The following is a 50,775-nucleotide window of genomic DNA, read 5'->3' on the forward strand; positions in this document are numbered from 1 at the left end:
TTTCTGCGTTGTTTACTGTATGACGACATATATCTTAATGACTTGCCAGTAACGTAAAGTTACATGTCGATACAACTGAAAGAGGGATTGCTTGCGGTATTATTTTCCGCGTTTCGATGACAGATTTTATATGATGTGAAGACGAGTCGATATAATTTAAGTGGACAAACATACAGTTTTCCGTTTTAATTAAACGGGTGATTATTGAATGCACGAACTTTGAAAGCATGCGCTCAATCCTCATACTGCTGTATCTCATCGACGGGATTACGAATGAATGTATCAGTGTAATGTTATGAAAAGAGGTTTGGAAATGTTGATGATGTTACGTTCTTTTTTAATCAACACGGACTAAAACATAACTTTTAAACATACGAAACATAAACGTGTGCTACTAAATAGTCGTTATATTATCATGATTATTTTAAGTTCTTTTGATATACTTATCTTGTTATATACTGTTGTAACATAGTCATTAATTGACTATTGTTAACAATCCGCCGACATTGGGAATGGCCATGAATACAACGGTTAACTAAATGTACTGACTTTTTTTTAATCAAAATACCCTAAATGTTTGACTTATGTCGTAAATTTCAGAAAATAAGAAAAAGGGTCAAATAGATCAATAATATAATTTCAATGAAACATCATACGATGTAGGGTATATATACGGAAGCGTATATGGTACACCCCAATAATATGGTCATGCCGAATTAATATATATCTACTTACTGTGAAATAACATGGTATGTCGACATAGTTTTGTAGCTTTTTCCTCACTTACTTTTACTTGCCATAACGACATTAAGTTAACGTCTCGACGTAAATGTTTCCAGCTTTTCCCGAAAAAAATATTTGATCGACATGATCTTAGTCGACAAATCAACATAATTTTGACGTCATGCTCTTGTGAAAATGACTTGCCATCATAGATTTAGTCGAAACGATGACTTGTTTTTACGCCATGACACCTTTTTCATATCATGCCGTCATAGAATATAGTACACCCCATTAATATTGTCATGCTGGATTAGTTTATATCGGCTTACTGTGAAATAACATGGTATGTCGTCATAGTTTTGTAGGTTTTTCCCTCTTAATTTTACTCGCCATAACGACATTAAGTTAAAGTCTCCACGTAAATTTTTCCGGATTTTCCCGAAAAAATATTTGGTCGTCATGATCTAATCCGACAAATCAACATACATTTTGGCGTCATGTGAAAATGACTTGCCATCATAGTTTTAGTCGACACGATGAGTTATTTTCTACGCCATGACACCTTTTTCATATCATGCCGTCATAGAATGTTGACATCATCACAACATCAGAGTGTACCATATGCGCTTCCATGTATATAGGCAAGATTCTTTTAATAAGTTGTTGGAAAGTTGTTTTATACTATGGTGCTCCATGTTTTCGTTTTTAAAAGCAATTTGCTTGTCTAATATAATTTTGATTCTAAGAGTATTTGTAAAAGTCTCAATATTTGGCTTTTCGGCTATTGATAAGTATTAAATATGTCAGATTTCATAAGGAAAATTATATAGTTAATCACCTATTATGAGTGCCTCCTGTTTAAGTTCCAAAATCAATGTCGTTTACATTCAGTTATATGTGTAATTGTTTACTATTTAATAACAGTGTCAGCTCCCAGCATATGGGTTGTACAATTTATATTAAACATATAATATATATTAATCAAGCATAATACTGTTTTAATGCGTTCCAAACAAGGTGGCTATTTAACCCGCCTCCAGTGGTATTTTAAATATCGCAGAGAAAACACGCACTGCGTTTCATGGGCATTTCATTCATAACAGTAGTGCTTATATTTCTTATTTTTACGCGCCGACGAAAAGTGTCTCAGGAACAACATTGCATATGTATAACTATAATGATTGGCTTAGATTGTATAAAAAAATATCTGTATCAAACCACAATGAATAAGTAGTGATGACGTTCGTAGCAGACGTTGATATTATTCCCCTTTTTGTCAATTAACATGTGTAAATAATAGTATCCCGCATTGTCTCATTTTAACCCCAGATGCCTTATTTAAAAAAAATAATTAGAGAGCAGATTTACTATTTTCAATACAATTAAGTACACATCTAGACCATGTTTTTAATAAAATACATGTTTTATTACAACTTTATGACATCTATTTTAAAAAGGGGAGTGTTACTATCCTTGATATGATTTGAAATAAACTTTATTCTAGATCAACATATGATAACGCATACGAACTTTACGTTCTCTAATCCATAAACACCAGAAAAGATGAAACTCGCCTGATTAAGTAGTGTATTTACACACTGTTTTCGTAGTAAAGCATATACCCGACGTCGTAGCGAAACGGACTACGCATTGACCTCTTCAGCCCCCAGTGGAAATAGACATAATAAATCGAAAATTAAGGATTGCTTTTATATTGATTTTAAAATAATTCATACATACTTTTGATAAGCTTGAAAGTGTTTTCGCAGCAAAGTATTATGGCTGATGATGTTCACAAGCATTATTGCATGCTGTCAGGTTTGAAAAAAGGTGCAAAAAGGCCAATGTGAAGATAAAATGGACAATACATGTCATATTATTGTTTAGATGTCCTTAATTTTCGTCTTGGAATGTAAATTTGGCATTCGTTTGTGTTTGCGTGTTGCACTTTTAGAGGGAAGTTCGTCAAACGTGACAACAAGCCAGAATGACAATTTCGCGGGATGTTTAAACACTTTATGACAAAGTCAGTTAAAAATTGCTAATTCAATGTTTCATTCTTTTTTAAATACGTTTTTATCAACGTATAAGCATATTATTTAGAAATCGATATAAGATCATATCTTGGTGAAAAACATGCTACACCCTCTATGAATAATATGGATGAAGTCACTGCTACTTTTACGCGCCCTTCCACGACGCCTTGCTTTGTTTTTATTCATCTGTCAGACATTTGTTAATTCGAGTATTACACACATCATTTCATCAATGTCTTCAAAAAACCACTCTCTTAGTAACTTTCACATTCGTGGTTTGTTCCATTGTATACTGTTTTTAAAATCGTTTTTGCTGTTATGCCACTTGTAAGATAACGCCAACAAAACAAACGTCAACTGTTCTGTTCAACTTAGTTGTTTTTTTAATTTGAACGGGTATCATTCCAAAATCAGTGCAGCAACTAATAAATTCCGCTTTTCTTCTTCCGACGTTGCCAATAAATTAGTACTTTAACTGACTGCCTGTTTTTTTATTTGCGTCCAGTATATTTTTGAGATCATCATCTTGAAATTGTCTACGATAACGTCATAATAATAACAGGCGACTACGGAGAATAATAAACTGGAAAAAAACCAATTTGTTTATATTTTAACGTGCGTCGGGTATTGATGTCTTAGTATCAATAGTATCAATTTAAATAAAATCTTTGACATGCTAGATACACTGTTTATTACAAATGCGAAAGAAAAAGTCTTAGCGTTAGATTTCTTGCTTCTAAAGCATTTCTCTATTTGTTTTGGTAAGCCATCGTCTATCGACCAGAACGACACAAAAACTTAAAATTCCAATATGTCAATAAAGTTATGAGATTGTTTTTTATATAAGCCTGCTAAGCCTCGGTAACAAATGACAGAGTATGACTGACCTTAGTGGTACAATTCAAAACATAAAATGAAGTTAGATATGTCTGAATTGGGTCAAGTCCGGAATGCATTCGTTCGCATTTGGGGTTATACGGGTCAGGTAAAAATGTTAAATAGATAATAATCATGCTGAGTAAGGGTGGAAATAGTGTGATAAAAATGTGTGTATGAAGCTTAATTGTAAAATTGAATTGGGACTTTTCGGCGGCACATGGTCACTGTTTATAAATATTGAAGTACGCTAACCGCTCAATAACATGACTTTGGATAGAGATGTGTGCTGATATAGTGTGTATGTAGCATACATGCAGACCCGTATTCGGGAGTGCATTTCAGGTAAGTTACGGCAAAGTCAAGATTAACTACTTCTATGAAAATGATAATCAGGTTAAGCTCAATATCTAGGGTTTGGATGGGCGTTTTACGCTAAACATTATTGTGCATCGATAGCGAATATGCACCACTGCCTAGGAATCGTAAGTTTCGCTACTTTTAAAACAAGTAAAACTTCGATAAACGTGCTCTCGTTGAACGGCCGCGTTTCTCGTTGTGATTGATAAATTTGGAGATTAACATGTTCATAATCTAATTAACTACTACATATATATCTGCAAGTTTTTCAAAATCTGAATGACATCATATTTACACTTTGCTGTCAAAGCGGTAGAAAAGACAAGCTTAGCTGTCTTGGGAAAATGGACTGTATGTCTTTGAACGTAAAGCGAACATTTAATTGATATGGGCTTTTCGCCGGGTCTCTTAATTGTTAAACATTTCCGTCAAAGCTGTTAAAAACATGTGCTGCTGTTTGTATTTCAACACAAACCAACAATTGTGCACAATTGTTTTTCTAGTAAGGATAAACTAGTACATGTTATTTTTTGTGAGATTGAAATGTGCTTGGTATGACTATTTTTCTGTAATATATTTTAATTCGAGAAACATGCGTAGGAATGCAATGATTTCAATGTGTAATGCCAGTGCTAAAATGCTTCGTCTGCAATTAATTGAATCGTTGTTAGGATTATTTCCCAAGCTCATAATATTACTTATTTACAGAAATCTAAACAATGTTGCGATGTCGATTTAAAATGCATAATGTAATGTAAACATATTTACCTTATTTTATGTATTTACAATATTACACCGTCTTTTGCTTTGTATAAAATATGTAACATATTATAAATTGTTTGAAAACAACAATAGTATAAGATAATAGATTCATTTGATCAAAATGTTTATTACATACGTGGATGTTTGAAAATTACAAAAATTGAAATCTTTGGTTTCGTTAATATTAATATACAACGGTATATGCATTTAAATGAATATTTCAAGAATATCATATAACATATTTATAATGTTAAAAATACTTACATATTTCCACTGAAATTGAAAAGACGACATATTAGATGTTGGTACCAAAAGAAACATAATTTATACAACTTTAATAATAGATGAAACAGATCTCGAAACATGTTAACTAATTGAAATTGGCCTTTCATGACTAACACCAAATGGTACACGTCACACGAGCAACAAATAGCACACCCTATATAATATAAATGACTAAAACGATTTTCGGGCATAGCGACATCAACACATTTGGAAGTTTTATAATATTGTGTGTATGTAGCATGTAATATATATGTAATGTAAAAGTATAGTAAATTTATAAATACGAAATTCGTTAGTCTTGTTTTAAAATTATCTTAAAGTGTTGAGTTATGCAAACACAAAAAGTATTCTTCCTCGTGTACGCTAAAGTATAAAACATCTTAAAATGTAAATGCATAACTGTTAATTCGTTATCAGTTTTGACAATGTAATAAATCATATCACTGTGTTTATAAGACGATTGCAAAATGTCTTGCAATAAATATAGTTAGTATGTTTATTATATGAATAATACCAGACACACATAGAGCTACAATAATGACTCATTTGTTAAGGAATAAAAACATATAAGTTGTTTGCATTAAATGTGTTTTTCAGTAATTTCACAAGTAATCTAATTGAAACATGATATATTATATCAGTGTATGAATTTATTACCGTGGTGTTGTTTTCTTTGAAATGTTGCATGAGGTTTCATATTCATACTTTGTGTTTCGCCCCTTTTGTTTTTCAAAAAGAACTCACGGGATTAACTTTAAATTACACAGTTTAAGCTGAGTATTAATCTGTGTAATATAAGTATAAGGCAGGTTTATCCGTCTACATAAATATTTCGCTATTTTACAGCAAGTATATGCATTTTTCTTGAATTGTTTGACATTATATGTGCGTGCGTGCGTGTGTGTGCGTGTATGTGCGCGTGTGTGCGCGTGTGTGCGGGTGCGTTTGCGTGCGTGTGTGCGCGCGTGTGTGTGTGTGTGTGTGTGTGTGCGTGCGTGCGTGCGTGTGTGTGTGTCTGTGTGTGTGTGTGTGTGTGTGTGTGTGTGTGTGTGTGTATGTGTGTGTGTGTGTGTGTGTGTGTGTGTGTGTGTGTGTGTGTGTGTGTGTGTGTGTGTGTGTGTGTGTGTGTGTTTGTGTGTGTGCGTGCGTGCTTGCGTGTGTGCGTGCGTGCGTGTGTGTGTGAAGTATGTTAATCTGTCACGTTTGTATGTGTCCTAATGGTTGAGATCATCTCAGGTATGTTTCATTTTCTTTTGTTGAATGTTTGAATAATTAAACAATGATCATACATAATTTTCTTACAGATATATCATCAAAACATTAGGTTAACATTATACTCATTGTAATCGTAAGGGATTTGTATTGCGTTCACCGGGAACTTTTCTTTTCCATATACCCATCGCAACGAGAAGATTTTAGTGGGGTTAGGCGCCATATTGCGAGATACAGAAGTCACCTTATTCAAGACTTGACTCTGAATCTTTTATTGTCCGGTGTGATGCTTTATTGCACCTCTTTCTTAAACGTCTAATAAGTAAGACGAGTATGAAGAAAGGGTTGATCGGGAAATCAAACCTGCGACCCGATAGCTCTGGCACAATTGTACTATCAATCAACCATGGATTTGTTTGAATAAAGAGTCTTTATTATTACTTTTTACGCGTTAATGGTTTTTCGATTTAATCATTCATTTGTTATGGTTTTAGATTTCCTTACATTATTATTTAAATCCTCAAAACAGATGTAGTAACTCAAGGGCTTTAATGTGTAATGTCTTGCATTAATGTATATTACACACATATGTTTATATTATTATTTGTTTTTCAACAATAATATGATATATTACTTGTATATGTGAAGAATTGAAATTATAGACGTCGACATCTAAAGATTTAAATATCATAAAGTTTTTGTGTTATTTATCTTGTTATACAAATGTCTTTGTATTATAAATGCACAATTTAAGAAGATGTAAACAATTTCAGATAATTCCGCCAATAAGAAGGTGAAGAAGTAAGGAGATCGCAAATGTACAATAAGAAATCTTTTTTTATGCCAAAATAAGTAATACATTTCATACACCTGAATATTAGGTTGAATATATTTCGAAACAAATTTGTACTGATTGAAATTAGCTTTAAACGTCTGAAAGTAAAAGTACACCAGCAACAAATGACACGCCCAAGTGTATCTTAATTGGCACAGAACTACCGGACATAGAGACTTGAACATGGTCGCTGATAGCTCATGTCTGCTTTTATATTATCGCGTATACATCTTGTGTGACGATGTAAGTATTATTGATATCAATTTAATAAAAAAAATATACGAGAGAAAGGTACTGATATTAAAAATGTTAAAAAGCGTCAACACTGCTGCTCTTTGTAAAACCAAGGGGAACAAGCAAACTAACTTAAGTTACTTAACACAATTTCCGAAACATTAATATGTTTTTCCTTTTTTAGTTATCAGATTCTCGTGGTATTTTATTAGGCCAATTCTATATTGCAATATTGCAACATGTTTCAAGTTTGTTTATCCTTCCATGCCCTGTGTATTCAGTATTGACATTAAATAAACGTACCATCATGACATGACCTTCGAACGAGAGTTTTATTTTTTCCCTGAAAACCCACATGATAATAAAAACTATTGCTTGTTAAATTATTAGAAATTAATTAATAATTGTAAAAATAATGTCAGTTAGTTTCCGACAAACAATATGATTATGGACAAACAATAAATAGCCATCATACAAAATATCTATATGTACATCTCATTTAAATGTAATAACGCTTCATTACTTTCTGAATAGTTTTTTTTTGTATAAATTTTCATCAAATTCCAAATATTTTCAATTTTGAAGATAATATTGAAGATGATAAACAATCTAATTATTTGCGCTAAATGTAAACAATTGTTTTGGAATCATTATCTTTCTATCATTTTGTTTGCGACAGCCACTATGATGCTATAAAACAACAAACATTTTACAGATTAAATACCTTTCTGCAAATTATATGTTTACAGGATTTCATCATTCAGCATGTTTCGTTTACACACATAAACACGTATTTAAAACAGAAAAGTCAATCGTACATTGGCAAAAAACTATGAACAATGTGTGTAATTGAATTATGTACTTTTTTGTTAGTACATGAAGATATGACATGGATACGTGTGTGTATATTGATGGTGAGCAAAATATCGACTTTAATGACCCACATGTTGAACTAGCTCGTCAAACATGTCGCCAAATATGACGCGAAAATAATGATGCCGTATGGCTTGACTTAATGATAGAATGGCAATATAAAGAGATATAAAGTTTTTTTGTAAACGCACGTAAAGTGTGTGCCATTAATTAATCATTTAAGGTTGGTGAATCAGAATGTGTTTCATTCGTTATAAACGATATCAAAGTTTATTCCTTTTTTATATTTAAAAAAGTGAAAGTTTTATATCTTAATTTTCGGAAACGTAACGAATCGATATCTCAGTGTGTATATATATATATATATATATATATATATATATATATATATATATATATATATATATATATATATATACACCTCTAAACTTTAAAAAATACCAGCGAGAATAATTAATCCCTAGATTGCCAATCTCTGAAACCCGTTTATCATTTACACCACAGAAATCATTCAACAAAGGTACTCACAGAATCATCATAATCACACGACAAAAGTGCCAAGAATGTCCGAGATCACTTAGAAATAACTCATTATTGAGAGTAGACGTTTAATGGTATTTTTTAAAGGTTTAATTTTAATAATTAATAATGCTTACTAATACTTAGGTACATATGTCGAGAATAAATTTAAATTGTAATTTCAATAGATGACAATAAATTGTAATAAATGGCTTCTTTAAAACGATAATGAAACGTTCCAAATATCACATGAGAAATTGCTTTTAACATTCAACCGCACAGTTCAGGCAAACAACTTAATATAATGTTACCGCTAGTTTTTCAGTCAAGTATTTTTAATAACGCATTCTACTGCACGACATGGCTTGTTTAAAACTAAAATCTTATAGCAAATGGAACATAATGATTATCCGTTTAGCAATAATCTCAATGAACGAAAACATGCGAATTCGATAATACTAATAAAATCAAGATAAAACTAAGACAAACTGGGCTTAAATGTACGATAATCAATGGTAGTAAGTGTCGGACAATCAGGATAGGAAGCAGTGCCACTATCCCGATTTAATAGTGGCAAACAAATATATTAAGAAGTTCAGCTCTAGGTAAGACGTCGTAGCGGATTTGAAGTGGGTACAAATGCCACGTACGTCTTATTCAAATGGACAACTGTTATACGGACTTCCATCTTAATGTTCCCGTTGTTTGTTTGTATTTATTCATTACCTGTTGTTAGAGTATTGAATTGTACTGTATTGAGAATTGTTTAAGATTCGCTTATGATTTCTTATGAAGAAAGAAAACCGGTATTTATTTTAAGTTGTTATTAATACCCAAGATATATACATTTAAGAAATATTATTACTCAGTCTACATTGTTTACGTTGATAATTTCATGGCAAATAGTCTTACTCTTGTTTCTTAAACATACACTCATCTAAAAGCACATGTTATAAACAATTCTACATTCCGTAAATAAGAAAAGTTTTAAATAATATATGGGTAATCAAATAAAGAAGAAACGTTCGACAACGTTTAACGGTCGGTTTGAAACAAGAATAATGGTTGGAAATATCTCAGTAGTTTAATAATTGACAAACGGAATATAATAACAACAAAGTCTGTGGAATATGCAAAATTGTAACAAAGTCCAAATGTCAAAGCAGACAGGAAATGTGTGTGCATTCCGAAGTTCATTAGGTCCTTCCGCGCCATAGATGCAATACTGAAAAAAACTTTGACATGAATAAAGATATGTTGCTAATACTGGTTAGCATCGGTCACACATTTCCGAATAAGGTTGACATTGGTGGTGCAAAACCAAAATCAACATTAAGTCATATACTAAGTGATGGTGTCACGGTCGGGCCGCATACGGAAGAATCAATTTAATCCAGCATAGGTTGACAAAATTCAAGCCAAACAAACGGAATCGGAATGGTGAGGCGTTAAAAATATACTTGTGTTTGTTATCTGTTTGAATAATACGTCGTTATTATTAAATGATAGCGATCGTTGTGGTAACATTTAAATTAAATGATACTCAAATTTAATATATATATATGTGTGTGTTCAATTCTTTTTATGAATAATATGTTTTAAAAATAAGGATAATACTCTTGTATTCGAGCTTCCACACACAAAACGCACATAAACAAACAGCACTCTCCTTGAAGAATATACTTATTTTCAGGTAGTTAAAATAAAGTTTAATCTTTTTTATCCTGCTTGCAATAAGTTGTTAGTATGGTTTTGATTCTGTACATTTCGGAATTACTTTACGTAATGATGATGAGCTTGCTACTGCTACTTTATGTCCGAAGTAAAACAACTTTTGTGAGGCAAATTTTGAAGCACTATTAAAAAATATTACTTTGAAAATAGAATTTTGGACATTGCACTGTGTCGAATATTGCAAATAATGTGTGGTACCTGTTTACATATTATTATATATCGCAACCTCTGAATCATATACATGTTATACTCGTATATGTTCACATGTTAAATTATAGACATTTTATACATTGACATTTCATACTTTACAAGAAAGTGTTGATAATTATCCAATATTTGAATGTTTTTGTATTAAAATATAAAAACGTATTAATAAAGATGTATTTTGTTGTTAATATAAAACACATACCAAGATGACTCGATGAAATGGTAAATTAAGAAAATATTGTATTTTGTGCAACGTTCAAAAACAGTTAGATGTGGAGAATAAACGGTATAGTTTCATTGTTAGATGAAAAATATTAGTCCTTTTAAATTTGGACTTGCAAATAGCATGAATCAAAAATTTTAAGTATATAAACTATAATACAAACAGGTGATGATTTTAAAGAATGGTCCGTGGTGAAACAATTTGAAGACATGTTTTCTAATCATAACACGTAACTTAAATTTCTCTGTCAAATCTGTATTTTGTTAAGTCTGCAATCAATGTAAGTGAATACAACATTATGTCACTCAGCACTCACGTCATCTTTCATATGTGCAAAATAATATATAATATAGAAAGAATATCACATTCTTACATGCAAACTTTTATTTCGAACGTATGTACAAAGAAGCTTTTCTTGAAATGCTGTTGCTGTATATTAATGTTTTGATAACAATTATGTTTATATACACCATTCAAGTACATGTACATGACCTGATTTATATATAGCTTTCTTCTAATTTGGAAAAAATAAGAGAGGGTCAACCAAGGGTCATTAGTGTAATGGTCACCAAACGGTCATTTGTTCAATGTTCCGTTAAATCTGTCAATGGTTTAAGGAGAATAATATCATTTAAAGATAAGGAAACGCATATCACGTACTAGCTCACGACGGACAACGCGGTGCTCAAGTGAGCTCAAACACAAAAACAACATTGGTGCTTTTTTGTTCATTAAGTAAGGATATATTTTTACATTATAATTGTTATTCTCAAATTTATTGAGTAAGGTTTTAGATTACCGTATGCATTATAATTCGCAAAACAGACATAGTTACTCAATGACTTCAATGTGTAGACCATTTTTGTGAAACAACCCGTTTTATGGTGATGATGATTTCCCTGGCTCCTAGTCGTACGCATGGCCAGAATTAAATGGATTTGTTTAGGCAGAATTTTTATGCAAGACATAAACAATTATGAACCATTAATTATTGGTTTAGAATATTGCAATGTCAGGTGTCTAATATAAAATTCATGTTACCAATATAATAGATTTAACAACAAAAGTATTATATAATACACGAATATGTTCACAGTTTACATTACAGACGTGGGCGTTAAAAAAATAAATACCATAAAGCTTTGCTGTTATTAGTATTGTCACATATCGGTAATAAAATGCATTACTTAATGAATATCTTGTAATATATATTTAAAATACTTACAATCACCCCAACATGAAATTTAAAAAACAACATAAGATTGTGCCAACAAGCGTAATAAATGTTTTGCAACTTTCATAATAGGTTGAACATATCTCGAAACACATGTGTACTGATTAAAATAGGCCTTCCATAATAAACAACAAATATTACACCAGCAACAAATGAGACAACATAATAAATTCAAATGGATGCATCTCTTCCTAACAAATATAATGAAAATGTCATTGTCTGCTTTCGAATAATCGCTTATGCATCTAATGTGATATATGCCGGAGTTATAGACGGCGTTTTATACTTTAGTAATAATACGGTTTTGTAGCTAGTGAGCAAATACACAATGTATCATAATACTTATTATTCTACGACGCGTATTGAGATGCTTAATTATATATGTCATATATTCATCGACAGTAATCACTATGCATACTAATTTTCAAATTCATGAATTATAATGCAACAAGAAGTATTCTTAACACAGGCTGATACAATGTTTGGGAATTAAAATGCAGACACTAAATCAAGAGTATCTTTCCAATTTACTTTATACATTTATCAGCTTAATGGTGATATTTTATGCTGACATAAGCTCATAAAAAGGACAGAGTAAGTCTTAATTAGAACCTAATATGTCATCATTAACACGTGTTTATTTTGAGTTGTAGGCAGTTATTCATTAAAAATGACGGTATATTACCTTATTGGACAAAATGCTATTCTCTTTAAAAAAATATATATCTGTATGAGTTGATGTGTCCAGGACGATAATTATACTTTATCGTGTTTTCTGAAGTATGAAACAGCATAAAATGTTAATGTATTAGCGCCGATCGTTATACCGCCCTCAATTAGCATTAATCTTTTTTAAAATATCATAATTAATACCACTCCGCATAGAAGACATCGTTTGGCATTAGAGATACTGAGGATGTTTAATATATGTAATATCAACCCGACATAGGCCCGAAATAACGACTTATTTGTTAATGAATGCAAAATTATATTATAATGTGCGTCATTTAAAAGTTGTTTAGTACATTTTTAATGTATTTGTATTGATCTTTTACATTTTATTCAATTTAATGAAATTTATTTGTTTTTTTTTCTATTGGGTGTTTCAGGAGGGCAGCAATAGTCAAACTGTTTGTTTTTCCTGTTTGGTTTTTCACAATAACTCAAGGGATTAAATTCACATTTCCCTGTTCTAATTGTGTCTTATACAGATCTGATCTTTGTGTTTCAAAATAATGTTCATGATTAACTTCACAGTTGTCTGATTCATGTTTTTTTGTTTTTAGCTGAAGGCAAACATACAAAATATTGAATTGTTTATTATGATTATTTGTATGTGTTTTACTGTTTGCGTGTGTATGTGTGTGTGAAATATGTTAATCTGTCACATTTATTTGTGTCCTAATGGTTGCGATCATCGCAGGTATGTTTCATTTTCTTTTGTTGAATGTTTAAACAATTAAACATTGATCATACATATTTTCTTACAGATGTATCATCAACATATTGAGTTAACATTATACTCATTGTATTCGTAGTAGATTTGTATTGCGTTCACCGGAACTTCTCTTTTCCATATGTCCATCGCCCCGAGAAGATTTTTGGATGGGTTACGCACGATATTGCGAGATACAAAAGACGCCTTTTAAAGACGTGACACTGGATATTTAATTGTCCGATGTGAAGCTTCACTTCACCTCTCTTAAACGTCTTATTAGAAAGACGAGTGTGAAGATAGGATTGAGAGGTGAATCAAACCTGCGAACCCGTAAGCTCTGGTACCATTGCGTAACCAATAAACCACAGATCTGTTTGAATAATACGTCGTTATTATTAAATGATAGCGATCGTTGTGGTAGCAAACTAATTACACGTTATTTGTTTTTGATTGTGTCATCCATTTGGTATGGTTTTAGATTTACTTATAATATAATTGTTAATCCACAAAAAGACGTTGTAACTTAAGTGATTAAATGTATAGTGTCTTGAATGAAATGTATGTTACATATTTTTATATAAGTATTTGTTTAACAACAACAATAATATATATTGTTGGTGTTCGCATGAGCGAAGAAAAAGTCGCGTGTTTTTTTCCGGAAGAAAAATTCTTTAATTTAATTAATTTATATTACTATTAACGCGTGTTTTCTCCCAATTAACGCGTACATACACTTGTTGTAAGTTAGATTAGCCCTATTATGTCCTGTTAGCGTTCCCTTCTGTGCTTGTACTTTGCCTGGAAGCCACCTTGTTACATTCCCCACCCACTCGACATGAGCATGAAGCCAAAAAGCAGTCTGAATGGTTTTGAACTTACACTCGGTAAGCTGCTAAAAACAAATTTCGTCATCAGCTGTAACCAGACGAAACTTCATCCACCTCATAAGCATCTGCCATCGTTCCTCGCCGGCCTAACTGCCAGAACAGTAAAACACCGGTACCACGATGCTGATTCTGCCCACCCTGCCAAGAACAAAACCCTTCTCGTTTCGTTGCTCCTGTTATGTGGCGATATTGAATCTAACCCAGGCCCAGTAACAAATTCACATATCTTCCCATGTGGACTTACCTGTCAAGTGGGAACACTATGATGCCTTATGCTGTAATGGCTGTGGTGTCTGTCAATCTCTGTATTTAGTCCACTTCACGTCAGTAGCCCAACAGCTAGACGAAGTACCTCAAGCGTACCCAGACACTAATCTTCCTCCAGCACATCTAAGACGAATACCTCATCCCTCTAATGCGTTTCAGACAAAAGGAATATTCGTTTCATGAATGCAAATTGCAGAAGCCTTGGCGGCGGAAAGAGCTCTGAGCTACAGGCAGCCTTACAATATATTAAACCCGACATAGTGTTCGGGACCGAATCCTTGCTAAAGGGGATCAAACCTGGAAAACCACCTTCCTCAGACGCTATTCAATCAAGCGAAGTCCTCCCAAGCCATTACAAATCATTCAGAAATGACAGAGACACACTAGGGGTTGGAATACTACTGATAGTCCATGAGGACCTCATCGCAGAGGATAAAGCAGAGTTCGTGAAAAACTGGGAAGTTGAATGTAATATTTAGACGTTTATGTCTTATAAAGATGCGAATTTGTTCTATTTTTTCCCCTAAATTACGTAATAAAAGTATGGGGCAAAACATCCGTCGAACAAATAGATCAATTTGTTGTAACTTTTCGGTACATAATTTCGATAAAATTAACACACGATCAAATTGTTACTAAACCTAGAACGTACTGTTTTATTTGAAATGGAGGAATGATATTAAAATACTGTATACTGGTTATACTATGGCTCACAATATTGTATACTTAATTCACATGTGGTTTTGCGGCCGTGATCAGAAATACTGTACTTGCTATACAGTATACATCATTTAGAAATGTGCATCATAAACAGAGGCTGATCATAAGCTATGAAATTGTAGTTTTAAGCGACGTTAAAATATGTATAAAGTAAAGATATCCGCTTTGTGTTGATATGTTAGCAGTTGATTCTACATTTACAACTAATTGTGCATTATTAACTCTTGAACCATGATTGTTGTCAAATGTGAACATAAATCCCAAACAAAACACATAGATCGAACGAACACATATTGCAAAGATTATAAGAAAATATAAAGAATATTGTCGAACCATTAGACAGCTGAACACATATTATGCCTTGCTTGCAAGGTGAAATACAGTTTAAAGTAAAGATAAAGATATACATTGAAAGAACGGATGTACGTACACAAACTTGTTTTCTGACTTTTTCCATGCGCATAAAATAAAACTCATTTCCAAGAACGTTATATTGTTTAGAGTGTTAACGTTTCGTCATAGTATAATGTGTGCGACCCTGTCAGATTAAACTCGATTTCTGTCAATATGTTTGGATCCCTGCAGAACGATCATTCATATCATTCCTATAGATATATCCTCAACATAATTGGTTTTTAGGATAAACATTCTATGTGTTGTATATTGTTTCCACAGGGAATTTCGTATATGTCAATTGCCTCCAGAACAAGTATTAGTTGGATTATGTGGAATAATGAGCGATACAAGAGCAGCCTTGTTTCAGACGCGACTCTGGGTCTTTATTTCCCGATATAAATTACAGAGTACATTGCACCGTAAGTAAACGTGTAATGCGGAAGACAATTACGAAAGTGAGGGTTGAGCAGGAGATCGAACCTTCGACCACTGAGATCTGGAACCTGGAACCTGTGTTTTTACACAAGAACATGAATCCGTTCTAGTAATGTGTTTTCAATAGTTAAAGTTAAAGAGACAGAAACCGCTAAGCCTATCCACCACAAAATGGGCTGATATAACACAGATATTCGGTCATTGTGTACATGTCCATTCGTTCAGATTTTTATGTCCCCCACCACTAGAGTGGGGGACATATTGTTTTTTACCCTGTCTGTTGGTTGGTTGGTTGGTCTGTTGGTCTGTTGGTCTGTTGGTTGGTTTGCGCCAACTTTAACATTTGCAATAACTTTTGCAATATTGAAGATAGCAACTTGATATTTGGCATGCATATGTATCTCATGGAGCTGCACATTTTGAGTGGTGAACGGTCAAGGTCAAGGTCATCCTTCAAGGTCAAAGGTCAAATATATAGCTTCAAAGCAGCGCAAAATGGGACATAGTGTTTCTGACAAACACATATCTTGTTATAAATGAAATTCGTCAAATAATATGTATTTCTTGATTAAATAAAAAACGTTTGTGTTGACAATAGAGAACATGTATACCCCCTTTCAATTGTTAAAATTCCAATTCTGTGTCATATTAATAACCCAATACTTTATAGGTCATAGATCTCTTGCCTTAAATTGAAGACTATATAAATACCAAGAATTTCTCTAATGTCTCACATGATAGTGTTTCTGCTTTTGTTCTCAAACCTTCCCATTAATAATGCAGTTTAGTATTGTTTTGAGTGACCTGTATATCCTGAGAATTAAATACCATTTTCTTTTGTTAATATGTCATAAACTACTGTTTGCTATTGAGTATTTACAGGGCAGCCTTGGTAACTAAAGGAAAATAAACTGATGATACGTTAGACACTTACCACATACACTATATTTTATGTATATTTGTTTCTATTTATCAATACCCACATTCAGTAGATAATTAATTACAAATACACAACGACAGCCACAATTTTTATGTTTGTGTTTTCACAGGAATTTTCAATACAACTGTATTGTTTATTTATTATTCATTTGACAGTTTGAGAAGATTGGATATCTTATCTAAAATATCCAAAAGTGATCGTCCCAAATACAGGCTTCTGAATAAGGAATTCACGTATTACGAATTCCTTATTCAAACGCCATGATTTTGGATACTTAAATTTGGATTATTCTCGTATACCACAGCTTTTTATTTGGTATTATTGGCGATGTTTAACGAAAGATTTGTAATTTATGTCTCTGATGCAGTTCTTGAAGTCTTATCTGACCCTGACATTTGGTCAAGACTATATGTCAGCTGAATACAAAACATGTTTTAGATATCCCACTCCGTTCTCATACGTAAACAGGTACGAAGGGATATGATTTAGAATGCAAAGTGATTTCAACACGTCAGCACAAAAGCAAGACTGCAGCGGAGGCACCGGTTAAGGTGCCTTTAATAGACTTAAAAATTTCATCGAGATGCCTCAATATTTTTTTGTTTTTTATAATTGAAACACCTGAGCGCATACTAGCTGTAAAAGTTCGTTTTCTTCGTAGATTTGATTTAGTGCGAATACGCGTTTTCGCGTTCATGCAGACCAACGTTACATCCGGCGATTTTCAACCACGGCGCACGATTATTGACATTGGGATCAACAAAACGGCGAAGGTATTGATGGTTTATTGTCCTTCGCCGTTATTTGCGTAACGACTGCACTCTGAATTCACATCAAATGCAAATATGTCGGACAGCATTATCATCAGTGCGACGTCACTGACGTTACCATAAAGGCGATACTGCAAAGGAAGCAGCGGTCAAAAATAAAAAAATAAAGTACTACCAAAATCTTGCGAAAATCCATATTCGAATCAACAACAAAAAACATAAGACAGGATTGTGCCATACCTGATTTGGTAGTAAAGATAAGCTTTTGGATGTTAATTGTTTTTTATTTTTTTAACATTTGATATGATTAAAGATTCGCTTATACATTTTAAACGCAAAATTTAAATGTGTAATGCCTTTGTCGAAACACGTTTCGGAATTTATAAGAATCCTGGTAGTATTGATTCAAATCGAAATAACCCGAAATCAGGGTGCATCGCTTTGAACAGCCATTACTAAATCAATTTTGCAGCGATGTCCTGAACCCCGTCTTATTCAACGCAATGCTGGAAATGTATATATCTTGTTATATTTCTACACACGCTCGGTCAAATTTTAAGAATTAACACGATACACAATTCGCGTGCCCTACTTAACAGCGATCAGACAGGAATCATGAATGAAATCTCCAGGTGTAAAGACACACCTTCTCATTGGACCAATGAAATCACTCGTGTGTTTTAAATTTCAGCTAGTTGAAATGTATGTAAACAAAGGTTTCAAACGGCGCTGGACAGTTAGTTTTGATGCATAATGCAACGGCAACACGGTAAGAATGTTTTTTCATACGTTTTATTGAATTAGAGTATCGAGGTCCGTGAACTTTGCAGGTAAAATGCCCTTTACTCCGTGAAGCTTTCAGTCTTAGATCCTGTCTAATCAATGTTAAGTCGGTCACGCGAGTTTTGTATCGTTTTATTCTTAAAAGTTGACCTAGTATTTGTAAAAATATTACAATACATTTACATGTCCAGATTTTAACCAAAAACAACATTTTTGTTCTGTATAAAGATACATAACTGATTTGTTTTATTAAACTATGCAATTATTTCCAAAGTATGTGGGTGTCAAAATCTATAGGAATGGATGAAACTATAGGAATGATGGATTATATAGTCTGTTGTAGAAAAGAAACTGTCCAAACATAGCTTGCTCGCCTAGTCTACCATTTTTGATAAGATTATAAAGTATTTTCTCTTAGTCATCTTATAAATCATATTATGATCGAGTACATATATGTAATAGTTAATCAGTTTTATGTATAATTTAAGCGAAATGTTTCAATTTCAACAAGAAACGTACCCATGTCACTACGTTTACGAAAATTTGCTAATTTGTAAAAAGTCATGTAGCTTACTTTACAATACCTTAGAAGTTCTGCATATACGTTGGTTACCCATGAATGTTTGAGCTTAAAAAGTGTTTCTATTGTCACGGTAATTAATGATCATGATTTTTACTTAAATTATTTAAAACGTATTCCTTAAACGATGTTAAGTGTGTCTTGCGAGTTGTGTATCGTGTTATTTCTTAAAAGTTGACCCAGTATTTGTAAATATATTGCAAGACATGTACATTTCCAGAAAGGAAATTCATTTATGCGTTGAATAATACCAAGATCGTGAAAATCACTGCAAAATTGATGAAGTAATGGCTGTTCAAAGCGATGCATCCTGTTTTCGGGGGATTTCGAGTTGAATACCTTGTTATATATATATATATATATATATATATATATATATATATAAATATATATATATATATATATATATATATATATATATATATATATATATATATATATATATATATATATATATATATATATATATATATATATATATATATATATATATTTATATTTATATTTATATATTTGATAGTGAATTTGTTTTCAGAAAAGTTGATTTTTCGTTATAATATGACTATTTATCATTCAAAATGATGTTTTCACTAATTAATATCATAGCCACACGCTAACCCCCTGTGATTTATACTACTAGTATAATACAGTATTTGTATTCAACCGCTTTATTTAAGGAGTATCATGTAAAATGTTCACAATACTTACTCAGCCACGTTTCAGAAGAATCAGAAGAATCAGAAAGATCTGAAATGGACAAAAAAAGTTCAATGTGCTGATAAACGTTCTACATTTTATGCAATTTTAATAACAGGTGAAACAGAGCTCGAAACACATATACTGTCAGATGGACGCCGATAATCAATGTCTGCAATAATGTATTTGCGTATATATCTGGGTATGACATATGTGATTATGATTGATAATATTTTGATAATATTTTTTATAAAAATTACAAATAGGACGGTTTTGTATAGTTTACTCTGTACATTTAACATATGGCCCTCCTTCCTCCCACCAGAACAATTTTGGATTAACGGGAATAGTAAAATGACGATAATCAATCATTTTATTTAAGGGTTACACTCGATACAAAAATATGTAATACTGCTCACGGTATTCACAGCTATAGCTTTTTGAAATATATATCCTTGTTTAAACCTTGAATAAAGCAGCTTCAATAATAACCTATGCTTGGATGGTATTTTGGGTCAGCAAAGATTCATCTAAGTAAGAATGAAAACAGTGTTTATCAGACAGACAAACCTAAAGACAGACAGACATTTTATTTGACTTGCTCAATATACATCTTCAATATCACATGTGGTTGGTATTAACATATGTCAGCATGTATAATAGCTGAAAAACAAGTGTAAAAAGCATGAATATATACAAAAAAAATGGATATTAAAGCACAGAGGAAGAACAATTGGTAAATAATGTTATACGATTTAACAAATTCGATCTGATACACAACGATTACTTAACAAATAAGCAACAAATTTACAGTTTAGACCTTTTGGTTGATTGTAGCAATTGTACATACTTAATAACATTTAAAATGAGTATAGGTAGGAAGTCTTATTGCAGACATAACGTGGTATTACATTTGGTCCAGTTGATTGAATGTATCTGTTTTAAGCATGTTTGAATAGAGGTATTTGGCTGAATAGACCAGTGTTATGATTGCATTTTGGTCAACACAAGCTAAAGGTCAAAATCAATCATCATTATTATGAATAAACAGGAAAATGTTCCCCTTAAATTCGTGAATTCCGATGGCGGTGTTGTGCTTTATGTTATGCCTAGGTATCTTTTATGTTGACCTTTCTTTAGATTGCATTACTATAAATTAATAAAACAATAGATTAATCGTTAACAACCAAGTTGCGTGTCGTGTAAAAATGTATGTCTTCGGGTCATTATATATGTTGACCGACAACATACGTTATCATTCGAAATGAGAAAATTTATAGATATGAAACTATGTCTTTAAAGCATCATTAACCTTTACATAAACTGTGTTCGTGTTTATAATATGATATCGTCATAATAATAAGTTGATACAACAATTTTAAAGTATGTGGTTGTATTGAAAACACCATACTAAATATACATTAAGGTATTGTTTTAGTTCTGGAATGTAAATATTTGAAATTTAATATATGGTACATACACATCTTATTTTAAATTTCATCTTAATTGATTTGAAAAAAAAAAACACAAAAAATCATGGATTTGTGTAAAAGACGTTTGATATATTATCACTTGTAAGCTGATTTCATTGACACCGAATACGAATTTTTTTTATTATTTTTGACTGTTTTTTTACGAAATTTTAACGAAAGATGTTGGATCCAAAAACATGTTTAAGTATTTTATATTTTAATAATACTATTATCTTCTATTTAAGGTGATCCCATTCCGTTTAATAAAGATTTCGTTGGTACACTACCGGTGAAACAACTTAAACATATATTTGTGTGTATGCACATATAGTACAGTACAGTATTCTACGGTTCGAAATGATGTGGTACATCATGATACGTAACAGGTACGGCCCGGTATAGTATAGTGACTTAGTATAGCACAGTACATTATAGCATAGTACATTACCGTATATTACAGTTCAGTACAGTGCAATACATTATATTACATTACATTACAGAATAGTACAGTACAGTTCGGTACGACACAGTACAGTACAGTATAGAAAAGTAAATTATAATACATGTAAAGTAAATACCGTTGCATTACAGTACACAACAGTACAGTACAGTACAGTGTAAAACAGTGCATTACATAAAAGTACAGTTCTGCTAATTACGGAACGACACAGTACATAACAGTTTAATAAAGTACATTGTAATAGATAACATAGATAAAATAACATAGCATTACAGTACACTACAGTACAGTACAGTTAAAAACAGTGCATTACATAACAGTACAGTTCTGCTCATGACGGAACGACACAGTACATTACAGTTTAATAAAGTACATTGTAGTAGATAATATAAATAAAATAACAGAACATTACAGTACAGTACAGTGCAGTACAGTGTTAAACAGTGCATTACATAACAGTACAGTACTGCTCATTACGGAACGACACAGTACATAAGAGTTTAATAAAGTACATTTTAATAGATAATATAGATAAAATAACATAACATTACAGTACAGCACAGTACAGTACAGTACAGTATACTTAAGTACTGTTGAGTGCAGTGCATGTATCTCTCGTTTGCAGAAATATCTATATGGTGTATTATTCCATATAGACTAAAATTGCTGAACATCGACTGACTTGTTTAAGGGGTCCACATAGCTACGATTTACTATCGAAAAAGGTGCAGAAACCATGGAATCATACGTTTGTATTCAACCTATTTAGAAATTATAAATAAATAAAAAAAATCCTCACCATTATATTTTGGACTCTTCCGAGCCGAGGCAGGATTCTTTATTTGGTCGGCATAATTCTGGCAATCGCTCACTGGAAAAAAAATCCTCTTAGCTATGCACTATTATAAGAACTCGTAAATGGTCATTATTACATTAGTTGTGTATAGTCTGATTATAAAGTATGTCAGTAAAGTTCACATATGAAATAAACCATTACAAAACTTCTCAGCTGGCATCAGTATAAGCCACACTGCTATATTAGTTTTGTAGTACAAATACACAAAAAAGCAGCAGCACACCAGAAACAGACAATATGGAAATGGATTTATCCAACACTAGTTAATCTAAATACCATGGTAAGTCAAAGTGTGAAAGATAATTGGAGAGCGTTCCAAATAAAATGTGTCTGAAATAAATCATCAGATGTATTCGATGGATAATTCAATTTTAATACTTGTGATGCGTTCTAATGTCCAAATAAGACTTACAATTGGGAGTAAAAAAAATGTGCCAACTTTCTTTTTGGAATTCAAAGTTGCGTTTTTGATCTGTTTGACTTTATGTTATACTATCACTATTATAGTAGCGTTTACTTTTGCTATTTAAAATAATTATAGCTAAATTAAGTTTAATTTAACTATAACTTATTTGGAACACTAAAGATGTTATGATTAACTAGTGTTGTATGCATCATTTAAATTATTATTTTATGTTTATATGTGCTGCCGATTTATTATTCACTTAAAGTATAAATTGAATGCATCAGAAGATGTGAAACATGAATATCATTTTACCGTTTTATGTATGACTTTTCTAATAGAATATGCTCTGCATGGGTATCTCAACATTGTTTTTGCCAAGATTAAATCTTAGGAAAACCTTTTTTCCACTTCATATTCTGCATTCATGATTATTTATCAGAATGTTTAATTTTTTAGTTATAAAGACAAAAGTTCCAATCCGAGTCAAAAGAAATCGAAAGCAAAGTCAAAACAAAAATCATAGAAAAATCGTGTTGATACTCTAAAAGCTACAATTATAACTCTATCGTGATGATACAACGTCAGAATATTTATTTTGACAAAATCAAGATAAGGTTTGAATTTCGATCAATTCAATATCTTTTCTAATGCGTCGATACCAAGTCACTGTAAATGATTAATATTCATTAAGCACATTAAATGTTCAAAGAATTACTGAATTGGTTTGCATTTTTAACAATTCTAGTCAGCAATAGTGTAATCGACGGACACTGTAATCAAAATTCAATACTTTAGTTTACTCTTATTTTTTCAAAGTCAAAATACCATGTTAAGGCAAATGTTTAAGAACTACTTTCGATATCAAGAATTTTTTTGGATGCATTTTGGAAAATACATTTACAGGTTGATATGACGAGATAGTTCCTCTCATATAAATTGTGGACACAGTAGTAAGAACAGCTGTTAGAAGCATCCTTGTAAATGAACAATACAAAGAATGATTAGATATCACACCATAGATGTCTTAGATTAGTTTTTACATCGTGTTATTACGACGTATCTATGTAGTTGGAATATCGACTGCTCATAGAATTGTGCACAGTATCATTTTTTCAAGGTATGCTTACTTACATATGTATGAATTTACAAAACTGTTTTTATAAGCTGTTCAAAAAGTTAAGGAAGACATTTAATCGACTCAATATATATCTCGAGATATATATGTATAAATATATGTCGCTAGAATTGAAAATATGTATTCATGATTTTACTAATATTCATAATTATCGCATACATAATCACAATAACGTTTTACAAATTTTGCAGTTTGTATTCAATTATCAAATCTAGCCACGCATTTTTCCGCCACATTAAAGTGAATATTTTCACCTAAAACACCCCATAAAAATACATATTTGAATTGAAATGAGTGACTTTTTATGCTCAATAGGCAAAACTTTTGCTCCGTTAATAGGTAACCAACATGTATAATATTGAATATGTTCTAGTCAATCTTGCTATTTAACGGAAATTAAAATGAGGATACTTTTGACACTGAACAAATAGCTAAATATGTAAGGTATATTCGTTTAAATTAATCATTAAATACATTAAGTAGTTTAATTGCAAACGTAGGATCAAACATTGCATGTGTGTAATTTCACAGGTGTCGTAGAATAAATTAACAAATCATTATATCTACGAAATCTCAACATACGAAATCCATATCTTCACACGAAACATAAAATATATTTGCCGAGAGCTCCGTCGACAGCAGGAATGTTTAATACAAGTTCTTTGTTGATTGATTTATAATTTAAAGGTCCGTTCGATAAATGTTTGTTAAAGTCATCTTTTTCCGCCGTGTTTAGTCTTTTCAAAAGAAATTTCATGTTTGATATAGCCTTATGGAAAAGGAGTAACTTTATATAACATGGATTAATTTTACAAAAATGTACATGACCAGATCAAACATGCATATAGTTTATCGGTAGTTTGGTATAACATATGAGAGTAGACGACTCTTGCATGTGTCGACGTAGCTCTCGGCAAATATATTTTAGGGTTCGTTGTAAGGGACTGAAATAACACCGCAGAACAACATATCAAAGATATACGGTGTTTATGAACTGGTGGTCAAATGGCAAATGCCTACATTAATCACCATTTTTAAACAACAATAACATTTATAACATTTATAAAAACATGGCAATCTTGTTATGCAATAAATACAATTAATAACTTACGTTGCATTTAGAAAAGACAATATAATAATACAAATATTAAAGTTTATAAATTGATTTATTTCTAACATGAAATAACAACGCAGAACAACATGTCAAAGATATACGGTGTTTATGTTCTGGTGGTCAAGTGGAAAATGCGCGGTTACTTGCGCTTGTCACCTGACCAACGCCGCGAACCTGTCATGCGTGTAAAAGGTTTAAGTGATAAAACTAGTTAGGTTGTTTGAGATTTTGTAGACATAAGGAGTTGCTAATTTACTCTATGACATATGACATGATTTTAATGGCGCTTACTTATCATTGGACTGCATTCTTGAATGACGTCATGACGTTGAAGAATCAGCAGATATTCCCAGAATTTACCAATTGTGACACCGTGGCCAATCCATCGGTCGATTAACGTTATGGTCGGACTTTTTAGTTGATTCTATGGAAAACAAACACAATCGTATGTACGCAATACTAATAAGATAACAATAAATCAAGTTTACAATTACTAAAGCCATACGTGTCGATGGAAACGTGTATCATATATGTAATACTGCCTGATGATAATATGATCAAATATATAAACAGTACATACACATTGATGATAATATAAAAAAAATCATGCATTTAGTTAAGTAAATATTTTTTTGAAATATGCCCCATAGTCATTGAAACACAAAGTACACTATGTAAAACGCAATAAACGCAGATAAGTCCATTTCTGTTTTCATAGCGATTTATTTCTTTTGATTTAATTCTAACGTAACGTGTTCCAATGTTCGTAAAATATTCTAAGCTACAAGCTAAATGCGGCAGCCTATCGGCCCCATGAAAATAACAAATTGTGTGACGGCAATATCCGGCCGTGTGCGTGGTACTATCTAGGTTACCTAAATCAAAATACAGATATATACAATGAAACACTCAATTGTAACGTGTGAAAATTCTTACGGGTCGTGTGCAAAGTCACGAGTCCAACAATTGCAAAGTTCATACGACGTATGCAACGAACACATAACGAATGTATACCACTGAATTGACCGATGTTTTGACGCTTAATATGATACGTTAAACAAGTACTCGTCAGGTATGATACAAACACGGAGTGTCCGACATTTTTTGACGTGTTATACCCGAGGCAATGAAATGATGATCTAGCGTGACTGCTTTTTAAAGATTGTATGAAAATTGGGTTATTGCGTTGATAAACATTTCGAATATTATATGTATTCAATGATGCCGCAAATATTCGTTACGTTACAAATGAAATGGTGTTGCCCTGATACATGTGATTATGTTACTCTTGTTAAGACAAAGCGAAGTCGGCCGTTTATTTGTATTAACAAATTTCATAGACTGTAACAGATGTATCAAGCTTTGATTTGGTATTTTAAAAAATATTCAATTTAATTCGCTTTGCAAAAGCGGGATTCTTAAATACAGGTAATCGAAAGCAAAATGAATTCGAGATTGCAATTGTTAAATGGACTGACTCCATTAGTGGTTCCTCTGCCTTAAATTGCTTAGAGCAGGGGAGGGCACTTACTGCGGAACCAATAAGAACATCGATCTTGATCTCAGCCAAGTCGGCATAGATATTTATGTTTTATTTTAAATTATTCCCGCTACTAAGAATATCGTTCTCACGACACATCTAATCATAGTAATGAGATAAATAAGCCATGGGAACGAGTAAGTAAGTTTTGGGAGCGACGGAACGAATTATGATCTAGTTAGAATGACATTTCTTCCTTGTTTGCTCCTTAAACTGAGTAACTAAATAAATCGAGATAACTAACTCGTGGTTATGGCTAAATCAACCAATCATAACACATTCTGTTAAACGGATGTTAAAGATCTGGCACAAGGGAGGTTAACATAGTTGTGCACGATATTAATCGGACAGATTCACGCTTGCATGCTGATTTATTGATTACGTCGTTGCCACGAGTTCGTTCCTAAGTCGTTCCCACGGGTAAGCAGTAGCAGTATATTTCGAGTGTGTTTTGTCGTTACTTGATGACTCGTTCCCGCGACATACTGACATAAATACAGACTGCGGTAGTAAGCAAACATTAAATTGATCTGGGTTTATCAATTAGACATGTGAATCGAGAATGCTTTAAACTTGCCGAGATGTAAATAGATCTACTACACTAGCGTCAGAGAAGTTGGATTGAATGATATTTCACAACTCACACGAATCTTGTGAAAGAGTTATGGGTTGATAATGAAAATTAAAATCCCCAATTTATATTACATGCAAATACGGTAACAATTTTTAATGCGGTTATTATTTCAATGATTATATTTTATTTCAATTGGTCTGAAAACAAAATGTTGCAAAACGCCATCCTTGGAACAAAAGGGTCCTTCAAGTTTCTCGTTTTCTTGCGATTGTCATGGTAATCAAATAGAAAATTCCAAATCATACATAAGATAATTTAAAACGTGTGAGAATTATGGTTGTAAATTTGCCAGATTTTATAAATGTTAAAGAAACGCGTATGTTAACGTTTAAAAAGTGTATAAAGGATGGTTTTAAACATGTGAACATATTACATACTGTTAAATAAATTTATGCAGCTACGGCAACAGACAAAATACTCCTGCTGCTAGTTCAGTAATGCATACCTTAAATTCGACGATATCACGACAGTCTTCTTGACCTGATAGCGTTACGAGACCAGTGAAGTCATTCATAATGTCAGTAAGAATGTTGCCGAGTTCAACCTTCAGCGGTTTGCCTTTTTATCTAGATATTCTGCCAGCCTCAATCTCGACTTCATCTCCAAAGCGCTAACAGGAAGATCGACATATTTATGTGGACAACAAACCACATTCGGTTGTGCTGAAGTCGCCATATCAACGTCTTTCTTCTTATACCATGATATTTTTAAAATTCTTTTCAACTAATCCATCGTGCCAAATGTCGACTTTGTTATATGGCATTATATATACGTTTAGTGTCGGTGTTTCCGTACACACAACTTTGAAGATTATTCCGTTATAGAATACATACAGCTAAATGTTCAATCGCTATAAATTCACAAAGTGTAATATTGCCAATCGATGGTATTGATTTGCTTGACAAAGAACGATGTATAAAGAGACAAGTTAAACCATACTACCCATTGATTATTGATATCGGTTCAAATTTATTTGAATAACATTTGGATTTCTTACATTTAAAACTGATATGTGTCAATTTGTCGATATCATCTGTATATAACAATGTTGTATGAACGCTAAAAAGAAAATAATATTTAGGAATACTTTAATATATTAATCATAGAGACTGAAACAACGTATACTACATATACTGGAAACATCAATAAAATAGGAAATTATTCGATAATCGTACACATAAATAATGAAGAAGGCCAAACAACATAAAATGAAAAATACATTTTGCAATAGTTGAAAGAACAAAATACAATTGTGGTGTAGCAAAACACTTCCCCCCCCCAAAAAAAAAACAGTACATAGTATGTAGTACTATGTAAATGATACAAGTAATTGTAAAGTATAATTCTCGACATTATTGAAAGCTCGTGTGACGAACAAATATATCCTGTGAATGATGTTTCTTCATTTATTTGCAATACTTTATTTAAGATGTAAGTAAAACTTTATTTTTTAGGAGCTGGTTAGTATTACATTTATAGTCATCAGAGAAGGTTTGCATATAAAACAGTTGATGATGAAAAATAAAATAAAATATTTTTGCCTGGATATCAACATGTTTATTTGACTTTTCCAATCCATGTAAAACGGGCGACGTAATGATTCTATGGGTTCATTTTGTAAATGTATTCTGTCTATTTAAATAACACGATATTTAAAATTGTCTCGTTACATTTATTTGAGTATAAATAAACATGTTTACTTATATGTTCTAACAATATGCTAGATTCGTCAGTCTGTGATTATTCCTGGTTTTCTGGGACGCGTTACTGTACCTAAGGGTCACATGACTTCACTAAATATTTTTGTCTGGGCCCAATTTCACCCTCGTGATCTTGAGATTCGTGTGGTATGGACTTACAGGTTTCAGTTCGCTGATCATTTGAAGACGTCTCAAATGTCAGTGACTTATCAGGCTTTATTCGAGCTGTCTGGTCGAGATAGATTCGGGTCGTCTGATTGCAAAGGAGTCCACTCTTTCAAAAGGGCCGCTGTTAGTTGGTTCTCCTATTCTTACTGTACACGCGCTTCAGAATTGGTGTTGTCTTTATTAAGAAGTACCTGTGTGGGTTTTGTTTCCTCTTCTTGCACCGGAGGCGTTTCTATTTGTGTACCTGTTTTAGGTGGATCTATTTCTTTTTTTCTCTTTTGAAGTAATTGTAAGTCGGGCCTTGTACTTTGATAGTCCCCAGATGGATAGTGTATGGAAAGTACACAACGGCTAGGAGTCTGAACATTCTGAGATGAAGTTACCGTTTTGCGTCCTGTTTGGTCATTTTTTGTCTGCTGCCCTTTGGATATGTAGATTTCGCAAGCGTTGATAACTGCTTGTTCCCAAATATAGTTCTTGCCCTACCGACACTATTGAAGCCGTTGTCAGGCGAACCCATGTTTCCTCAATGTCGGTATTGTTTAGATCATAAGTGTTCCGTCCTGATGATAACGATCAACCGTTCCCTCCCGACGGCTAAATTATTGACGATATAACAACAATTAGCGACCAAAATCAAGGCATGAAACACAATTATAGATTTAACACAATTAACATTGCACTTGTGATATAAATACTTATTTAGGCTTTTCCCATGTAAATAATTATAAGTTAAAGTTTAAATACGTATCTGTCAAGAGAAAAGTGTCAAGAATTATTAGAACCTTGTGCACATCGTTCTTAAAAGTCGTTAGACGGGCTCTGAATAAAACGACGTTAGTTTAGTTTAAACCTATTTATTTTAGCTCGATTGCATCGAAAGCCTAGGGCTTATATAAACGCTCTCGAGTCCGTTTCCTGGGCCTAGAACCAGTACTTGGTGTCTTTGGGGGGGTGTCTAAAGAACGCTCCCACGGTGGGGATCGGATCAGTCAACTCCCGGTCGCTAGGCGGACACCATATCCATTACACCACGGCGACGACGTTGACATGACGATTTTCATTTTTTGGCACCTGATATTAAAAAAATGGACATATTCATAGTCTTTATATATTTATTATATGCAGGTCGGTACACCAATAGAAAAAATAAAATAAAAATAAGTTTGATTATTTTGTGTTTGTTTCGCCTTTCACAACGTAAGATTTAAAAAAAATAGTAATACGCATTTCAAATATCACTTACACATGAACCTGTTAGACCAATGCTAAGTAGTGTGACCAGTAACAAAACAGTTCCAGGATAGCTCAATTTTAAACGGAGTTTTATTCCAAACCTTTACCGGCACCTACTATGGCCACTCGTACTTCAAAATATAGTTGTTAATCAACTTATACATTTAATTTATAGTAATGACAGGTGCAAAAGACAAATTACCTAGGTGTAGACCTGTTCGGTTAAAAGAACATGTCCATGAATGAATTCTAGCTTATTATAATAAATTACCTTCATGGTGAGCATTTGTGATCGTCCATCATTTGCCTTTCGTCGTCAACATCTTTACATTGAATTTGAATACCACAGACTTCAAATAACCAATACTCATTTAACTCCATTTAAGTCAACAGATTGTCTCAATTATATCAAAATGATAATAAGATGCCACAAAAAAAGGTCACTTGGTCAAATTATAGGAAAAGCTTGTGAACACTCGAGATATCAAATGTTTCGCATGTTATTAATGATATCTCGGCCAAGTTCACAAATTAATATGGTTCATTGAAAAACATGACCGCAAGAGGGTCGATAGATTTTCGCTCTTAACTGCTGCGGGCAACTTGTGAATACTTACTTCTCAGAACAATGTAATAGTTTATGGCGTCAGATTAGTACCCTTTAGCCTTCGAACCTCCTGATTTTACATACTGATAAACGTAAACATTAATTTAATTTTTATAATAATCTTGCTTTCTAGCTTCAGTTAAAAAAGAAACAGTTTATATAGGTAAAATGAAATCAGACATGTCCTATATGATCTCTTCTTGTAAGAATGTCCCGATCGCCAGAAATTCGGAATTAATTCAATACATTACGAAGATATAATCATAATAAAGTGTTCTTACCCTGCTCGTTAAATCATTCCCATTAAGCTGATATGTTTTAATATTTCGACGTTAATAAACAAAGGAGATACTTTTAGAACAACTTGTGTACATTTCGTCAGTTTTCAAAATAATATTAACGTAAAGAATGCATATTACATGCACATAATCTCATCTAATAAGCCATACATCATTCCGTTGTCTAAGAAACAAGCTGATGAATAATGATTTTTGTAAGAACATAATTGTATTGCATCTTCATAATTTTTCTTTGAATTTTACGGTTCTGTGCTCTTCTTTCCCTTTCGTTTAGTAGTTTATGTGTGTCGTATATTTTATAACGTTTCTGACTTAATGAAGAAATTAATGTTCCTATGTTTAAGCTATTTATGCTCCAAAGGCTAAATACACATTTGATCTTAAAACTCCTAAAAAATGTAATTCGAAAAAAAAATCACATGTAGATTCAGTTTATAGGTTGGTTTCTTTGCTGCGCAATCTTCCAGTGGTCCTGTGCTTGAACGCAATTGTTATATGAGTGCTATTTGGTTTCATGCCTCAAATGTTTTTAAAGGAGTACCAGATTATCTTATAAGTATAAATGTTTCAGGATCTTGAGGTAGTGTCAGTGCTAGTATGGATGAGTTCGCTAATAAGTAAAGGCATTCTTGTCAAATTCATCCAGTACAACCAATTTAATGTTATGAAAATAAACGACATATTTTTAAAACGTCGCAACTAGAACTCGATACATATTTTAAGGGGCCGTTCAACAGATTTCACGTTTTGGTAAATTGACAAAATTAAAAAAAGTTGATTCAGAATCGAAAATGTTCGTTATAGTTATGATATTTTTAACGAAATAGAAGTACTGACCATTTACCGTGCTCTTAAATATCTATTATATACATCTTTTGACAATTTGAAAACCTGAAAATTATTAAGCGTCGTGCGACGCGAAACGATTGAATAATTTGGAAAGTAATGTTGATGTCCTTATATTTTGGTAAACTACGTGGATTGCTTATATAGGTAAACAAGAGCTGTCAGAGGACAGCGCGCTCGACTATTCGAGTGCTTGACAGTATAACGAAAGCCATCATGTGGAAATTGTTCATATTCAATAATTTATTACACGATCTTTCAAAACTTAAAAAGGGGTAAAAAAATATTTGGGGGTAGGGGGAGTTGAGAGGGGGTTATAATGTGGGGTGTGGTCATTTATTAGATGAATTTAAAAAATTAAAAAAGGAAAAAACTATATTTTTTTTTTGGGGGGGAGGCAGGGAGGAGGACAGGGATTCTAGGTTGGGGCGTGGGGTATTGTTTGGGTGGAATCCATTGTGGTATTCAGGGAAGTGTTGTTTTGTCAAAGTATTAATAAAACCTGATCATAAATAAAGAAGTTATGGCAATGTAAAAAAAGTAATATGCATATTAAAATGGAAAAAGGGTCATAATTCTTACAAAATGCTTGATACAGTTGTCTGCTCTTGTTTATAGATTTGGGTCATGTTGGTTAAGAAGTTTGCAAACTATGAAAGCAATATGTCAAGGGAAATTGAAAATATTTGAGGTGGTACGCAAAATTTAACATAGATTTATCAATAAAATGCATATTCTAAGTGGAAAAGGGGCCATACTTATTACAAAATGCTTGAGAGAGTTGTCTGCTCTTGTTTATAGGTTGGGGTTATGTTGGTTAAGAAGTATACAAAATATGAAAGCAATATGTCAAGGGACATTGAAAATATTTGGGGTAGTACACAAACTTTAACATTTGCTGCATTTTCTAAATGGAAAAGGGGCCATAATTATTACACAATGTTTGATCGAGTTGTCTGCTCTTGTTTATAGGTTTGGGTCATGTTGGTAAGGAAGTATGCAAATATGAAAGCAATATGTCAAGGGACATTGAAAATATTTGGGGTAGTACGCAAACTTACACATTTGCACGCTCACGGTAACGCCAACGCTAACGCTAACGCAAACGCAAACGCTAACGCCGACGCCGGAGAGAGTAGGATAGCTCCACTATATATATTTCATATATAAAAGTCGAGCTAAAAATACATCCACGCTAAGCATGAGCATGGATGGTCGAGTGGTCTAGGCGGGAGTCTTTTTACTCCAGGACTCCAGGGTTCAGCGGTTCGAGCCCTGTTAAGGGTTACTTTTTTCCTTTTTTTATTTATTATTATTTTGTATTCTTGTTTTTTAAACTGGAGATTTTTAGGTCAAATGTTTAAATTTATCAATATAAAGAATTTAATGACAGGCTTCAATACATGCCAAAATCTGTTGGACGGCCCCTTGAATATAATTGTCAGCATATATCGGTTGAACATAAAAGTAAGATCCCATATTCATGGGGCTAACTAAGCTAATCATGTCCTTATTCTGATACGTTTTAGAGAACGTGAAATGGTATTATTTCCAAACAAAACAACTGACCCGAATGTCCAGCGATGATAACTAACCTTCTCTCGATTTGATTAGCAGTGTTGATGTGTTCGGACGCACCCGATATATCATCACGCCCTGGAACGTAAAGTCGTAGTCCCCTTCTACCTTCTAGCTTCTCTATCAACTTTTGTACGAACCGCTTGTCCTCCGGGTCTTCTTTATTGTAGCACATGAAAGCGTCGTATGAATACTGTATACTGTAGTTGGCTGTATATATTGTAAGATATTTTTATTTAATGACTCATGCAAACGTAGCCAAGTTTAGGTAAATTGCGCAAGTGCCATGTTAAAGCTTGTTCAAATAGGATTTATTTGATATTGGTATATTTAAGCATACCTACAGCACACCATTTTGGCAATATTAATATAAATCAGAACTAAAACTTAAAATAAAAGTTAACTCAATCTGCTGCTTCTGATCAACAAAGTTTTGACCAGAGGAGCGCCAAATTCTCATAACAGCGTATTAACTGCAGATATTTATCTTACTAACAAAGGCGATAAGATTTACCAATGAATCGATTCATTAGGTACATTTGGACTAAGTGGTGTTTATTGCGTTAATAACAAACGTGAAAAGTAATCACGCGACTTTCAATTAGGGGTACACACAGTTTGAGATGTTTTATCCAGTAAGTAATCCCTAAGTTTCTGGATGTAAGTTAATAGTTAGTATCAAGCTGCTGATGCCTTCCAAAGATAAGACTCCTATCAATACGAGTGGTAGGAAATCTAAGAGGAAAACAATTTCACCATTATTGGAGGACAGCACGGGGAAATCGAGAAGCGTGGTAATTAACAAAAATGACCATCATGTCGACAAGAAAAGTAAACAGTGCAAACCATCTCAATTTATTTTTACAGACTTTTGCGGGCACTCTTGTACAGACCGCTTGCCCTCCGGGTCTTCTTCAATGCAGCACGGTCAAACCCCGCCAACGCCACAATCCCCATACGGATTGGGTACCATGATACAACCACCATGGGCAACTGAAATCTTGTCCAAAATTAAATGCACCAAAACAAAACGAAGTATATAGGTCGTATCGAAGATACACATAATTCAATCGCCGCTAAGGTATAGGATCTGGAAATGAATGTCAAAGGCTTAGACTTCCGAGTGCAACATACGGAGACCTGTGCTTAATTGCTGGGCTAGAAAATTAATAAAAACACCGATGTTTCACTCATAAGGCATCTTAACAAATCGTATTTAAACGTAAAAGTATCGCACCCTAGAAGAACGGGAGAAGAAGACAGAAACCTAACCTCTCGACAATAGAGACAAAGTCCATGCGCAACAACCTTGTCAGTTAAGCTGGAACTGATGAATGTTGTATAGGCAAAGCAAATATATCAACCATACAGTGTTTGAAATACACGATGGCATAAAGTTGGATTTCGCTTACCGCCCAGCAACAAATAGAAGCGCTAATGGTAACCTACCACGCCCGATCATCGTCGGTTTCAACTAAAGTCAAGACCGCGACCGAATTCGAGCGCGTGTTTTTTAGTAAGTTTCACAGCAACGGCGTTAAGAAAAAACAATCAGCGTATCTGTATCTGCCGAATAAGTTACGCTCTATGACATTTTGCGGCATGCAAAGGAAGACGAGAAAAGCGAGATGTTAAACGAAACGACGATGTACATAAGTAAACATACATGGCCGCGAAGGACACCGCCATGGATAACCAGTAGGGACGTCACAAGAACAATGCCATCCGAATATTGTCGCGGAACATTAATGGATTGAACCGGAAATGAAGTGACGAAGACTTTATTGAACACCTACAGCAGTTTGATATAATTGAATTTGTGAAACGTGGGTAAGGAGCAATACATCCTTTAATCGAGTACCAAATTTCGAAAGTAAACACATAAATGGACAGATACTGCAACGAAAATCAGGACGATGTCGCGGAGGAATGTATGATTATTTAATTACAAGTTAAAAATATCGCACCGTTATAACTTAAGACAAAAATGGTACTGTGTTGATTAAAGTAGATAAATCCGTCTTTCCACACAACACTGATGCTTACATTTGCCACGCTTATTGATTACCAAGTAGTTCAAAAGCTGACGTTCACTTTGACTTAAAAAAAAACATTAATCGAATATGTTAAAATTTGATAATCTAGGATTAACATTAATAATATTTGACTTTAACTATAGAACTTCCAACGTATATGATTTTGTAATTTTGACAAGTATCAAGATGATTTATCAACCAATGAAAACCCAAGTAAATGAATAAATTTACAACGAAATAGCAAAGATACGTATTGATGCTGCTGCTAGAATTCTTTTACAACTCTGTCAAGCAACTGGATTTTTAGTTCTTCTTGAATGCTCTGAGCTTTTGTAGGTACATACGTACAGCTCAACGTTCGTCCTGATTAACTTTATTCAATGTAAAAGGGTCATGTGTGGCTATGAAATCGATTTCAATCAACCTAAAAAAAGCGTAACAAACACAATACCTGTAACCATAGATATCAATGTGCGTGTTGTTTGTGATTTATGCTCAAAACTAAAAGTTGAGGAAAAAACGTTTTCAAACTGGAAACCAAAGTTTTGAATATGTATAGAAACTGATTTATTCTAAAGAAAATGATTCAAAAACAATAAAAAAAAAACTGCTCAGTGAAATTGAACTTCTAAATAACATTACGCATTGAACTTATATATAACATTACCGCTTCACTTCTCGTCATTCAAGAATTCAACGAGTTATTTTTTGCTACGGTAAAACCTTTTTGTTTGTCAGCGGCAACCATTTAGAATTCTCGACCAACGAAACCATTTATGCAAAAATAGTTCAATAAGGAATGGTATGATGAAAGAAACACAGTCTGCTCAATGTAACGATATAACCCATTTCTGTGTCATTTTATGTTAATTATCGGGCCGAATTTGTATAGAACTGTACATTTGTCAAGTTAAGTAAGTTTTCAATAATTTCTGCCTGGTTGGTTATACTAGGGGTTTTAAGCAAGTTTTTGTTAGGCACATAATTCAGTGTGGTAGAAGATACATTTTAAGCCAAAACACGATTAAATACGTTAAGTTTTAAGAAACTTCGATCTTCATATTTTTGTAAATTGTTATGTGTTTTTCTGTAAAGTAAGACTTAAGGCCTCGGTAATTCACGCTTGTAGTCGTACGATATCGGGTGATGTATACATGATCGATTTATGTCTATTTTGATTGGTCAGTTGAAGAAAAGTTGTTCAGTTCGAGTTCATGGAAAGCATAGTTCTCGCTTTTGCGGTAAACGCTGTTGTGCGATTACACGTTTAACAGATGCAGACTATTTGACATACACGGACATTTACAGCATTGCGAGTAGAGCACTAGCTGGGAAGTAAGTGTCCGCAACATACGGCATTTCGGTAAGTTATTTTATTTTCCATTTCATTTTTATGTCCCCCACCCACTATAGTGGGGGACATATTGTTTTTGCCCTGTCTGTTGGTCTGTACGTTGGTCTGTTGGTCTGTTTCCTCCAAATTTAACATTTGCAATTACTTTTTCAATATTCAAGAAAGCAACTTGATATTTGGCATGCATGTGTATCGCATGGAGCTGTACATTTTGAGTGGTGAAAGGTCAAGGTCATCCTTCAAGGTCAAAGGTCAAATATATGTGGCCAAAATCGCTCATTTTATGAATACATTGGCAAGTTTGAAGATGCCAACTTGATATTTGGCATGCATGTGTATCTCATGGAGCCGCACATTTTGAGTGGTGAAAGGTCAAGGTCATCCTGCAAGGTCAGAGGTCAAGTATATGTGGCCAAAATCGCTAATTTTATGAAAACTTTGGCAATATTGAAGATACCAACTTGATATTTGGCATGCATGTGTATCTCATGGAGCCGCACATTTTGAGTGGTGAAAGGTAATGGTCATCCTTCAAGGTCAAAGGTCAAACAAAAAATTCAAAGCAGCGCAGAAAGGGGATATAGTGTTTCCGACAAACACATTTTTCAATATTGAAGATAGCAACTTGATATTTTACATGCATGTGTAACTCATGAAGCTGAACATTTTGAGTGGTAGAAATTCAAGGTCAAGGTCATCGTTCAAGGTCAAAAAAAATTGTTTCAAAGCGGCGTTCTCATGAAGCTGCACGTTTTGAGTGGTGGAAGTTCAAAGTCAAGGTCATCCTTCAAGGTCAAGGTAATCCTTCAAGGCCAAATGTCAAAAAAATAATTCAAAGCGGCGTTCTCATGAAGCTGTACATTTTGAGTGGTGGAAGTTCAAGGTCAAGGTCATCCTTCAAGGTCAAGGTCATCCTTCAAGGTCAAAGGTCCAAAAAAAATCAAAGCGGCGTTCTCATGAAGCTGCTCATTTTGAGTGGTGGAAGTTCAAGGTCAAGGTCATCCTTCAAGGTCAAGGGCATCCTTCAAGGCGAAAGGTAACAAAAATCAAAGCGGCGTCCTCATGAAGCTGAACATTTTGAGTGGTGGAAGTTTAAGGTCAATGTCATCCTCCAAAGTCAAGGTCATCCTTCAAGGTCAAAGGTCAAAAAGATTTTTTTTGTTTCAAAGCGGCGTTTTCATGAAGCTGCACATTTTGAGTGGTGGAAGTTCAAGGTCATCATTCAAGGTCAAATTTCAAAAAATAATAAATTCAAAGCGGCGCAGAAGGGGACATAATGTTTCCGACAAACACATTTCTTGTTGATACTCGTTTTTGCTAGGTTTGAAATAAATTATTGTTTTATTTATATTGCAATATCTGCTTATAGGAATAAAGTAAATTGTTGTTTGAACTTTTACAAGTAAACGCCGAAGTCGTGTTTCTTTTTAAAAAATATTTGTCAAAACAGAAACTTGCATGAACCTGTGTAATAGTTTGCTTTTGTACATAATCCTAGGTATGCTAGGCATGTATAATAATGACTTTGTAAATGTCTATATCATTATCTTGTGTAGACGCTTTATGTGTTACTTGATTTAACTAACCATTAGAGTTTGAGTAAATTGATTATTACACATAACGGTGGAGTATAACATTTCAAATACAGTTGTTATTTGGTGAATTTAGTATTATATGTGCAACTCTTTGGCACACAGTGCTGTTACTATATGCATTCAAGACAGTCGTTAATGACAAACTATTTATTAATGTCATTTATTTTAGCCGTTTCAATGTGGTGATTCGTATGGCATGATAGCCATCAGGCCTTCAACGCACCGTTAGCGTTACGCCAGTACTACATGAGCATCCGCAAGTCTACAGGGCGTCATACTCGTTGACAGTACCTACGACACCTCGTTATAAGGCGGCAATACTGGGAACCGTTCGCTACGGTATACGGCCGGTCTCGTGATACGGCTATAATACGTTCTACTTCTGGGCATAGTCTGCTCGGTGTTTGACAGAAGACTACTTCCGGGATTGGTACAGCTCAAGTATCGCAGTCTTCTTCCGGGCATGGACTGCTCGGGTATCTACAGTCTACTTCTGGGCTTGATACAGCTCGGGTTATCTGCACTCTACTTTCGGGCTTGATACAGCTCGAAGTTTGCTACTTCGCAGAACACTACGACCGGTGCTCAGTTCCGGCTCTGTTCATTTACGGTTGGACATAAGTTCAGGTCGTGACACTCAATACTACTAAATACACGATGGCATAAAGTTTGATTTCGCTTACCGCCCAGCAACAAATAGAAGCGCTAATGGTAACCTACCACGCCCGATCATCGTCGGTTTCAACTAAAGTCAAGACCGCGACCGAATTCGAGCGCGTGTTTTTTAGTAAGTTTCACAGCAACGGCGTTAAGAAAAAACAATCAGCGTATCTGTATCTGCCGAATAAGTTACGCTCTATGACATTTTGCGGCATGCAAAGGAAGACGAGAAAAGCGAGATGTTAAACGAAACGACGATGTACATAAGTAAACATACATGGCCGCGAAGGACACCGCCATGGATAACCAGTAGGGACGTCACAAGAACAATGCCATCCGAATATTGTCGCGGAACATTAATGGATTGAACCGGAAATGAAGTGACGAAGACTTTATTGAACACCTACAGCAGTTTGATATAATTGAATTTGTGAAACGTGGGTAAGGAGCAATACATCCTTTAATCGAGTACCAAATTTCGAAAGTAAACACATAAATGGACAGATACTGCAACGAAAATCAGGACGATGTCGCGGAGGAATGTATGATTATTTAATTACAAGTTAAAAATATCGCACCGTTATAACTTAAGACAAAAATGGTACTGTGTTGATTAAAGTAGATAAATCCGTCTTTCCACACAACACTGATGCTTACATTTGCCACGCTTATTGATTACCAAGTAGTTCAAAAGCTGACTTTCACTTTGACTTAAAAAAAAAACATTAATCGAATATGTTAAAATTTGATAATCTAGGATTAACATTAATAATATTTGACTTTAACTATAGAACTTCCAACGTATATGATTTTGTAATTTTGACAAGTATCAAGATGATTTATCAACCAATGAAAACCCAAGTAAATGAATAAATTTACAACGAAATAGCAAAGATACGTATTGATGCTGCTGCTAGAATTCTTTTACAACTCTGTCAAGCAACTGGATTTTTAGTTCTTCTTGAATGCTCTGAGCTTTTGTAGGTACATACGTACAGCTCAACGTTCGTCCTGATTAACTTTATTCAATGTAAAAGGGTCATGTGTGGCTATGAAATCGATTTCAATCAACCTAAAAAAAGCGTAACAAACACAATACCTGTAACCATAGATATCAATGTGCGTGTTGTTTGTGATTTATGCTCAAAACTAAAAGTTGAGGAAAAAACGTTTTCAAACTGGAAACCAAAGTTTTGAATATGTATAGAAACTGATTTATTCTAAAGAAAATGATTCAAAAACAATAAAAAAAAAACTGCTCAGTGAAATTGAACTTCTAAATAACATTACGCATTGAACTTATATATAACATTACCGCTTCACTTCTCGTCATTCAAGAATTCAACGAGTTATTTTTTGCTACGGTAAAACCTTTTTGTTTGTCAGCGGCAACCATTTAGAATTCTCGACCAACGAAACCATTTATGCAAAAATAGTTCAATAAGGAATGGTATGATGAAAGAAACACAGTCTGCTCAATGTAACGATATAACCCATTTCTGTGTCATTTTATGTTAATTATCGGGCCGAATTTGTATAGAACTGTACATTTGTCAAGTTAAGTAAGTTTTCAATAATTTCTGCCTGGTTGGTTATACTAGGGGTTTTAAGCAAGTTTTTGTTAGGCACATAATTCAGTGTGGTAGAAGATACATTTTAAGCCAAAACACGATTAAATACGTTAAGTTTTAAGAAACTTCGATCTTCATATTTTTGTAAATTGTTATGTGTTTTTCTGTAAAGTAAGACTTAAGGCCTCGGTAATTCACGCTTGTAGTCGTACGATATCGGGTGATGTATACATGATCGATTTATGTCTATTTTGATTGGTCAGTTGAAGAAAAGTTGTTCAGTTCGAGTTCATGGAAAGCATAGTTCTCGCTTTTGCGGTAAACGCTGTTGTGCGATTACACGTTTAACAGATGCAGACTATTTGACATACACGGACATTTACAGCATTGCGAGTAGAGCACTAGCTGGGAAGTAAGTGTCCGCAACATACGGCATTTCGGTAAGTTATTTTATTTTCCATTTCATTTTTATGTCCCCCACCCACTATAGTGGGGGACATATTGTTTTTGCCCTGTCTGTTGGTCTGTACGTTGGTCTGTTGGTCTGTTTCCTCCAAATTTAACATTTGCAATTACTTTTTCAATATTCAAGAAAGCAACTTGATATTTGGCATGCATGTGTATCGCATGGAGCTGTACATTTTGAGTGGTGAAAGGTCAAGGTCATCCTTCAAGGTCAAAGGTCAAATATATGTGGCCAAAATCGCTCATTTTATGAATACATTGGCAAGTTTGAAGATGCCAACTTGATATTTGGCATGCATGTGTATCTCATGGAGCCGCACATTTTGAGTGGTGAAAGGTCAAGGTCATCCTGCAAGGTCAGAGGTCAAGTATATGTGGCCAAAATCGCTAATTTTATGAAAACTTTGGCAATATTGAAGATACCAACTTGATATTTGGCATGCATGTGTATCTCATGGAGCCGCACATTTTGAGTGGTGAAAGGTAATGGTCATCCTTCAAGGTCAAAGGTCAAACAAAAAATTCAAAGCAGCGCAGAAAGGGGATATAGTGTTTCCGACAAACACATTTTTCAATATTGAAGATAGCAACTTGATATTTTACATGCATGTGTAACTCATGAAGCTGAACATTTTGAGTGGTAGAAATTCAAGGTCAAGGTCATCGTTCAAGGTCAAAAAAAATTGTTTCAAAGCGGCGTTCTCATGAAGCTGCACGTTTTGAGTGGTGGAAGTTCAAAGTCAAGGTCATCCTTCAAGGTCAAGGTAATCCTTCAAGGCCAAATGTCAAAAAAATAATTCAAAGCGGCGTTCTCATGAAGCTGTACATTTTGAGTGGTGGAAGTTCAAGGTCAAGGTCATCCTTCAAGGTCAAGGTCATCCTTCAAGGTCAAAGGTCCAAAAAAAATCAAAGCGGCGTTCTCATGAAGCTGCTCATTTTGAGTGGTGGAAGTTCAAGGTCAAGGTCATCCTTCAAGGTCAAGGGCATCCTTCAAGGCGAAAGGTAACAAAAATCAAAGCGGCGTCCTCATGAAGCTGAACATTTTGAGTGGTGGAAGTTTAAGGTCAATGTCATCCTCCAAAGTCAAGGTCATCCTTCAAGGTCAAAGGTCAAAAAGATTTTTTTTGTTTCAAAGCGGCGTTTTCATGAAGCTGCACATTTTGAGTGGTGGAAGTTCAAGGTCATCATTCAAGGTCAAATTTCAAAAAATAATAAATTCAAAGCGGCGCAGAAGGGGACATAATGTTTCCGACAAACACATTTCTTGTTGATACTCGTTTTTGCTAGGTTTGAAATAAATTATTGTTTTATTTATATTGCAATATCTGCTTATAGGAATAAAGTAAATTGTTGTTTGAACTTTTACAAGTAAACGCCGAAGTCGTGTTTCTTTTTAAAAAATATTTGTCAAAACAGAAACTTGCATGAACCTGTGTAATAGTTTGCTTTTGTACATAATCCTAGGTATGCTAGGCATGTATAATAATGACTTTGTAAATGTCTATATCATTATCTTGTGTAGACGCTTTATGTGTTACTTGATTTAACTAACCATTAGAGTTTGAGTAAATTGATTATTACACATAACGGTGGAGTATAACATTTCAAATACAGTTGTTATTTGGTGAATTTAGTATTATATGTGCAACTCTTTGGCACACAGTGCTGTTACTATATGCATTCAAGACAGTCGTTAATGACAAACTATTTATTAATGTCATTTATTTTAGCCGTTTCAATGTGGTGATTCGTATGGCATGATAGCCATCAGGCCTTCAACGCACCGTTAGCGTTACGCCAGTACTACATGAGCATCCGCAAGTCTACAGGGCGTCATACTCGTTGACAGTACCTACGACACCTCGTTATAAGGCGGCAATACTGGGAACCGTTCGCTACGGTATACGGCCGGTCTCGTGATACGGCTATAATACGTTCTACTTCTGGGCATAGTCTGCTCGGTGTTTGACAGAAGACTACTTCCGGGATTGGTACAGCTCAAGTATCGCAGTCTTCTTCCGGGCATGGACTGCTCGGGTATCTACAGTCTACTTCTGGGCTTGATACAGCTCGGGTTATCTGCACTCTACTTTCGGGCTTGATACAGCTCGAAGTTTGCTACTTCGCAGAACACTACGACCGGTGCTCAGTTCCGGCTCTGTTCATTTACGGTTGGACATAAGTTCAGGTCGTGACACTCAATACTACTAAATACACGATGGCATAAAGTTTGATTTCGCTTACCGCCCAGCAACAAATAGAAGCGCTAATGGTAACCTACCACGCCCGATCATCGTCGGTTTCAACTAAAGTCAAGACCGCGACCGAATTCGAGCGCGTGTTTTTTAGTAAGTTTCACAGCAACGGCGTTAAGAAAAAACAATCAGCGTATCTGTATCTGCCGAATAAGTTACGCTCTATGACATTATGCGGCATGCACATTTTGAGTGGTGGAAGTTCAAGGTCATCTTTCAAGGTCAAATTTCAAAAAATAATAAATTCAAAGCGGCGCAGAAGGGGACATAGTGTTTCCGACAAACACATTTCTTGTTGATACTCGTTTTTGCTAGGTTTGAAATAAATTATTGTTTTATTTATATTGCAATATCTGCTTATAGGAATAAAGTAAATTGTTGTTTGAACTTTTACAAGTAAACGCCGAAGTCGTGTTTCTTTTTAAAAAATATTTGTCAAAGCAGAAACTTGCATGAACCTGTGTAATAGTTTGCTTTTGTACATAATCCTAAGTATGCTAGGCATGTATAATAATGACTTTGTAAATGTCTATATCATTATCTTGTGTAGACGCTTTATGTGTTACTTGATTTAACTAACCATTAGAGTTTGAGTTAATTGAATATTACACATAACGGTGGAGTATAACATTTCAAATACAGTTGTTAGTTGGTGAATTCAGTATTATATGTGCAACTCTTTGGCACACAGTGCTGTTACTATATGCATTCAAGACAGTCGTTAATGACAAACTATTTATTAATGTCATTTATTTTAGCCGTTTCAATGTGGTGATTCGTATGGCATGATAGCCATCAGGCCTTCAACGCACCGTTAGCGTTACGCCAGTACTACATGAGCATCCGCAAGTCTACAGGGCGTCATACTCGTTGACAGTACCTACGACACCTCGTTATAAGGCGGCAATACTGGGAACCGTTCGCGACGGTATACGGCCGGTATCGTGATACGGCTCAAATACGTTCTACTTCCGGGCATAGTCTGCTCGGTGTTTGACAGAAGACTACTTCCGGGATGGATACAGCTCAAGTATCGCAGTCTCCTTCCGGGCATGGACTGCTTGGGTATCTACAGTCTACTTTTGGGCTTGATACAGCTCGGGTTATCTGCACTCTACTTTCGGGCTTGATACAGCTCGAAGTTTGCTACTTCGCAGAACACTACGACCGGTGCTCAGTTCCGGCTCTGTTCATTGACGGTTGGACATAAGTTCAGGTCGTGACACTCAATACTACTCCACCACTACATCTACTGTTCGAATTTATCATCTTCAGTTGGACTACGTCATCTATCGTCCAAATATTACTTGAATATTGGAGTTTTAACTGGCCATTAACTTTGATACTTTGTTGTTTATTTCTTTTCATAGTCATATCATATTGCAAATAGTTTATTTTAATGTTGTAAATAAATTTATATATTGTTCACCTTTATTTGTATCTGGTTCTAGAGAGGTTATTGCGCTGGGTTATCATAACTTCTGCAATCATGACCGTTACACTCAATATTAACTGCAGGAATTTAACGATATCAAATAGGGACCTTAAGTCCATGCTTTTTGAGTAAAACGGCCACCGGAAAAACTTTGCGAAACCGAAATTTCGCAAACTTAAGTACCCTTTTTCTTGAAGGTTTGCTTATTTGTGATAAAGTATAAGATAAAAGTCTAACTTGTGATTAATAATTGGTTATTTTTGCTTGTTATATGCGTTTTCTTCACTATGAACTTTATTTGCAAAGTTGGGGTTCCCATGGGATTTTTGTAATATCCCATGGGATTTTTCATTATCCCATGGGAATTTTGGTTTCTCCCATGGGATTTTTCTCCAGCTTTTTTTATGGGAGAAAAAATCCCATGGGATTTTCAAAAACATAAAACACGTTCGTTTGTGCTTAGTTATCGATTTTAAGCATTGTTAAAGCATTTGTGCTTATTTTCGTTCAATTTACTTTGATAGAAAAAAAATTCCATTTTTTTATGGGAAAAAAAATCCTATGGGATTTTTTTCTGATTTTTAGAGATTTATTCATGTAACCTTCAGAAACACTACCTTTTAACAAATGATGAGCATTTCTCGCGATTTCAACGCGTTAAATCGTGTTTTAAAATAATAAAAAAAATCCCATGGGATTTTTTTTCCCATGGGATTTTTTTGTCCCATGGGATTTTTTTCCCATGGGATTTTTTTTCCAATGGGATTTTTTTAAGGTATAAGTTTCTAAAAGCTATATAATAATAATAATTATAATAATAATAATAATAATAATAATAATAATAATAATAATAATAATAATAATAATCGTGCTCAATATGATGAATTTGTACTTTTAAGCGACTAACATTTTTATTCGAGCCGATCGTCGACTCCGAATGGTGAGTATAAGAGCAATTTACCAGTACAAATAAATCTCACTTGTGAAGAGAACGCTACCGTACTATAAAATAATCTTGATAATAAGTCATATCATTTCTCGACAGAAAATGAAAACAGTATCCATATTGATGTCAGCAATGTCCCCTGCTATGATAAATATTGACAAAATGAAAAACCTTGACAATAATTCCGTGTCGAATACGCATTAGATTATAGCAATCGAATTCATATAAGCATTGATAAGATAATATGCGAAAATGGGTCTTATGTCAAATACGGCCAGCGTAGCTCCATTCCATAATGTCCGGTATTAAGTCACGTCAAGTTTCGTGGTCGAATTATAGCATAATAATCATTTTCACATTACGCGAATCATATGAGTTTCCCTACATATATTGTGTTAAAATTTATGTTACACTAATGTGCGATGATGAAAAGGGGATTTCGGTAATTCTACATTCGCCCGCCTAGTACCGAAATCCCCATATTTACGCCTTAAAGGGTCAATAGGTCATCGGTATGAATGGTTTTTGACTTCACGTGAATGTTAAGGTGCAAAAAAATTATATTGATTTTAATTATTTAGCACTCTTGACAGCATTAAGTTGCCTCTCAGTGGGGATTTCGGTAATTCTACACTAGAACTTAAACGCGCGCCGGTACCGAAATCCTGCTGTACAAACCTTCAAGTGTCAACAAAATTATTATAGTGTTTTTTTTTTCATTAGCAACCAGTGACATGTATTATCTCCCATTCGGTTACTTCTTTTGGAAAAAAATTAGCGGGGATTTCGGTACTGCTACATTCGTACGCCCAGAGCCGAAATCACCCATGTTTACGCCAATCCCCCATATTACGCCTTAAAGGGTCTATATGTCATTATGTTTGGGTTTTGGCTTTGCATTAATGTTGATTTGTACACAATCATATTAGTGTTTATCATTTAAACACTCTTATCACAATATTTTTTCCATTATTAAATAGTTTATTAATGTGAAAAAATGTGTAAACGAATGTAAAAAAGGTAAAATGTACATTTAAAACATTGGTTACACAAAAGTATATGTAAATATAACATGGCATAGTAATAATAAGTCTTCAGAAAGTATTTTCCAAACAAATCTGATGAAACAAATAATATCGTACTACCTTATTTACAATATGCTATACACTTTTGCAATTTAGTTATCAATGTTTAATCAAAGCATAAATCAGGATAATATGTTGCCTCTTAGCGGGGATTTCGGTAATTCTTAACAAGCACATAAACCCGCGCCGGTACCGAAATCCCCGCTGTACAAACCTTCAAGTGTAAAAAAATACTGATTTAGGTTTAAATAAAGGGAACAATAGTATTTTTGGCCACCAAAAAGCACTTCCGCGTCAACAAAACGATTGAAATTATGTCAGAAACCCAGCTTTTCATTGTATATATTGCAATACACCATCGGCCGCCGAGAGCGGAATACTGCGCTTGGCCGCTAAACAATGTGGATTGCATCAAATTTAATGTCAATTTTCGATTTTATTACAAAAATAAACACTGCCTTTTTATAAATATGTCAAGCACGTACACTTAACAAAAAAATCGATATATCTTTATGTAATGTAGAAAAGTAAAGCGCTTTATATATAACAATGTTTTATAAAGTCTCTCTGGTTGAGAAAAAAAACTAAACAAAACCATGTAGAACATATATGTTTTCATAATTAAAAAAAATATTTAATGATGCACGTGATGTTTTATAATTGATATAAGTTCACGTGTCATTGAACGAGTTAAGGGAGAGATGCGAATTAAATTACACATAATTAAAAAATGATACTATACTGTCAGCTTGATTTATAAATTGTGTTCCATCGCGCCAATATATTCATTGTTCCATGAAATTGTGTATAAAAGCAAAACGATTGAAATTATGTCAGAAATCCTGCTTTTCACATGAAATGATCTTTAACACTTTATTTATTCCAATCAGGTAAATAACAAATACAATAATAGGGGAAGTCTATACTGTGTATTAGAAACTTGTTGTGGTGATCCCTATCTTATCCGCTCAATACACATCCACCTGGCTACTGTACAGAAAAAAAATAGATTTACTTCCAAAATAACTGATTTCATTAATTGCTAACTTGTTGTCTACATTTTAAATTAACAACGATAATGGATCAACATCACCGTTGCACAATTATTAAGTTCACAGTAATCTGTACTTTAAATAGATAGCCTAATTAAAGACGGTGCTAAAAAAGAACGAAGCGTGAATGTGGATATTAAGAAATTAGATCCTTTTTTGCATGACACTGGCAGTATATCATTTTATCTTATATAAATAAGCCACATTTAAGACATGGATAAAATTAAAATAAGACACATTTGCATCTTTCATTTCTTGAAAAAAAATAAGCACGCAGTCACATATAAATAAGATACATTGAAGACACAGAAAAAAATAAATAAGACACATGTGCATCTTTCACTAAATTTTCTTTAAAAAACATGTGAAACTGAAGAAAAACATTTATTACTGACACATTATTCTAAAAGTCGACTGACAACTTAAGTTCAAAGAGGGATTTACAATTAAATAAGATCCATTTTCGCATGATGCTGGTTGTAGAGCAAGCAATACATTTCTTACTGACACATTATTCTAAAAGTCGACAGGCAACATAAATTCAAAGAGGGAACCACAATTAAATAAGATCAATTTTCGCATGATACTGGTTGTATAGCAAGTAGTCACATATTAATTACAGCTTGCATTAGTTGCAATAATTTTGTTAAGTGCGCGTGCTTCTGAACGTTGCGTTAAGCGAGAGTGTTGTCATTTTGTTAGTTTTATATTTTGGTATTATGTATGATTATTGCTTGTTTTGAATTTGAAATAAACGCTTTCTGGCAAATAAGCATCGTCTTAATTTTAATACAAATAATGAACATTTGACATACAAAATGTCCAATAACATACCGGCAATAACATTATATATATGTTAATTTCTGTGCATGTTTATACCGAAATTATAGCCGACATCGGCAGTTAGGGAAATTTAGTGACACACTTTAACACATCAAACATGCATGATAGTTCTTTTTTCATATGATATTCCCCTGGTTGCTTACCGGTGTATTGGTGCAGTTGATAACCCCGCCGGGACTACAGTAGGGTGCTAATAGGGCTGTCACGATTCACCGGTATACCGGTATATCGCGGTGCATGTCGTGAAAAAAATCGCACCGCGGTACGGCGTTGCCGCACCGGTTTTTTAATATTATTATATTAGCACAGATATAAATACATTACATAATTATTTTGATATAGATATCGTTTTGAAAAATGTAGAAGCGATTCAAAAGGGCTAAATAAATAATCCGTTAATATCCAGGTCAAGCAAGCGCTTCCACTTGTAGATGTTTAACTTTCACGTTTAAAATACGGCGATGTATGGGTCCGTACCTTTTTTGGAATTAGGGACAGATTTCATTTGCAAATAAGTTCATAATTATCAAAAAGATGTTTTTTCTATTTCTTATTTTCTTTCTTTAGTATACGATCGTTCAAAGCATGGCACTTCCGAATCATGTTATCTTAAGATTCTGAATAAGTCGAGGAAGAGTCAGAACGCTACGGATTTTCAATACTGGGCCCGCTGACTCCGCATTTTGAACATGCCCTTGAAGCGTTCGATTTACACAGATCGTAGTCACAGCTATTGTTAACCAACATGGCGGACATTTTAGAAAAAGACGCGAACAATAACAATGACTACTTCTATCAAGTTTATTACAGTTTCTTTTACAGTTTCTAGTCATACTATGATACCAGTGTTTTCTGATTATTGAGTTTAATAAAGTTTGTAAAACTTGTTATTCTGCTGTTTTCTTCACAGATACATATTCTGTAAAATATCGCGGTACGTACCGCGATACAGTGTTGCCGTACCACGATATACCGCGGTACGCTCACGGCGTATCGTGACAGCCCTAGGTGCTAATACACACGTGTATCGTGTTCAATACAATCGTCTTAATTTTATACAAATAATGAACATTTGACATACGAAATGTCCAATAACATATCGGCATTAACATTATATATATGTTAATTTCTTTGCATGTTTATACCGAAATTATAGCCGACATCGGCAGTTAGGGAAATTTTGTGACACACTTTAACAAATCAAACATGCATGATAGTTCTTTTTTCATATGATATTCCCCTGGTTGCTTACCGGTGTATTGGTGCAGTTGATAACCCCGCCGGGACTACAGTAGGGTGCTAATACACACGTGTATCGTGTTCAATACCCGATCCATGCTACAACGTGTAAGAACGGGAATTTCGGTAATTCTACCTTTTTAAGCTTGCGCACCTCTAATGG

The 50,775-nt window shown here is 33.9% G+C and overlaps 1 protein-coding gene across 1 annotated transcript; it reads right to left on the bottom strand.

Moving 5' to 3' along the window:
- Positions 1 to 14,462: 14,462 nt before the first annotated feature.
- On the bottom strand, positions 14,463 to 28,530 carry LOC127852693 (uncharacterized). Its single transcript, XM_052386643.1, has 5 exons — positions 28,088 to 28,530; positions 25,760 to 25,892; positions 22,757 to 22,828; positions 20,038 to 20,076; positions 14,463 to 14,611 (listed from the first exon to the last, which is right to left on the bottom strand). The coding sequence occupies exons 1-5, from the start codon at positions 28,154 to 28,156 to the stop codon at positions 14,463 to 14,465; spliced, it is 462 nt and encodes a 153-aa protein (XP_052242603.1). The 5' UTR covers positions 28,157 to 28,530.
- Between the last annotated feature and the right edge of the window lie 22,245 nt (positions 28,531 to 50,775).

This window comes from Dreissena polymorpha, chromosome 12, assembly GCF_020536995.1.
Source record: "Dreissena polymorpha isolate Duluth1 chromosome 12, UMN_Dpol_1.0, whole genome shotgun sequence".
In the NCBI taxonomy this organism is placed as follows: Eukaryota; Metazoa; Mollusca; class Bivalvia; order Myida; family Dreissenidae; genus Dreissena; species Dreissena polymorpha.

What these genes read in the sequence shown, in the direction of transcription:
- LOC127852693 (XM_052386643.1), bottom strand. Translation starts at nt 28,156, where the DNA reads ATGAATGACTTCACTGGTCTCGTAACGCTATCAGGTCAAGAAGACTGT. An exon ending in GTGATATCGTCGAATTTAAG is followed by an intron (nt 25,893 to 28,087) that starts GTATGCATTACT and finishes TGTTTTCCATAG; the next exon opens with AATCAACTAAAAAGTCCGAC. An exon ending in AGAATGCAGTCCAATGATAA is followed by an intron (nt 22,829 to 25,759) that starts GTAAGCGCCATT and finishes TTTTTTTTCCAG; the next exon opens with TGAGCGATTGCCAGAATTAT.